The 71,694-nt window shown below is 42.1% G+C and overlaps 1 protein-coding gene and 1 long non-coding RNA gene across 2 annotated transcripts; one reads left to right on the top strand and one right to left on the bottom strand.

Annotated features, from left to right (window-relative positions):
• The first annotated feature begins 11,736 nt into the window (after positions 1–11,736).
• Positions 11,737–47,177, top strand: ADSS2 (adenylosuccinate synthase 2). The gene is made up of 13 exons (XM_068676365.1): positions 11,737–12,102; positions 25,317–25,419; positions 27,839–27,907; positions 28,644–28,694; positions 30,915–30,981; positions 33,703–33,810; positions 34,033–34,114; positions 35,283–35,409; positions 38,240–38,394; positions 39,256–39,380; positions 40,370–40,467; positions 44,232–44,381; positions 45,121–47,177. Exons 1-13 carry the CDS (start codon positions 11,770–11,772, stop codon positions 45,171–45,173), a joined length of 1,521 nt encoding a protein of 506 aa, XP_068532466.1. The 5' UTR covers positions 11,737–11,769; the 3' UTR covers positions 45,174–47,177.
• Positions 47,178–59,533: 12,356 nt separating this feature from the next.
• LOC137853690 (uncharacterized) lies at positions 59,534–65,382 on the bottom strand. Its single transcript, XR_011094662.1, has 3 exons — positions 64,369–65,382; positions 63,745–64,064; positions 59,534–63,603 (listed from the first exon to the last, which is right to left on the bottom strand). It is a non-coding gene; the product is annotated as an uncharacterized lncRNA (long non-coding RNA).
• Positions 65,383–71,694: the final 6,312 nt, after the last annotated feature.

The raw sequence follows: 71,694 nt of genomic DNA, 5'->3' as shown, positions 1-71,694 counted from the left end.
CATGAATTGCCCTTTTGTGGATATCCACACATATTGTGGTTTTACCATAATCTCTTTATTTATTTCCAAGAAAATTGACGTAGCTGCTTGTGAAAAGAAAGCTCCTCAGTCATTCTTTGGAATCCTATATAATGTTTGTAAGAAACTGCTACAGATGTCACCTGATGGTAGATGCTGTAGCACAAGGAGGCACTGGGGACCCTTTCATTTTTCCTTCACCTTGCAACCACTTTCTTGCTATTCTATTTTCTATACAGAACATGCAAAACACTACTCACAGCATGACTAAGAGAAGGATTAATACTTTGGGTATTATTTTATCACATATGTTTAGAAACATATTGCTGTTATAATTGCCATCATCCTACTACAGCTCAACAAGGGTATAGTTAAGTATTGATTCTTCCTGGAAGCCTAACAGAAAATGCTGAACTCTTCAGCAGTCAGGTGAAAGAAAATGTCTAGGATGCTTACCACAAATACCTGGACTCAGTCCTGAAGAAGTGTTGGCGTTTAACCTGGCAGGCAACCAAGTGCCACTCAGCCATTTGCTTGCTCTCCCCATGCAGTGGGATGGGGGAGAGAATAAAAAAAATAAAAGTGTGAGAACTCACAGGTTGAGTTATGGAAAGTTTATTAATAAAGAGGGAAAAAAGTCAAACAAACAAATAGTAATGACAATAAAAACAAGTGGTGTACAATGCAATTGCTCGCCACCAACCAACTGGTACTCAGCCTGTCCCCGAGCAGCAGCAGCCCCACTCACAGCCCAAATCCCCCACATTAATTGTTCCACGTGGTGCCACATGGTGTGGGACATCCCTTTGGCCAGTTGGGGTCAGCTCTCCTGGTTCTGTCCCCTCCCAGCTTCTTGTGCACCCCAAGCCTCCATGCTGGCAGGGCAGCTCGAGAAGCTGAAAAGTCTTTGGCTCAGTGTGAGCTCTGCTCAGTAACAACTATACCATGGGTGTTATCAACACTATTTTCATCCTACATCCACAACACAGCACCATACCTGCTACTAGGAAGAAAATTAACTCTATCCCAGCTGAAACCAGGACAACAAACTAGCAGAGATAATTTAGTTGAGCCTGAATGACATTCTACCCGAGCTACCTTTCTTCTTTTTGTGCCTGAAATATCAGCAGATGAAGTAAAAATGTGCAAACCCCGGACAGAGAAGCCTAGAGAAGGATGAGTAACAGTACCTGGCCAAGGCTTTTTTCCTAAATGAAGATGAGGTGTTTGACACAATAGCTCATGCTGGTTCTCAAGTTCCAAGAATGGCATGCCCGAATGGGGGGACATTGAACTTCGAACCAATACCTATAACTTACAGACTATTCATTATAGGAAAAATTTTTAGGTGATTTTTGAGTCCAGCCATGCTTTCTACTCCCTGGGCTTCTACACATACCAAGTAAAAAAATGACATGCAGCCAGATTTTCAGGACTGAAGGGCACTTATATTTAAGTACCATGGTGAATGAAACAAAGGGCAGATAAACCTCCTTAAAATAACAGGCTGTCCTTTAAGAAATGGAAAAAGGGCAAAATTATTACTGAAGCACAAAGTTATCCTGAAGTAGAAAGAAGAAGCCCTGACATGGCCACAGTCAGCCATACTTTGTATTTGGAGGAGCCACAGGATGATCTGTGCACAAGCACTGGAAGTTTTATGACTGGTTGTCATAAAACAGCTGGCATGCTGCAAGTTTACATCCCGCAGTTTGTTATTCATCTACTCAAATCAAAATGCCAAGTCTTGCAATCTGTCCTTAGAATAGGGCAAGCTGAGTAATCACACAGCTGCTTTCTCAGAGCTGGGTGAGCAGAACTTGGACAGAATATAGGCTTGCTTCCACAGCTGTGAAGTTTGATCATTTCTAGCAGGCTGCACATCACTTATGCTGCAGCTACCTGTATTCAGTTTGTTAGCAAGGACACTTTTTTTTTAAAAAAAAAAAAAAGTTTCTGTATTTCCTCATATGATCACAGTCTCTTTCACAGTCAAACAAAAAGCGGGAGAGGTAGGAAATAATTTCTCTTGTAATCTCTTTATATTAAATTTGGCAGATGTTGTGAAATAAGTAATTTTAGTAACTAGATATTAGTTTGCTGTACCAGTGGAATGCTTAATCATATTCATTGTATGACACACACTAAAAAAATCTCAAGCAAGCACTCAAATTCAAAGAAATGAATAATAAATTAGCCAAAATCTGCTACTAATCAGCTTGAATTTGTGTAAAAATTGCATTTGATACAAATGAAAACAAATAAAGACCTAGATTAAGATATAAGGCCAAAGAACTCATTCAAACTTCAATTTCCCTTGTGCTTAAATTAAATTTACCTTGTGCAAACTTAAATTTATCATTAGGAAGAGTAGATTGTTCAAAAACAATAAAGTATACAATACTTTAAGTATCATTTGAAAGCCTTCTACTGGATAAAATTACTTTAGAAAGTTTAAAATCAATCTGCTTGTATGAGGTATGTACATAGTGTCTAAAAGGTTGTATCGCATTTAGCATACTGGCCTTGGTTGTTCCACTGCATAAATACTTTACTATTTCAAGAGAGACATCCGTATTTGCTGATGGTTCTCATTTCAAAACACACTCTAAGCATCTTTCATAGACTTTTATATAATGTAACTTCTCTCTTACCAAATCACACAGAATCACAGAATCACAGAATTTCTAGGTTGGAAGAGACCTCAAGATCATCGAGTCCAACCTCTGACCTAATGCTAACAGTCCCCACTAAACCATATCCCTAAGCTCTACATCTAAACGTCTTTTGAAGACTTCCAGGGATATGGGTGCATTGTATTCTGATTCGCATTCAATCAATAATCCATACAGTAGAAATTTATCAATTATCTCTTTAATTCCTTTCCTATCATCTATCCTCAAAGGATATTGCTTAACCTTAATGGGTTTCTCTCCTGGCTTTAATTTAATAATTATTGGGGTCACATTTTTAGCTCTTCCAGGGCCTTCTGTGTCCCAGACTCCTGGATATACTTGATCTGTGATCTCTAAGGGTATTTCACTTTTAGGGTCAGTTTGTATTAGCGCCAAGCTCAACACATTTATTAGTTGTTCTTCTCCTATCCTTAATTCCATTTTCCCTTTTTCAAAGACAATTTCTGCTCCCAATTGCTCTAATAAATCTCTACCTAAGAGTGCCCATGGGGAGTTAGGCATATATAAAAATCTCTGTATGCCCCATTGTTTCCCAAACTAGTACTTCAAAGGTTCACAAAAATAAGTCTTTTCAGGTTGATCAGTTGCACCTTTTACCCTAACATAATCATTCCGTAAAGGCATTAATGCTTGATTTAGAACTGAATATGTTGCCCCCATATCAACAAGAAATTTCACTTCCGTTCCTCCCGTACCTTCATTATAACCAGTGGAGGATCCACTAGGGTAGATTCCCCAGGTCCCCGTTATTCCTGTTGAATATACATACTGTTTAGAGAAAGCTTGTCTTCTGCTGAAGTTCATCCTATTTAAAGTTCTCAGATTAAGCAGATCGCACGGAAGGATACCTGCTGTATCAGACTGCATTGTGGAGGCCCTGTGTTGTGCACTGAACCACTCCCCTTTCCAATACAGGAGATGTGTCTTTGTAATGACATGACAGGGAGCAAAGTGCTGCTTGCCTTAGAAACAGGGCCCCTGAGTCTTCTGAACTCTTTCTTACTGCAGCTGGAATGGGTAAGGTCCAAGGGCTGCGACTTGAGGAGAGGCAAGGGAACTGCTGTATCTTTGATGTCAGAAATACAATAGAATTAGGACTGCATGAGATCAAACCCCACTAAACATCCTGGATGAAATGTTACTTCCCATGAAGGCAATGCTAAGACATTCGTTGCCTTCAAAAGAGGTCAAGACTTCTTTCATCAGTTTAAGAAAAAAAAAACAAAAACAAAAAACACAAAAACATTGTAGACAAGGATCAGAGTTCATAATATGGAAACATTGATTATTTATTAATTATTATAATGCCTTATTAATTACTTGAGTAAAATGTTATCAATCTACAATTATCTTCACATTTACAGAAAAAATAATCCAGATGAGAGGCACAAGTAGCTCTAACTAGTGTGACTGATACACGTATAAGAAGAAAAAAGTGTGATGAACAGTTCTTTCAGGATAAAAGAGAGGATAAGAGAGATTGCTGCTATTGCTGTCTTTGACTTATTGTCAATCACATTTTGTTTACGTTTAGAAACTGTACTCGGTCTATTGCTTCTAGCAAAGGAAAACAAAAATAGTAATCAAGTGCTCCTTTTTGGCTTTGACAGCAAGCAAATGATGCTTTGCATTACACAGGAGTTACCAGAGGGGTTCAAGAACTGAAAATAAAGCTATTGCTGTTTATTTCTACTATGTTTACAGAAACAGGACTTTTATACTTATTTCATAAGCAAATATATGTGATTTAAAATATTCCTGACTAGCATTATAGTTTTTTTGTTTGTTTGTTTGTTTTCCTCCTATAGAAATAAAGGAAACCAAACACTGCCCCTGCAACCAAAATCTCTCTGCTTTCATCTTCTATAACCTTCAGACCTGTTGGACACACATCTTCCCAAGTCTGTATATCAAGGTGAATAACCCCCCCTTTTCTTCGTAGTCTGTTGCTCATTAGCTGCCTTCTGCAATTCTGTCTTGAAATGCTGATAGACCCCAGGCAACGGCTGGCTGCATTTCTGAGCAGAGCCACATCTGAATCCACACATCCTTCATTTTCAGACCTGCACTAAGTGCAAAAGCTTCTCTTTTTCCCTTCCGTGAATTTTAATTCAATGTAGAAAAAATAGTTTTAAATTAATTGCACGTGTGAACACAGACACATATATTTCCACACTACCCAACATGATCCAAAATTCACAACTTCCAAACTAACATATTTTTCATTTCTTCAAACAGTTCATTAAAAATATTATCCCTGCTAGTAAATATTAATATATTTCCAAAAATATTCACATAGAAAAAAAGTTTTTATAGAAAAAAAAATATTTATTTGTGAAGCTGTCATTATGCACCATGTGAAACAATTAGAATGATAAGAAGCAGGCAAATACTGCCCTTTATCCTCAAAGTCTTGAAGACAGCAGCATGCTTTGCTTGATATACCATTTTCCTAGTGCTATGGGTTTATGTTTCACTTATAGTGATATATGCATCTATACAGTGCTCTGTTACTTACCGAAGAAGTTTTGATTTATGAATAGCCCAACTGAATTCAGTGAGACTATCTATAAATGTACAAGCATGCTTGGAAAGTCACAGTCCTAAACCCTATTGTCACATATGTAGGTTAGGTCACAGCATTTGCTACCTCTTGTTCAAACAGTGTTTGAAAACTTGAGCAGCTGAAAGCTATTCTGTAATGGCTCAAGAAATACTGTGAGGAAATGGAAACATTAAAGGCTAAAGAGAGCTCAAACCCACAGGTAAGGTTTATTGAGACAGAAAAGGTGAGGCGAAACATACATGAGAGGGAACTAAGGTTTTGCACTGCATAAGGGGAGTGAGAGAGAGAACCCAAGTGAGTAGACAACAATTAATTTTGACATTCATGAAATAATTTGCAGCAATCCCATCTGGTAAGAGAAAAATAAAATTAAGAGTGATTTAATAGAATCATTCAGATTGGAAAAGACCTCTAAGATGATCTAGTCCAACCTTTAACCCAGTACTAACAAGTCCACCACTAGACCATGCTATGAAGTTCTACATCTGCACGTTCCTTGAAGACCTCCAGATATGGATGGTCACCCAAAACACCAATTACATTCTTTACTAAATACTGAAAAAAAATCCCAATTAATTGCAAAGCTGCTTTTTTAAAATATATATATATATATTTATTATTATTATTATTTTGGTAAACATGAAGGCAATCTGTGACAATATCCACATGATCCGTGTCATTCCCGTTTAACAGGCAGGAAATACTATTACTACACATCCATTTAAGAATCAAGAATTCTAATGATCTCAGTAAGAAATTGAATAATGCCTGTACGATGGTTTCTTATCTCTCATTTAATTAAAGATTAAAATCTGTTAAAATTGCAGGTTTTTTTTTTAGATGTAATCATATGACAGAATTTGGTATAAAAAGACTCAGTGGTCATTACAAGAACTATTATGAGAAAACTGAGTTTTTTTGCTACTATTTGATAAGCAGCTGCCTCACCAGAGAAGATACAACATGCAGGTAGGCCTCTAGAGCAAGCAGAGGAACTGGATGTTAGAGGCATGAGTGTAAAATATTTAGCATTTTAACAAAATAAAAGGGGCTATCAGAAATCTCAGAATTCATTGACTAAGCTTGCAAGCTAATGAAGCATCACAATACTAGTTAAACTCTGTTCTTACTTGGAAGAGAGATTAGTTTACAAACAGCATGTTCAGTTCTGGAGCTCCATTTCACAAGAGACTATGGATGCAATGAGAGACATCCGCATCCAAACCATCACCAAGTACCTAATGATCAGAACACATTTTTTTTCACAATTTATTTTCACAGCTTACTTCAGTCTTTTGGTTTTATTCTATAAGTCCAAGAAAACTGACGGTTCAGCGTTTTTGGTGAACTGATTTTTTTTTAAAATAAAAATAAACACTATACATAACACGGTACTTAAAAACAGATGCATGTGTCTGAGAATCTAACTAGATTAAATCATGAGAATTTAGGATTTAAGAGTCCTCTTCAAAAGTCTGTGCAAGAAACAAACCCCATGTTTCTATTAAACAGACAATACAGTCTAGCAGTTCAGTATTTGGATGACAGACAATCTAGATCTCTAAGATCGAAAAATTGTATTTGTAGGACATTACTTAGAAGTTCTTTGTACAAAATTAAAAAAAAAAAAAAGAGAACGTGAGAGAAACTTGAGCCTAAAAGCATATGAAATATTTATTAAGCTTTTGGCTAAGCCTTTCCTTTCTTGTATGTGAGACAACCTAGTTACTGTACAGTATCAGAGTGACACTGAGGAAATTAAGAACTACAAGACTGCCCTCTCTCAACAGCTGAATAAACAAGCCCCCTAATCAGAGCCAACTGCCGGGGCACACTTCCCTATCCTTGAGCTCTCTAAGTATGAGGTATGGTATGGGACATTCCAGCAGCCTGCACATCCTGATTGCCTGTCTTTAAGGTCACATTTCATCCCATTAACCAGTTTATTCTCATCCATCTTGTCCCAAAACATCATCCGTACAAAATGTCGATTTTTACTTCTGCTCTGTAATGACAGCGATTCATTTGCCATTCTCTCAGGGAAAAATGGAGCATGCAGATTTGAAGAACTCGCTTAAAACTTCTTCACTTATTTTCTTTAGTATTATTACATGAAATGTTTGTCTTTGCAAATCATAATTCACAAAACTTATTTCCAAGCAAAGATCTAGCTTTAAATCTTTTCAAAGAACAAAACCCAGTTATTTTATTTTCCTGTACATATCCAGCCCTGTCAGCTGCCACCTTCTTTGTAAAAAAGAAATGTAAAAAACATGTATAATGTAAAAAGCATGTAAAAAACCCACCTCTGTAAAGTACCAATGAAATTTCAACAGTATACTGTATTGTCTTAATTATTCTCTCACTGAATTCAAAGTCTTGCTTATTGTGGTGATGTTTCTCATTTTTTAAATTCTTTCTTTTTATCTTCTGTAGTGCATGCATCAGGAAATTCCCACTTAGTAAATGAAGTTCTTTCATAATCTAGATATACCTAACTAAAGAGCTGAAAACACTTGCTGTGTGTACAAAGGTATCAATTATGAGAATATGTACAGGTATTGCTTTATAACGTTCTTAATCCAGTTTTTATCACGATAAAAAGATTAATGAATTTAACAAAAATACTTAAAAGATGTTTTTAATTGGAATAAATAATTAAAAAATCAACAAGCAGGGATCAATTACATTAAGCACACTGTTCAAATTAAATTATGTATGTCCTTACTGTATAATCAGTTCTTGTTCTTAAAAGGTAGAGTGACAGCATTTTGGAGAGTCTGGAGTGCTAAAGATGCCAACCTTGTCTAGCACAGAAATTCTTAAGGCTTTTTTGCACTGTAGCACTATCAACAACCAATTCTTTTTTGTGAGGTACTCTACCTCATAATATCAATTTTAAAACAGGAAAATGCTGCAAAGTTGGTGCAAATAATTAGGAGGTTAAATAAACTTTCATTTTATTAAAAATGTTAATGACTTAATGTGATTAATGTTAACATTTTAACATAGTTCTGTGGAACACCTACAGATTAGCTAACCATGGCCCATGGACTTCTTTTCCACAACCACTATTCTAGCACAGGTAAGACCTGGGTGTTAAATATCTGAGTATTACATCACTGTCACAAATAGAACTAAATTTAACAAAAAACTTGTACCAGATACCCTGACAATTTCATTGCCAAGGGCTATTTCTCTCTTCATGCTATAATTTTCCTGAAAGAAACTCAGAAACTGCTTTCAGTAGGGAAAACAGTATCAGAAAAGTATTAACATCCTTCAGTTGTCCTTCAACACAATTAAGAAGTATTAGTAAGGATAGAGAAATAACACTTTATGACCCATCAGCCATCCTGAGCATTAGCTAATAGTCCACCTGACATTCTTGGCTCTTTTACAGCATTTTTCCTTTATTCATGCTCATCTTGGATTTTATGAACTACTGAAATTCTATCTTAAATTCAGCTCCAAACAATTTAGAACAACTTATCTGTAATACTTAAAAAAAATAAGAAAAAAAACACGAAACATATCAGAGTATGCGGGTTACTTCACCAATGTGGGGTACTCCATCAGAATAATTAAATCATACTGATGTAAACATTCCACATATCTCTTCAACTCATCTGAATGAAATGCAGAAATTATCTCATGCTGCATCTGGTCTGTGTTAATTTATTAAAAGTTCCCGTCTGAGCCTCTTGAAGTTTATTGGGAGGCAGGAAATGACTGTAATATGGAAATCCTGACTGTATCCAAATTGTGGTCAAATTTGTGATAAACATAAATGCCTCCAATAAAAAGCATTGAACAATTCAGAAGATGATGAAGCCTAAGCTTTATCAATGTACATTTGTACATTGTGTTCAGTTTTACAAAGTCAATCCCAAACTTGCTAATGCCAGAACGGGCAATCACATTCCTTTATTTGTTGAACACAAACTCTTGCAACTTATTGTCAACTCTAAATGCTCACCTGAGCAGATTCAGCTTGCTGAACTAGAAAAAGAGAGAGAAAAAAAAAAAAGTAAAAAAAAAAAAGTGAATGGATTCCCTCCATATTAGAAGAAAAAAACATTACCGTAACATTGCATGCACTTACTGGTTCTCTTGCTCATAGTGAATAAAGCAAAATAAATGCAACAGAGAATATCTGCACTGTATTACTCTAACCTCTTACTTATGCTACAACAAATGCCTATTTTTGATAAGGGGCTTTAGATACCAGTTGTTTTTGTACGTTAGTCGAGAGTTAATATTTTCTAGAACTATACTATAAGTAGTATATACTGTAAGTGAATAAAGAACATTTAGCATCTTTTAGAGTATTAGAATGAAAAGCATTTATTTTGCAAAGAAAAGGAGGTGGGGGAATGATAGATACATACTAACTAAACATGATGGATTTGTAACTAAAAGCTCTAAATCTTGCTGTACCGATCAGTACTGATCTTCATTAAACACTTACAGGTTTTCTGGAAGTAAAGAGTTCATAGTTTTCTTCTTTGGTTCTATACCTACCAAGAGAACATAACATACAAAACCACACATTTCAGAACTCTCCTATGCCAAAATAAAAATAGCAGTGCAACGACAGTGTGTGTCTGATACCTCTTTGAAAAGTAGCATTACAAGCGAGGTTCGGGTTGGAAATTAGGAGGAATTTCTTTTCAAGAAGAACAGGCATTGGAAGGGGTTGCCCTGGAAGGTGGTGGAGTCACCGTCCCTGGGAGTGTTTAGGCAACGGTTGGACATGGTGCTTAGGGACACGGTTTAGTGGGTGACAGCGGTGGTAGGGGGACGGTTGGACCGGATGATCTTGGGGGTCTCTTTCAACCTTAACTATTCTATGATTACATTAACACCACGTTACTAGAACACTACCCTGACAGGCTCAAACTTATTTTGAGATTCAAGGGAATGTTTGTGTCGGCAATGGTGAGGCTTTAGTATCATTCAGCTACACTGGAAAATCATATCATAAAAAATAAATCAAGACCACTTTCTGGGGAGTCATGACATGATGTACAGCCTCAGTTTCTTCTTTCAAAGTGACTGCACTAGAACAAAAGTTGCCTTTTTGTCAGCAGAACTGGAGAGACTTCGGCAGCTCCTTGTGCTTTTTAGTGACTTCCCATGATCCCTGTCCAGTGATTTATCATGTCTATGTTTTTTAGCACAAGCAGCCAAAACTATCAATACTATGGACTATACCAAGTGCTTAGGGGGCCATTTACTCTGAGAAGTGTATATAAACAACTGCCTCGTGTATCGTTCGCAATTGCTCAACATCTTTGTACAGAACTGCTGACTGCTTTGCCATAGCACCTCTTTGCAATGACATTCAGGACTTAGTTTTTTTTTTTTCATGTTCTCAGTCAACTTTATACAGTCAACTTTATACTTAATCTTCTGCTTTATATCTCTCTAGCTTTACAAGACATAGTTAAACTTTACTCTGATGACTTTTATACCTCTTCTAATTCTTGATTAGAGCAAACCTGAAGGTGCAAAGAAGCAACTGAAAACCCGATTCCAACTCCCAGACTGTGACTGCTCAGTGACTCAGGTTTCTGAATAGTTCGTCTTAGCAATAATTACATCACTCAGACTTCTGCCTTTTTAATAGCTACTTTACAAAAAAAATCTTCCCCCTCGGGGTGTTGATTCTGTGAAAGAGGAAAGAATGAAACAGCCTCTGAGGCACCAGTTCCACTCCTAAACCCTCAAGTATGCACGATGAGGGCATTTCTCTGCTATGGGGTTTTTCCATTCTCGATTTCTTCTCAGGAGGAAGCTGGGGGCCATGTTCTGGTGGCTCTGGAGAAAATGGCTTCTCACGTATAGCCCCTGGCTACTTCACCATTAAGCGTGCAGAATTGAACACACACACGACGCTGTGGTGTACCCAAAGCATTTATTTGCGGGTCTGACATTCACGCTAAGAACCGCGGGCGCGATTTGCGGAGCACAAGGAGCGGAGGTGCCGGGCCAGGTCTGCGCCGTGCCCGGGGGGCCATGAGGGGAACCGGCCGCCACCAGGCCCCAGCCCGAGCCGCGGCCAGGAGCCCCTCACGGCGGGGCTTCACCCCCCGGCCATGGCGGCAGCGGGGGCAGCGCCGGGCCCCTCATCGCGCCCCACAGCCCCTAAGGGCCACGGCTGCGGCCGCATGGGACAGCCGCCACCCCCCGCCCCGCTACAGGTGCTGCCCGCGCTGCCTACAACCCCCAGCACGCCCCGCGCGCGGCCCCGCGCGGCGCTCTGCGAGGGGCTTGCCGCGGGGCACGCTGGGCAATGTAGTCCGCGCTGCGAGGCGCGGGAGAAGCGGCGGGCGGGCTGGGGGAACGGGGAGGGCGGCAGGGACGGACAAAAGCCGCCCGCAGCGGCGGCGGCGGCCTCGCGGTTCCCCGGGGGAGCGGGGCGGGCCGGGCCTCCTCCGGCGGGGGAGGGCGGGGAGCGGCGGGGCGGGGGCCGGCGGCGCCTGGATGCGGCAGCGGCACCGCGGCGCGGCCGGGAGGAGGCGGGGGAAGCGGGGCCGCCGCGCGCTGCCGCTGCCGCATGTGCCCGGAGCCCCGCGGCAGCCGCAGCCGGGAGCGGGGCCGGGACCGGGACCAGGAGCGGAGCCGCAGCCGGAGGGGGCAGCGCGGGCCATGGCGGAGCAGGGAGCCCCGGCGGCCGCCGTGCCCAACGGGGGGAGCGCCGCCCGGCCCCTCGGCAACAAGGTGACGGTGGTGCTGGGCGCGCAGTGGGGCGACGAGGGCAAGGGCAAGGTGGTGGACCTGCTGGCGCAGGACGCCGACATCGTCTGCAGGTGCCAGGTGAGCAGGGGGCCGGGGAGGAGAAGGGAGCGGGGGGGGGGACGCGGCCCGGCGGTGCCCCGGGGCCCCTTTGTCTCCCCGAGGCGCCGCGGGCGGCAGGAGCAGCGTGCCCGGGGCGCTGCCGCCGCCCGCCCTTTGTCTGCCTTTACAGAGCCTTCCCGCAGCCCCCGCCGAAGCAGCGAGGTAGCCGGCCCCGGGGGAGGCTGCTTGTCGCCCGGCTCCCCGGGCAGCAGCGGCCATGTGCCGGGTGTCCCCCTGCCGCTGGCCGCACGGCCCCGCGCCGCCTGCAGCACGGGGCTCGGCCGCGTCTCGCTGTGTGAGCGCCGCCCGCAGCAGCCCCGCACGCTGCCCCTCAGCCTGCCCCCGGGCACGGCCCGCTCCGCAGCCGGCAGAGCGCGAACTTGAACTTGGGAGACTTCAATTTAGCAGTAAAGGGACGCGCCCGCAGGCAGCCGGCTGTGCGAATGAATGGCTCTTCCCTCACGTACCTGGCTGGTGAGGAAATAAAGCGGGATGTGGGGATGTGGCGGGGCTGCCTGGGGCGAGGGACACCGAGCGCGGTGGCTCGGCTCGGCCCCAGAAGATGGAGGCGCCCAGGTGAGTGCCCACACGGCGCCCTGGCGGGAGGCAGGCTGGCTCCCCTGTGGGTGCCGGGGATGCGGCTCATTTCTTACTCCTTCCCGCCCAGCTCAGTGGAATCGAGGAAAGGGCGAAGCTGTGATGTTATCTCAGGCTTGAGTTTCACGGCCAGTCCTGCCATTTCTCACTGCTTGTTGCTGCTGCTGCGAGGAAAGAGAGTTTTTTTTTCTTTCCACCCTCCTTTCTTCCGTTTCCTGTTGGTGGGCCTCCTGTGCTCTTGGCCTCCTCCCATGTGCTCACTCTTGCACTTGACTGCTTCTACTAAGTTGGTTTAACTCACCAAAATGGCTGGGAACTATTTTTTGGGGTTGGGTTTACTTTCTACTGTTTTAGTAAACAAAACTGAGTTTACTTGGCTCAGAGGAGCCTAATGCAAAGAGGAACCCTGGACAAGGTAAGCACAAAGGACCTTATCTTAGAATGGGAGGGAAAATAAGAATGTTCTCTTCCTGTGGCACTGAGCTATTAAGCTATCTTGCTCTGTGTTGTGCAAGAATACCCCTGGTGGTTTTGTTACCGCTGGTAGGCAAGAGTGTGAAAATGACTTTTGTGCTTTTCATATCAGTACAAATCCATAAAGAAAGATTGCAACTCTGCCTGACCCTTGCTACTTGTGGCTTTCTGCAGTCCATACTTCTGATTCTTATTTCACTGTTATACTCTGTTCATTCTAAGATGGTTCTTTCTGTTCATCGTGCCACAGGGTTGCTAGAGTACCTGTGGATGAGCCCAAATACTTTCCTATGGAAAGTGTGTTAATACAACTATTTCCCTGAAGGACTGAGTAAGTTGTAGCAGAGCTTAAGATGTCTTAGAAAATTGCATGATACTTGCATTGAAATTCTGGGAACTCTGGTGTGGTTTTCCAGTTGTGCCTGGTTCTGTGCAGACGCAGCCCATAAAAACAGTCCTGACCGAGAACTGACGATTGTTTACTGTTTACTTTTACAACACCTGCAAAAAAAGGCATTGCAAGAAGTTGTACTCTGAAATCGGTGGCTGTACCCTCTTGACTCCTAACTCTCAGGTGTCCTAATGGCTTCTTCAGTCATTTGTTTGGCTGGCTGACTGTGGCATCTGGAAGAGGTACAAGTAGGCAAACCAGTGTATCTGGTCGTAAGCTGTATTATGGCTGTACTTCTTCCAGACAGCACCCCCAAACTTGTTTTATCTTAGGTTTGGAGGTTGTTGAGAGTACCCTTGTGCTTAGAGAAAGAATATGGGATTTCCTTGTCAGGAGACAGACTTGCATTTATCAAAATTAAAATTAGTATTGTGGCTTCAGCAACATCTGACCTTGCAGACCAAGCTCAATTTGTGTCCAGCGGCTATGACGTGTCTACGTGATAGGCATAGTATGTGCTGGTTCTTCCACTGTTATGCTTGAATTGGTCTTAATTTACTTCTAAGAGGTATCTGGTAAAATGATGCTTTTGATAAAGCAAATACATCTGTGAGACTTCTGCACTTAAACTACATTTGGGCTTCAGTGGCTTGCAGAGCAAAGTCTGTTTACCTGGTATCACATAAATCACGGTCCAGACAGTAGAATAGAGGAAGAACAGGTTTGAGATTCAGGAGAAGTTGCCAGAAAAAACGTGCTTTTGTGTTTTTTTTTTTTTTTTTTTTAATTTATTGATACAGGTTCCTGTTAGTAAGCAGTTAGCCTTGCTGCTCTCAAACCTGGCAATTTCTAAAAGCATACGTTGTATTTTTATCAATTCCATGGGTAATGGAAAGTTAAAGGAAAACATTTCTTGTTCTGATTCCTACATTTCAAAGTGGAACCAAATAAGGGAATTTAATTACTAAAATTTCATTTGTTAATGGATATGGGAATGGCAAAATGATACAAGCAAATGATTTTAGGTAATCATTTTATCAAAACAAAGACAGTACAAAAATATACTGTATCTCTAATATTAATACTCCTGCCCCATGTACCAGTGTGTATGATACAGCAAAAAAAAACCCCGTGCTGTCTTTACTGCATGGTTCAGTTCTCATTCACCCCTTTCATCAGCAGACTTGTTGGTTGCTGTCTTTTCATAGTACTGGAGGTACCTGATTTATTCGGAGCACATAATTCACACAGGTAAATAGGATTTTGAAGTCTTAAATTATTATAAAGCTATGCTTGTTATCCTAAAGAATCTTATTTTTCTGCTCCTTCAGTCCTGTCATACGCCTTACTACTACTGCAGAACAGAGTTGCAGCTTCTTACCACATCTCCTCTGCTGATCTCAGTGCTTGCTGCCTGGTAGTTCCCCATCGTTGCTCTGCGTGCTGTGGGGTCACACACTTCTTACCCCCGGACCACTAATGTGCAGTTACTGCAGTGTGTGGATTCTTAATCCTCCCTCAGAGAAGTTTGTGTGGTAATGCCCCTGCTCATCAGTTGGTGCACGGCAATTACAATGCAACGGGAGAGAAGTTGTCAGCGGGCAGGTTCTTGGGGTTAAGTGGTTGCCACTGATCAGTTGACTGCTGCATAAGTCCTCAGACCTAATGCCTCTGTATCACTTGTCTGCATATATCCATTTCAGAAAAAAAAAAAAAGGAATCTTTGTGTTTTCCTTCCACCAAACCCCTTTTCCTAAAAACTCTCATCTGAAGAGGTGTTTGTCAGGCCGCGCGGGGCTGGGAATAGCAGGATCAATAGCTATCTATAGCAGCTGCTGCTTTTTCAGCTGGTCAGGCGTTCGATACGTGGCGTCCAGCTGAAGCTCTGGGTGCGCCTGTGGACCTTGCAGCGGCCGGCAGCGTGCCAGTGGTGCGTGCTGGTGAGGAGAGAGGTCAGCGGGATGAGCCTGCCGCATGAGTGAGTCACACGCTGCACCGACCCGCATGGAGCATCCCTGACAGGTGACCTCTGCTTGTGGCGAGCGCTGAAACTGTCAGTTTCACACAGGAGGGCAGCTGAAACCCCATTTCCCCATTCATAAAGCTTGTGCCATTAGCAGGAGATCTTAACAGTACGAGGGAACAAATTGCACCTCGAGCTGCTGGTTGCTTACTGCTCTGTCCCTCTTGCTGTTGTTACATCTCGCTGTTTTCATTTGGTGGGCTCAGATGCAGTGCTCTGTAGCAGCTTAGTGAAATTTCAAATAAGTGTATTCCCAAAGTCGCTTTTTGTTTCTTGTATCCCTTCTTAACTCTGTTGCTGTGAGATGTAGCAAACTGTTTCAAACTGTTTTTTTTTTTTTTTTTTGTGCATTGAAGCAACATAGCACTGGACTGTGCTTTCAGCATTTTTCTTGTTCAGTATCAGCCTGCCTCACTAGGCCTCTTTTATCTCTTAGGGATAGATTGGCCTTTATTCTGGACTTGAATGAAGATTCGCGTAATAAAATCTGTCCCCTACTTAGTACATGTAAGGCATTGCAACAATGTAGGGTTTTGCAAATCAGGTGAAACCAAGCTGAAGCTAGTTCTGAAGAGCCTTTCCAAAGACCATGTTCCTGTCTTAGTTCCTCAGAGCTAGCTCTGTCAACACAGAGAAACATACAGTTTTCTTAGGTGGGTGAAAGAAACTTGGGCTTTTACTTTTCAGTAAAATTAATGTTTTCTTTCAAACAGTTGCCTGTTTTTTTCTAACAAATAAGGCTGTGTGTAGGCTGTCATATTTGCCTCAAACCACACTCTTGATCTTGTTCTGATGCACTAGTTCTTGTACTACACATTCAAAGATTTCTGAAGTCTGGCCAAACTTTCAGGAAGTTGAAAAGTTAAGCATGTAACATGATGGCTCCTTGAAATAGGTTCAGCTCTTACAAACATGAGTTGATTGGCATAAATACCAACAAAGATAATTGCCAGATGCTGAATGTCGTTTATATTGAAATCCAGGAGTAGGTTATGTAGTACAGTTTGATAACCACGCATTCATTTTTTTTGGAGAGGGGGTAAAGAGGCAAGAAATTAATCACAAACATCAGAGATGTGAGGCAGTGAATTTGTTATCTGCGCCTTGGTGGAGGTGTGGTTGGCAACCTGAAGCTGAAGCTAGATTTTTGGCAATATGGTTTAAAATGAGAAGCAAACAGTTTAGTGATTGCCAGTTCTGTTATGTGAGGGTATGTAGTGGAGGTTAAGGATGAGACAGCCTCTGATCAGCTTGCTAGAGGTGTTCTCAGCATTCCAAGAAGCTGATTGTGGCAGGAAGGGAAAAAAAAAAAGTACATTTTTAGTAGTGGTAGTATCCTTTCTTTGAATCTATTTTTGGCTTTCCATCTAAGAGTTAAATGAAAGTGTTTACAACCATATGATGCCAAAGCAACATTGACTTGCTTCTTGCCCGACTTGGCAGTCACTTGCATTACTAGCTCAAAAACAACAGTGGTTGCCCCAAGGTGAAAATTAATGCTGGAATGTGGTGGCAATAAAAGTCAACTGTTAAAAAAAATAAAATAAAATATGCTTGCGCATGTACACACCCCTCCAACAGGGAGAGCTCGAGGGAGCGTATGACTTCTTTCTTAATGGAGGCATAAGATAACATCGCTTTAAAACAGACAACTAATTTCTGTTCTAGAGGAGATAACTTGAAAGACTTCTTTGCTCTACCCGGGGGCATCCTGATTTTGGCATTACCATGTCATAAGAAAAGCCACTGATTGTCATCATAGGCTTTTGGGGTCTCTGAAGTGCGTATCGTGGTATTTCAGGGCTGCTTTAAATAATTCAGAGTTTAATGTCGGTACAGAGAGCCATTCACAGTATGATTTTAATAGTAATTTCAGTCTGCTTTTTTAATAAATCTTTTTTTCTGCGTTCTTCAGCTGTGGGGTGAAGTTGCAGTAACGTGGGCCAGGTAGTTCTGAGGGTGCTGGTGTGGTGAGGCATCGAGAACTGCTCTCCTCTCCTGTTCATAGCAGGCTGAAGTGCTCTGGTTACTGTACCAATGTCTAGGCTGCTTTGACTTTATGAAGATATGTGCTGGAAAATGTTTTTAAAAATGTGTTTTTTTTCCTGTGCTCCTTCAGTGCATATTCTCCTTGTGTATATTGAACATGCCGTACACTTAAGCTTAGACTTCCTTGGCTAGTGCACATAGCATGAATTTCCTTTTATTCTTGGTGCTCAACACCAAGGCTTTAAAAATCAGTCTTTTTTTTTTTTCTTAAGAGAAATCATGTTTTACTTTCAGTTTGTGAACAAGCAACACCGCTTTCCTTTTTCCGTTTTGCTGGTTATCTGGGTTGGTACACTAATGTTTCCTGTTAGGCTGCACTTAAAAGAAAAAAGGAAAAAAGTATGTTAAGCTATAATGAGCTTCATAATCTTCAGAGCGAGGGTCTTCACTGAGTGACAGAGTAAGTAAGTGTGTACGTTTTTCTTAGAAGAGTCCATATACTAGGAAAATAGAGTTGCTGCAAATCCTTTTCATAAGCTGGAAGGACAAGCAGTGAAGTCCTGTGGGTGGTTTTCAGGTAAGTCAGCGAGATTGGCTATAAAGCCAGGAGCAAGGGACTTCCCCTGAGCAAGCTCATCAGAGGAATGTTCTACTTCAGGATTTTCCTGTAAGCCGTTGAATATGGCTTTATATCATTTTTGGAGTCTTCTCAGAAAATGTGATTCCGTGCTTCCTCAATGGCTGGCTTCACTTGGCTTCAGAGGAGCTCTTAAGTTAGCAGACAGAATCACAGCATCACCTAGGTTGGAAGAGACCTCCAAGATCGCCCAGTCCAACCTCTGGTCTAACACTAACAAGTCCTCCACTAAGCTGTATCCCTAAGCTCTACATCTAAACATCTTTTAAAGACCTCCAGGGATGATGACTGAACCACTTCCCTGGGCAGCCCATTCCAATGCCTGACAACCCTTTTGGTAAAGAAGTTCTTCCTAATATCCAACCTAAAAGATGCTCACTGATGGCTGCAGTTGACACCAAATACATTATTGTTTCAGTTTAATTTTTTTATGTCCTTGGTGAATATTACTATTATTGTTGAAATATATTTATGGAAAGCTAAGTAATGACTTCTTAGGAAACACTGTGTTTGTACCTGCATATTTAGCAAACAAGCAACAAAAAAAAAACAAACAGGAAAAGAAATGAACACCCCAACAAACAGCCATTTATTTCAGAGTCAGTATTTCTTTAGCTGAGTTTTGGTAGTGGTTGATAAAGCACACTAAACCTGAAGTCTTAGCTAATGAACTTTCTTGCGTTATCTTAATTTAACAAGAAAATAATTGCTGTATCTAAGAGGAAATCTCTTCAATCCTGACACTAAAGGTCATGATGCAGAGACTGGTGAAGCAGTTATCAATCAGACTTTCTGAAGGCAGATATAAGTCATGGCTGTTTTGTTAAATTAACTTTGTTAAATTATCGTCTAATAACTCTCCCCCAAATAATCGGTCCTTCTTTGTCGAGTGAATCAGCTCAACATACAAGGAATATCAGTTCAGTTCCTTGGGATCTTCTGGCCAATACAGCAATGCAATTCCAGGGGAAAAAATGGCTGTTGGATATTATGAGAGCTCCTTTTCCGTGCTTTCTACGTCTGGAAGCTGTTATGCGTGGATGGAACATGACGAGCTGAGGAGCTCTTGCCCTAGAGGAAGGTTCACAGTGAGCAGGCTGTTTTGCTTAGAGATTGTTCATACATTCTTCTAAGTCTACTGGTTTGGTTCTAGAACATGCCTTTTGAGGTGTCCTGAAAGTTGCCTTCAGAGTAAGGAAAAAATCATGAAGCTGTAGTCAGGTACGTATACAATATTACTCCAAACTCTGTCTAGTTCTTTACCCCAAATATTTTAACTGCTAGTTAAGACATTTAAAAACTGTAGCTAGAATGTATGAGAAAACAAGCCATTTTGCATAGGCAGGGGGAATGCTGATGTACTTTACTTTAAAATTGCCATAGGTGTCCTAATAGAAATACAGTTCAGTCAGTGTGTTTGAAATGTAGTCCTCTCTGATACTGTTGATTTATCCTCAGTGTATTTTGTAGTGTTACTGTCTTGATCATGATGTGACACTGGTACTGCTGTGTGTGTGCTGCTTGCAGCAAGTACTGCCTTCCAGTCCCTAAAAAGTGGTTTTTGGCTGGCGGCAGTCACTTGTTTGATTTACTGAAAACTCAGGTTTGTTTCCAGTAGAATGTCAGCTAGCAGATAATGACCTTTCCCTTCAAAATTAGTATCTCCAGGCATACAACACCAGTGCAAACAGGGTGTTACCTAAGCATGTTTATCAAACGGCTCCCAGATGTACAATGCATGTAGCTGCCTTTGCTATCGTATGCCCCCTCTCTGCACGTGTGACCGATCCTGTTTGGGTTGGCCAGGAGAGGTACATTCATAGCAGCGTCTGGCTTGGTGCGTAGCACCGACCAGCTTATCGATGTGGAATACCTGGATGTAGATTCGTGGGTGTGGTGCTTACACTGGGAAGGATTTTTAGGCTACTTAATCTTCTTCAACAGGTTGGAGGCACTCCCTTCTCTCTCCCCCCCCCCCTTTTTTTTTTTTTTTGTTTTTAAATCTATCTGGGCATAGTACTACTCTGAAAGTAATACTTCAGAAGAATTGTTTTTTGGTTTTTTTGGAGCGAGGCTTCTGGAAGGGAGGTAAATAAGGGGTTTTGGGACCGTGACTGCTGGCATTCCAACTGTACTGGTGTGATAATTTGTCTATTAGTGTGCACCTTTCCATCAGATTCCTGTATACTTAGCTGTTCTCCATGCTGAATAGCTTGGATATTTCAGGATTACCAGCTGGTGGCTAGGGATCAGAAGCTTTTTCAAGCAGGTGATTTAAGCATACTGCGCTAGTGACATTGGAATAATGCCTTTTTAAAAAGCTTACGCAATTAGTTATCTTACAACAACAGGTTTTGCTTAAATATTATAGATTGGATAGTGATCTTAAGCCTAATCTGATGTTCACTATTCCATTTCTACTTAATGACATAAAATACTCTAAAATAATAGCATAATTTAATAGTCATATTATCACAAAAGGGAAAAAAAAAAGGCTGCTGGGTCTCAGTAGGATTTTAAATTGTTCATCCAACAGCATCAAACTAAAAAGACTTCAGACTAAATCCATACACTGAAATGAGTAGGTTGATGCTTGTTCATGACTTTTGCTCTGCATCTCCAAATAAATAGAAACTTATCTTTTCTGATCCAATTGGCACCCTTTTGAGCTGGATGTACACAGAAGTTTAAAAACCATACTTTTTAAGGAATACTAATAAGGAGCTTTCATAGCTGAGGATGGTTTTGTTTGTTTTGCTTTTGGTTTTTACATTAAATCTATGATTAAAGAGCTATTTCTCTGATCCTCATCTTCACGGCTGTGTGAGCTGGTCAAACATGTTGTTGGGGAAAAAAGAGGTGTTAGGTTCATGTTTCTTTCTGAGCAAGCTCGTGTTTCCCCCGCATTCTCAGCACAGAAGTTCAGTGTCACCTGGTGGCAGTTCCTGCTGGAACTGCTCACAGAAGTGCTGGCAGCAACTGGAAAACTGCAAACCAGTCCTGAAGCCAGCCTTGGGGAGCAGTGGTGCTACCAGGTATGGACTACAAGGAAAAGTCAAAAATTAAGAAAGGGCAAAACTGTAATGCAAAGTCCATGCTCATAGCGGTTGAAAAGTTAAGGAAATCCTACTTGAGATGCAATTTAACATTGTAATTTGGTAAAGCTTTGGGCTGCTTGCTGAAAGGGCTGATCCTTTCAGCACCGATGAATCTGTAATGGGAGAAGAGAAGAGCTGTTCCAAATAGTGAGTTAAAAGATGTGAGGGGGAAAAATAGGGTAAGGAAAGGAGTAAGGGGGAAAAATAATGTAAGGACAAACGAACTAAATGCTTTTATCTTTTCATAAGCCTTCCTTAAAATACAGTGCTAAGAAGACTGCTGACTCCTGAAAATCAAATTTTGGAAACCTCAGAGTATGCCAAAAATATGCAGTGCTGTGCATTGATGGAGATAAATAAATAAATAAGTCTCTTTCTTCTCAGCTTTATTAGGGTGTCAGGGAGAAGATCGCTTATATTCTTACCTGAGTAGCCTAGTAGTAACCTAGACAGATATTTCAGTCTTTGTTAGATGTTCCCTCAGTATGTCACACTATTTCTTCTTGATTCTCTATTTTCTGTCTTCTTTTTTTTTTTTTATATCCACATCATATTCTTTCTTTACTCTGGCAAAGCCAACTGTGCCTTGGCTGCCTGACCTTCTCCACAGCCTGCGTCCCAGCTTCCAGAGGGGCTCCCAGTGCCACCTTTCTGCAGAACGGGAGGGAAGCATCCCCGTTAGGTTCGATGCTCAGAGTGCTGCTGGTGCCTTACTGTGCCTCCCATGTATAAGAAGTCATTTTTTCCTCTCCTCAGCCCTTTCCTATCGGTAACTAAAGCCAGGGTTGCCGTGCCCCAGTGGGTGAGTACGCTGACTGTGGTGCTTCTGCCTGGCTCAGCTGAAGGAACTGTGCTGTTGTGCAATGAGGAAGGGTAAAGGAGCTGCTGCCACGTGCACGTGGTGTGGTCCACACAGAGCAGGAACACCTTCTGGTCTTTCTCTGTCTGTGTCAGCCCAAGGTAGGTGTTTCAGATTTCATGTGGCTGGGAGAAAATTCTCCCAGTTTGGGAACCCGGGTTACCGAGTTATGGTAGACAGACACTGTACGCAGTTTATCAGAAAGTATTGCCAACCTCAAGAAATGACTTCTGTGTCTTTATTTCCCTCTGGCAAAAGCTTTATACGATGTAGTGAAATTTATTTGGGCATAAACCGTGTTATTTATTTTCACTATTAGTTAAACCCAGTTAGGAGTACTTCATTAATGTTTAAATACTTTAATCAGAGGAGTGTTAGCTTGAATGATCTAACTGATCCCTTTTGGATTAGCATGGTGAGGGAGGAGGAGAGAAATAGGGATGGAAAGGACTGATGCCAGAAGTGACTTCATCAGTTTCTACCTTGAATTAATCCCAGAGGCAATAGTTGTGAAGATGTTGGTGTTATCAGCAGTTTCTGGGTTGGGGGTGAGGGGTAGGGGAACTTCCACCAAGGAAAATCCTAAACACACCAAACCCAAAACTCAACAACCCCCCTGCCACTCAAACTCTGAGTTCAAGTGTTTGTAAGTAGAAATGTTTATTACGGCTGGGTGCAATATGAGCACAGGCACACTTTACTAGTACTTCACTTTGAGTGTAGTGTGAATTATTCTCTTAATATACAATTCCTAACTGTGTAACTGTACACTTGCTCTTCTGTGTTAGGTTAGGGCTTACCTGTAAATCAACGTTTTGAAGACTCAATTAATTGAATGCTGCTTTTGTAGTGTTCTCCTAATACACAGTTTGAAATGGAAAAAAAATTGAAATAAGTGAAACCGTTTTATGGAATGATGCCCAAAGCAGGGTGTGGACTGACCAGACAGTCCTACCTAGCAATTGTTCTACCAGGCACCTGATAACAACAGCACTTCTGGGATCAAATCCTTTCATGCTGCGGGCATTGTCATAATACAACTGAATTCTGGGACTGAAATTTGAGTATAAGCTGAAAACAAGCGTTAGGAAACCTTGAGCATGGCCTAAGAGTGTAGTCAAGTGGTGATTCATCACAGTGCTGAGGTTTTTTGCTTTAGTTTCTAGCAAAATCCCTTAAAGCACAGCTGCTAATAGCAAAGATGGTGAAGTTTATATAACGTGGGTAACCAGCTTGCTTCTCGATGAAGTATGAGCTGTGCTGTACACGTAGTTCAGGGTTTAAAGGGTAAAATACCATTTTAATTCTGTCAGCCACTATGTCAGGGTATTTTTAAACAAGCACAGAAACAACACACCTCTGTGTATCTTGACGTCATTCAGCAGTGCAAGGGAAAAGTCTGGACACCACTAAAACCCAGCAGCTATGTTCTGATGATTTACACGCTCTGGGTCTCCCTCCTGAATACCCTACTCGAGCAGGCTGGCCAATGTTTCATTATTTTCTTAAAAGAATAACCTTGGATGACTTGCTTTGTTTATACAACTAATATGTTTCATATGTTGTGAATGCAAAATTTGGCTTTCTGTGGTTAAGTCAGATCACTTGCAGGGAAAGCCATCCGTGTCCAGAAATCTTCACCACTTCAAGGTACTGCTTGGGAAAACTCTGTAACATGTTACAAATTCATCTCAACTTTGTGTGAGTTTGTAAGGCATCCTTCTGTTCCCAAAGGAGATGGGACTGGTGTTAAGTCCTCAAATAATGCTGAAATAGTAAGAAGTTTCATTGCTGACCTCACTGAGATAACATTTACTCACAGCATGTGTTTATATACTTGCAGAGAGGTTTGAGGGCTAAGAATATTTGTTATTTGTAATGTCGGATGAATGACTTTTTGTATTGTTTTCATGCTTTTTGAATGTTGCCGAAGTAGTGAATAGCTTTTGAGTCCATTGTTTACAAAAGATCTTCTGTGATAAACTACTGTGAAATATTTCAGGTTTATAATTCCATGGCTTAATATTTCAAATTTCTTTCTTCTTTTCATATAATGCCTTTCTTCAGTTTGTCTTGTATTGAAAAAAGGCTTGGAATATTACGTCTTTCCATTGTCTTTTCTTGAACAAAGCACTTTGTGTAAAATGCCTGTAAATATTCCTGTGGTTACGGCAAACAGGACTGTTTTGTGTGTAACCTTGTCTTGCACAAATGATTTGGTCACAAGAGAGTGTAAGCTTATTTTCAAAAGCACAGCAAATGAGAACAGGGGATATTCGGTAACTATTTCATAATCTTTGTTAGTTTCATAAGCCTATCCTGACCCTCTTTGAGACTTGGACACAGGCTCCTTTTGTGTTTTGGATGTTATTTCGCAGTTTAATAAATCTCTTAATGCTCTCATGCTTCATGGTAATCAAAAAAGGTAGGAACACTGAGTGCTAGTTGGTACAAGTGGTCTCCTGTAACTTGGAAAACCCACGGTTATCTTAGGTACCTTTAGATTCACTCCTTAACAGCAGACTTCAGATACAAATACCGTGTACCAGCTGAGGAGGTGTAGAGTGAACTAGTCAACTTTGAATGCTTTTCTGTGAAAAACAATCGGCAAAAGACAGAACCACAAATTCAGAACAAGAAGCATGCACGTTGCCAACCCGCAGCACGCATCCTCCCTAATGGTTTCACATACCCAGTTTAACTGTTTTTGGGTTTTTGTTTTTCTTTGCTAGGGTTGCAGTTTGACTTTTAATACTTATATTTTCCTAAATGTAATAGGAAACAAACAAAACTGTTGAATGCTTTTAGAAATGTTTACACATTCTAGAATGTTCATGTTTCTGTACGATAACTTCTAGAAACATCGTACTCCAAAGCATTTGTACCTTTATGAACCACGATATCATCCAAAAATCTCTATGACAATATTCATGTGAAAATTGTCAAGTTTGACAAACCAAGTCGAGCAGATTGCCTGGGTGAGGAACATTTCATGTAGATCTTTTATCAGCAGCAAAATGAAAGCTGCGGAGTTGGAGGTGGAACGAGTTTATTCCCTGTCTGTACTGTGTCTTCATTTGTCTTCCGTATCAAGAACTATTAATACTTTTTCTTTTTTCCCTCAGGGAGGCAATAATGCAGGGCATACAGTTGTTGTGGATTCTGTGGAGTATGACTTCCATCTTCTGCCAAGTGGGATCATCAATCCAAAAGTCACGGCATTCATTGGTAAGTGGTCCATTTCTGAAACAAAAATGGACAATAATGTAGTGACAAACTTTGGACATACTAAAATAAATAACAAAGTATGCCTGAGGGCATACAGGATTAAGACACTTTTTCCTCATTCCCAGGGGCTTGAGCTTTGCTTGTAATTCTACTACCTTGTTAATATTGACTTAACTCAATCATGAATTTTAGATTATGGGTGTTTTATTGTCTTAGGTCGTTTTTGTTCTTATCTGGCGTATCAATGCAAATGGCTATCTACCCAGTGTATCTTCGTTGTCCCTTCCCCTTCCATCTGATTTTTTTCTAATTATTTCTTTTATTCTCGCAATTCCTCCTCTGTTTCAGTCTTCAGCCCTCCTAAATGAGTACCAGTACTTACAGCAACATAAATCTTTCCTTCCTTTTCCACTGGAATGTAAAAGGAATGCTGAATCCAAGAAGATTTATGCACTATATAGATCTTGTCAAAAGGTCTTTTCAAGAGACTGCATTAGGTTTGGGGTTGTGGCATTACTAAGCAATGTCAGGATCTATGATCTATTTGCCTTCCGAAAGGAGGTTTAGATTGTACTATCTGTTGCTCCATACCAACATACTTACCTTCCTTTTGCTCTTGGAATCTGGTCCTACTTTTCCTCAAATTACTTGTATAACCAAACTTCTTAATAATGTTGTATAGCCCTTAAAGTTTCCTTCTAAAGATGCAGGTAAATATAGAAAGTCCTACACAGCATTATAACTGTGTATGTTTGTGTGCTCTTTCACAGATCTGGTTAGTTTCTAGGTTACTTAAAGGCTATATGACCTATCCATTTCCAGCCTGTTTTTATGATAATTTTTGAGTAAGTGCTCATTGACATTTTGCTAAAGAGCACAGCAACTAAAGTGCATCTGTCAGTAAGTAGTTTGATTCATAAACGATACCCGCTGAATTATTAGGACCAGTTTGTAGTAACTGTGTGCTTCCAGTTAGCATTAGCACCATTCCTGATGGGAATTTGTCATTGATTGTGCCTCCTTTCAGCTGCTACAGTGTGACTTGGCAGTGGGGTAGTTTTGGATTAACTGGCCCTGTCTAGTACTTTCTATGGAAACTGGGCCAACAGGCATAGATCCCAGCTGACAGGGGGGAGGTTGGGTAGTTAACTACTCCTGGTTTGGGGAGCTGTGGCAGATGATACTACTATTATTCTATTTTGGTGTCTTACTGTATTACATTTCTTTTAAAAGTTATTGCTGCAAAACAGTGGAAAAAGAAATGTCCATTTGCCATGTTCTGTGTGCTGGACTCGAGGTCAGGTAGAAAACACTAGATCCTGTAGAAGTACAGTGGGCAGGAGAGAGCTTTTTGCAAATCTTTTTGTATCTGTCTCCCATCTATCTCTTGGCCTGTCTATTCTGAAGTTTGCTGTTCTAGCTGCTTTGAAGTCTGACTTGAACTTAAAAACTCTCTTGGTGGTTCTGTTGTATTTAGTAGAAGAAGAAAATCGGTCAGGTTTAGGATTCCACTGAAAAGGTTTATAATTAAAAGAAAAAGGGGGGAAAGTGTTGGGGAAGGACAGAAAGGTTAGAGTATTATAATAGGTTATTATGATTGATTAGGATTATATGCTGAAAAGTATAACAAAGAAGTCTTAAATAGTTTGTATTTCAGTGTTTAGAATGCTTTTATCTGTGAAATTAGGTGATTTGCATATAATTTCAAATGGCAAGTCCGTTCATGACAATAGTAGGTATTTTGTTATACTGGTTGCTTCAAATCTACTGTGTTTGGCATGACCTTAAGATGATTCAATACTGTATGTAGAAGTGCTTCTTAAAGCACTCGCTGATACTGGCTAACTGTATGAGCTAGCAGTCTTCCTGAGCAATTTGTCAGTGTGGTAAATCTCTGCTTCCTGTAGGACAGTGTGCTTGCTTTTGATGGAGCCTTTTCCATATTAATTCTGCTAGTCTGTTAACAACCTGAACTCTGCGCATGGAATACACTGTCTATTTACAGATGGAAAGTGCCTGAGGGAGTGCTAACATTTATAATGATGCTAGAAATGTGCTAAGCTTTTAAAAACAATTGGGTGATTAACGTGAAGTGCAAAGAGGGAAGTTAATTTTAGAAATGAGGAAGAGGAAGTTGCATTCTGAACTGTCCCACAATGCTGTAACTGTTTGTCGTGATCTAAACTGAAAGTTTATTAAGCTTAATAAAAAGGTTCAATGCAGGTAGTTAAAGATGCATACGTTGAGTATAAGTTAGTCTTTTAAAGATATGTTACAACTTTCATTCTTAGCAATTTACTGAAAGATTAAAAACTTAAATACATTGTATACAGAACATGAAGTGTCTTTGAATTTGTTGAAATACTATTTTTCCATGTTCAGTGTAATTCATTAAATTTTGTCTGATGATTTTCTTCAGGAAACGGTGTTGTAATTCATTTGCCAGGGCTCTTTGAAGAAGCTGAAAAAAATTTAAAGAAAGGAAAAGGTGAGAAAACTAAGTTTTACTACTCTAAAGTAGTTTGTGGACACTTCATCAAAAGATTTAGATAGAGAATGTCTCTGCAGAGGTTACATTCGATAACTTTTTCCAGAACTGCATTTACCTGCTAGTTCCTGACAGGAGCCTTATCAAAAAAACGTAGGGTCCTGATGGGAAGTATAGATGGGAAAAAAGAATCTCTGTACTGTTTAAGAACAGAACATGTTCTAAATATGAATTATCTGCAGACATACTTTGTTGCTTAAAGCAGTGAGCTTAATAAGTAAAACAACTTTTTAAAGTGTGTTACCAGTTTGTAGACATGCTACCTCTTGCAATCTTAACATATGTTTTGACAGCGCATGGTAATGCAAACAAATGCAATAGAAATCCTTTATTTGGTTTCTTGTTGTCATGACAGTGGCCATGCTTGATAACAGTCCACTGGAAGTGAGGTAAATCAACTAAATTATTCATAAGTAAAAAGCTACTAATTGGCTGCTGAAATTGAAGAACTAGTAGAATCATCTGGAGTTCTTTATCACAATAAGCCTGACTTTCTCAGTTTTAGAGGCTGATGTTAAGTTTTAATAATTCCAATCTACTTTTTTTCTCCAGAATGTGGTTGCTCATCCTTTAAATAGATTGAAGACTAAACATGAAAAGTGTTTTTCCTTTACATATCAGAAGAAAAAAATACTATATAAAACATAATTTGAATTATTTTACTTTGTCTTTTAAGGGCTAGAAGGCTGGGAAAAAAGGCTAATAATTTCTGACAGGGCTCATATTGGTAAGTTCCCAGATCTTTATTATTATTTTTTTTAACTTTGTGTTCTCTGAACTTTCCGTGGCAGTAAGAGAATGACTGTTTTAGCCTTTCTGGCCATTTGTTGGTGTGTAAATGTCATCGGGCTAAGCCTCTGTATGCTAGGCATTGTATCTGCTTTGGCTTATTAAAAATTCTAGAAAAACTTGTCCATCACTCAGGACCCTCCTAGGTTTGTTTTCCAGTGAGTCCTTAATCCCCCTCTGTAAGCGTACCTTAGTCAGGAAAGCAGGCTCAATTTCCAAGCTGAAGGTAAGATGTGAGAAGCAGTCAGAAAGCAGTTCAGAAGTTAATTCACTGAAGGATTCATTTCCCTTTTCGGTGTAAAAGCAGTTTTGCTTTTCTTTCCTGAAATAGAGCAACTTTTCTGGTGTGAAACCATGTGAGTGGGTGTGACTTTCAAATTAATGAGCTCCCTAACAACTAAAATGCCAAGTACTTCATAAAAGAGACTGTATGGGAAGGGCTCTGTAGGAATTAAGAGAATGGTTTTCCTTCTCTCAGAGGGAGTTCATCAATCAAGGTTTGGTTCCAGCTTACGTTCCAGAAAATGCTTCAGTTCAGAGCATGGAGTAGAATGTTGAGAGCCCAAACCACAGAAACAGAACTTCAGTGCTAAAGGCTATATCTCTCCTAGGCCATCTTTATTACTTAATTTCCTCCTTTAAATTAGATATGTGGCATAATGGTTACGTAACTGGATGTATTAGGAAATAGAATTATTGCTGCTGTGGTAGTCATCTCAAGATGCAAACTTTTCAGGTCTTTATCAGATAAGAGCTTATGACATGGGGGAAAAATGTATTTTCTTCTTTATGTTGTTTGTGTGTTACCACATCTGGAAATCAGGAGTAGCTTAGTCAGTGAACATGTTATTTCAGAATAAATATGCTTTTACTTTGATGTAATTACTCTGCATTTGAAACAGTTGAGTAACTGTTCCTAAGTTACTAAAATCCTTTTGAGAGTAGAATCACTGTAGGTGATTCCAATTATTTGGAAGTTGTTTAGAGAAGCTGTTCTGTAATTATTATGTTGCAATGGCAATACTGTGAAATTTTCATGGATAAACAGGTCCTGAGTAAAAAAAAAAAAAAAAAAAGGACCAGTTGTCGACTGCCACCCATAATTGTTCAACCTGTCAACATAAATGGACTTCCAAAATGCTTCTGTTTAGAAAGTTTTGAGGGCAGTCTGGAGGTCTGTTGCCATTACAAATGCCTTGGCTAAAATGGGTGTTCAGTCTGTGAACTATTAGTCTGTAACAAATGATCAACTAACAATAGGTTCAAGCTGCTGGGGATGATCTAGTCCTTGAATTATGGGAATGTGTGGAAGTAAATACCAAAAATAACTTGGTAAGGAGGATGAGGAAAATCGCTCATACTAGTGAAACATGAACACTTCTAAATCAGTAGGTTTCTTACAAGTTTTCAATCTTATCCTTGTAAAGAGTAGCTTAATTACTTCACTTTGAGGACATAGTGCTGAAGAAAAATAAGCCAGTATCTGTTGAACTGCAGAGTGTTGCCTCTGTTCATATTTGCCATGAATCTGTCACGTTTATTTTTTTGCCTTTATGGTAGACAAAGAATCAATGGAAGGAGTATTTTGCATAATCTTTGATGTTAATTATATGTAATACTTAAAATAAACCAGGGCTTGTGAAAATGACTTCTGTTTTCTTCAGGTAACAATTGCATCCTTTCCGTGGGTAACGTTTATGGGAGTTTCTTTTATTTCCAAATGCATTTCCATTGATGCTGTCTTGCTAAAATCAAAATGGTCTAAGATATCTTCAGAATGAATGAGAATGTTTACTTAAAGTTTCCACCTTAAATTTCAACAGTATGACTTCTTACCGTAACCTGTTTTCCAGGATTTCTTTCAACTATATGTTTTCTTTGCTTCTTGTCCATACATTCTTTTGGGACCCTAGAAGACTGTAATGTCTTAGTTTTTCTATGGAAGGTGTGTGCACAACTGCTGAACTTGGAAGGGATGGGGGGCTATCTTATAAAAGAAGAGAAAAAGCTCTTGTCATTTTATTTCCCTCTCTTCTGTATGTGCATGTTTTTTCCCAGGTTGATAAACTGGACTAAAATTGATTTGAAAAAATCATTACTGATATGGTCATTTGTTTCATGCAAAATGTCAGCTTATGCAATTTTTTTTTTTTTTAAGTATTTGATTTCCACCAAGCTGCTGATGGCATCCAAGAACAACAAAGGCAAGAACAAGCAGGAAAGAAGTACGTAGTTTTAATGGATGGCTTAGTACAAGCATGAGTTGCTGTGTTGGATCTCCATTATTGATTGTCATTGAATTTAAAAATGTATTGATTATCCCTGTAAATCTGTAATGTGGAGTGTTCGGGATCACTTCCACTTTTGTACTCCAGTGGCTAGCAAAATGTTGTATAATGAAAGGGTTTTAGCTTGATAGCTTGCCTTAAGGAAAAGTTCCTGGTTCTTAATTGGCCTTACAAAAAGGGTTCCTGCTTCTTCATGTTTTTAATTGTTTACCGAAAGTATCTTTGTATCATGGATGAAAAGTAATTAATTCAGTCTTCCTTACTGAGAAGTCTAAAATGTCTTCATCCATGACAGTAGCCTTTAAGAGTGTCTTTTCTGGGCATGTCTTCATGCAGGGTTGCTATTGTATGTTAACTTGTCAATTGTTTTTGCATTTGGTCATTTTCACACTTGATTGTGCTGTACCAGCTGTCTTGGTACCTGTTCTCTTAGGAATTAAAAAGAAAACAGGTAGAATATGTGTGTGCATTTCTAACGGGCCAGTACTGTTTTATCAGCATTATTTTGAGGAATGCTTGGGGAGTGTGAGCTAAAATAGCTCTGTGGCAATAGTTGTGATTGAAAAATGCTATCGGTCATTGAGCTTCTTGTAAGATGGAACTACTATTTCATTAGTTAACGCTCAAAATTGTAAGGGAAAGCCCAATTAAAAAATTCCTGCTTTCATCTGATCTGAAGAACCCTGCTCCACCAGAAAGTTACGTTCAAAGCTAAGAAATTTAAGACCCTCTTAAAAGTGCTGTATATATTCTTTCTGTAGGGATTATTATGATCCTGATGTTCTGCGACGATCATACAGTTCTCAAGCTTGTTAAAACTGCCAGTGGATTAAAAGCATTAATCTATTTACTTCCCCCACTTCAGTGACTTAGATAGCCTTAGTATTTAGGAGGAAGTACTACTGAGGATTGGCGAAGCATGAGATGTCAGAAACTGATTATCGAAAGACTCCTGGTAGTGTGAGGGTGGGAAAAAACACTTGAAATAGCTTGCTAGTATGTCTAAGTGTAGATTTGACTCTGTATTGCATTTTATATTAAACTTGTTTTGTATGTTTAGTATCTAACACTTCAAAGCTGATCATTACAAAGAGTAAGTTAATTTTTAACTGAGTACTTTCATCTGTTCAAATGTAGCTCAAAGCCAATCACAAGTGAGGGTTCTATAGCTTCCCTTGCAGAAAGGTTATAGAAAAAGGTAATCTGATACAGAAGTATATTATGCTTATACAACTGTTCTAACAACCTGAAATACAACCTTTTGACAACTTAATTCTTTTATGAATTGGCATGTCCTAATAAATGGAAGCTAAAGCCTCTTAAAAAAAATTACCTGGGAAGAGTATGAATAGGGATGGAGGCTAGAGTCAATTATTTAAGCCACAACCTCCTGGTTTGGTTACATTATACTGTATTACAGGAGGTTGGTTACCATGCTTTCGTTTCAGACTGAGACAAACATACCACACCCTGCCATCAGTCTAATTGGAACATTTGTTTTACCTTTTCCAAGATTATTGTTTTGAATCTACTCCAAACTTGTTATGGTCTGGTTAAAATTACTTTAAGTACTGATCATGAACTGTATTTCAGTTCCCTTGCATATCAACTGATATATTCTAATATGAAGTTTAGATATGACCTTGGGATTAGCCTGTATCTTCTATTTGAAATAGAATCCCTCTTGAATTGAGTTATGGTATGATACTTTCAAGACAATTTAAAGAAATCAAATTTAAGCTTGACATTCTTGCTCTACCAGTATCAGCTGAAAAGACCCATTTAATATTCAACAGTAAGAACTAAAATATATTAAAAAGTATTAGCTCTAGTCCTGGTAATGGTACACGGCAAAGGAGTTACTTTGCAGTCTTTCAGATTATCATTTGATTGATATGAAACTGTTGCTCACATTAAACTAACCAGCTTTGTTAAATATGGTGTCATTCTTCTGAGCAAGTTCAGGTCTACCTGTACTTGACTGGCTTAAAGTCAGTGCAGGCAAACTGTTAGGATGTTGCTGACTTAAGCTAGAAAGGATTGCTTTAGGTTTTAAGCTATAGGTTCTTCAGGAAGTATTGTTAGGTAAGAGTGAGAACAATAATCTCGGTTTTCAGAATCAGCTACAGGGAAAATCTATTCAACTGTTTTGTATGTACAGTGTTTTGGGCATCAGTGTTACTTAGATACTTGGCAGTATTTGGTTTTCTGGCTCCATTGGAAGCTTTTACTATTAAATGAAATATTTCTCACAAATCTGAAATCCATGCTGGTTGTATTTTTTTCAGCTCTTCATTAAATGTGTTTTTAGGAAGGTGTATGGTTAGTTTCAGTTCATAATATTGAAGGGTATTGTTCTAGCATTCAGGTTCTTAAGTAGAAAAGTTGGGATTTGTGTTCAAATAAGCAAATAAGATTCATTGAAGTATTAAAAAGTTACTGGTCTAAAAACAGAAGTATGTAGAAGATGAATATATTCATGTCTATAAACAGTGATGTTCTGAAACTAAGCTATGTACCAAAAGAATCACGTATTTGAATGTTTAAAACAAGGTTTGCAATAACGGCATTTCACTTTATGGAAGAATGTATTAGCTTTAAAGAAAAAAACACCGTAGTTGTATATCAATAATAACTCCTGTTACTATCTTTTTAAAGTTTGGGAACTACCAAAAAAGGAATTGGTCCAGTATATTCTTCAAAAGCAGCACGAAGCGGCCTCAGGATGTGTGATCTTGTCTCTGATTTTGATGAGTTTTCTGAAAGGTAATTTTTGTCCTTTAATGCAAGTTTCGATAATAGTTTTCAATATCTGGGTGTGTCCCCGTGGAAACGGTTACAGCTGGTTGCTGTTAATTTTTTTGGTTTCTCAGTCTGCTTAAAATTATTTAATTGCCAAGTAACTGTAAATACATTATCAGTAGATTGCAAGGTTGGTGAGAGAAAGAAAACAAATAAAACAAACCTTAATGTATTTTTGTCTTCCAGGTTCAAAGTGTTAGCCAATCAATACAAAGCGATATACCCTACCTTAGAGATAGATATTGAAGGGGAATTGAAAAAGCTCAAGGTAAGCCTGCTCTTCTGTCTTTTAAATGATGTAATCACTGTTTAGAGTTACTGATATGTAAATCTCTAGGTGATTGACTCTCATACTTCTGTGAAGAGTGGGAACTTAATAATGGTAAATTGATATGTATCAAGTCTGCTAGTATCCTTAAAAACACCTTTTCCTCTTTATGCAGCATTTAAAAACTTGGTTACAAGAAAACTACTGTAGACTTTAAGAAAAGATCTTACAGAGAATTATTTCTGACTTACTGGCTAGAAAAAACAAACAACAGAAGCATAAAGACTATAGCTGGGGAAGGCATGTCTTCATTGTAATGCGGAATATGATTTCCTCGTGTTAGAAACTTAAGCACTGAAGTAAATTACTATTCTATGCGATAAAGCCTTAAGGAAAAAACTTTTTTTTTTTTTGCATGTTGTTGGACTGTAAGTTGATAGCAGCAGAAGTAATGAAGCCTGATTGCCAGCAAACTATTCTTGTGGTTAAATACAAAATTTAATTTGATCCCTCAGCCCCCAGCAACTGGGTTACACTTATGAGGGTTCTCTCTAGTGTTGATTCCCTTATGCCTAGCAGTACAATTTCACAGTACAGCTGCATTCTTATTTATCTTACCCTTATTCAGCCTTTATTTTTTATTATTTTTTTTTGTTTTATAGAAGTCTAGTTGTCTGAGACTTCTTTTTTACTCCTTAGAAAACCTCAATCAAATTTGACAAATGGGTTAAAAAAAAAAAAGTGGAGTATGTGTGGCACAGAGGAGGGCATGCACGGTTATACATTTCTAATTCTTTTAGAAAATCAGGCCAAAAAAATCATACTTCTCATATCTTTAGTTGCTGCTTTACTTAGTTTGCCAATTCTAGAATGGAGTAGTGGGAGTTCTTCGAACTTCTGCTTGGTTCACCTTAAATGGTATCTGTTACACATGCTGAACTGAAGTGTTTCTATCAATATGTAGACCTAAATCAGTTTCTGTTACGTATGTATTATGTAAATCTGAGTATGATGTTCTTCCTTCCCTTGATCATGTATTATGGCATTTCTTTACGTTTGCTTTTACTTTTGAAAAGGATTAATAGTGTAAATACGAGCACTTGCACTCTGAGCTAGCATTACTATAATGAAATTGTACTGTAAGCTAAGCTACTCTTTTGTTATTTAGGCCTACATGGAAAAAATAAAACCAATGGTAAGAGATGGTGTCTATTTCATGTATGAAGCTTTACATGGACCACCAAAGAAGATCTTAGTAGAAGGTGCAAATGCAGCACTGTTGGACATAGATTTTGGTAGGTATAGCCTTAATGAGAAACAGGTTGCTATATATTTATCTTGTGAAAGAATTCAATATAAGCTCTTCTGTGCATAGCTGTTCTAATGGAATAATTGTTTTCTATTCTGGAAGAACAGTTCTGTCTATGGTTAGCAAATTAATTACAGGAGAAAGCAATGTTTTTAACTACATACTTTAAAAAAGCTTAAGATTCTCCCAACATCAATCTTTTCAATGACAGGAAGGATTAGGTGATTAAACTTCTCTTCTTCAATAGAGCGTAACTATTACTTCAGCATATATGTTTCACATGGAGTAGCTTGCAGTTGTATAGATCTTGGGAAAACATTTAAGGAAGGTGGAAAGCTTTTAATACTCCATAGCAGAGAGGCAAAGTATATGCACAAAATACTGACTTTTGAAGAGTCATACTGCATTTTTCAACTCTCTGTTTAACAATGTTTCACTGATTTACAACACAAAGAATGAACCAGGAATCTGGATTGTTACTGAGGTAAGAATGAAAAGGTTATCCCAAACAATTTGAAATTATAAGTGGTAACTAACACTGTAATTTTGCTAATAAAGTGAGAAGCTTCTTGATAGAAACACCTTTTGTATTGTGAGATTACTGTATTCCTTACCATATTGTAAGGACAGACATTATTCTACCTTTATGTAGGCAAAAGCAAACTATATGATAGGCTGCTACATTTTGTGACATTTTTCTTCAGTCTCACTAGCATGCAACTGCATCATTTTTCTTTTTACAAAGATGCTTATGCCTGAGATAAAAGCCTGTAAATAATACTGTCAAACGAATATGAAATTGCCATGGGCTCTGTGTTCAGCTGATTGGAGTTCTGATACTGGGCACTTTCAAACAAAACAAGCTTGAAAATCTTTTTTACTTTAAGAGGAAGATTTATCTAAGAATATCCCTTGTAAATGTAAGCACAGTCTTCCCATGATAATCTGAATGCTGGAAGAAAGTTTTAGCAAGTCAGAAGAAAGAAGTCTTTGAATAGGCTTTTACAGGGAAGTGTTTGATACAAAACTGGTATTTGCAATAAACTCTAGGGTTTGGGTGTTGTTTTTTTAAGTATTAAGAATTTTGGCTTTCATATAAGCACAGGAAATGCAGATCATGTCTGAAAATCATCAGGTATGTCTGTAATATTGACAGATCTCTGTGTCACTTAGATTTATTCTTTTTCCTGCCCGTGCTGTGAGAAACAGATTGATAGGAGAATCTCTGTTCTCCTTTAGGTAGATACTGTCAGCTGGTTGGACACTTAGGTGACAACAGGCAAGTCCTGCTCAAAAGATTTGACAATACCAAATTTGATTCAGTGTTCTGAAAGAGGCTATTTTCTGTGCCTTGTTGCACAGATACATACAGCTTCTGTTCTTATACAGAAGTAAATTTTATTAGTGTGTGTGTGTCTGTGGGCACTGAAGATGGTTAAGTCTTGCATTCCATGTTGCTTCTCTGGAGCATGTAGTGAGGCTTCCACACATCTCCCTGACTGTGCATCTAGTTTTCTGTCTTTTGAAATAGTGAATGAGGGTAAACCACTGTCAGTTCACCTTGAGGGAAGCTGAGAATAAGAAAGAGCTACCTCATTGACTGCATTTGTGACATCCCTTAGCTATACTACCTGTTACTACAGAGAACCTCAGCTGTGCTGTCACAAAAAAAGATGAAGACTTAATTAGTGCTTGCAAACAGCACTTATATATGTAACATGTTACACAGGTAAACCTGTGTCTTTCTCTAGAGATTTGAGTTAAGCAAAAAAGCACAGATAACTTTGCCAAGTCTGCAAAGCCTCACTTAACAGTCTTTAACTGCTTCCATTTTCTGTACTGCTGTATTTTTGCCTTGGCTGTCACTCTTTTACCGATCTCTTGACTCTTAGACCAAAAAATAAAAACATGAAGCACCAGGTAGAAAACTCTCTCTTGTAGTTATTGTGTGGTTGAAACATTTGTTCATGATTCAAATCAACTAAAGATTAGCATACTGTTTCATCTTCCAACATTTAACAAAAAAAAAAAAAAAGTGGTGCAAAACTGAAGATTTTACAGGAAGTTTAGCTATCTTTGATGTCCAGGCTACTCTTTAAGTGACAGCTGAATATTTAACCAGAGACAAACTCTCATCATTAGTGAACTGGGTTATATTGTAGGAGTTGTGCCATGCTTTTTTTGTTTGGTTTGTATTTTTTTTTCACGTGTCTTTTGTTAATTTTTTTTGAACGTTAGTTGTGGCAATCAATTTTTTCAAGTAATTTGGTAAGCAAAATTCTACATTTTCCAAACTTCTGCATTCACATTTCTTTGTGGTTTCTTACTGTTATATCGTATTGACCAGTTTGTGTAACTCATTATTTTTCCTTCGAAAATAGGAAATGGTAAATCCATATTTTCTAATTTCCTAATATAATTTCCTTAAGGGTGTCCTTCCAAATTCTTATATTGTTCTGTCAGTGAATGTATTTTGTATAATATGAGGTATGGTTTCCTGGTGTCTCATTCCAATTCTTGACTGGTATGGTCATTTGGAATTATTACATCATCAAATTTTGCAGGTGAAGTGGTAAGATTTCTATTGTTTTAGTAAAGAAGGATCAGACATTGTACGTAAGATCTAGGAGCTTATTAAATCTGTGACCTCAAAATACAATTATTGTGTAGTTGGTTTTGGTTTTTAGTGTTACAAAATCTAGGTAAGTGCAATTTAGTAGTGATCCTTACCAGGTTAGATTTTTTTAGTAGTTTTAAAAACTGTTTTTAAAAAGTGATTTTAACGCATCCCCTCCCCCCATTTTATTTCTAAATAGGCACGTATCCTTTCGTGACTTCATCGAACTGCACAGTTGGTGGTGTTTGCACGGGTCTGGGCATGCCACCACAGAACGTCGGGGAAGTGTATGGAGTTGTGAAAGCATACACAACTAGAGTTGGAATCGGTGCCTTTCCTACAGAACAAAATAATGTGAGCACTAACTGCGCTAGACGTGATCTGTAACTGGGTGAAATAACTCAGTGTGTGTCTTACGTTAAATCAGTATTGCTGGTTAAGTGTGAATAGAAGACAGTGTGTTAGGATATTTCATCCCTCCAGTTCTATTATTTGTTTATTCCTGTTGATTGTTATTGTGGCTAGGATTCCTGCATGTGTCTTCACCAGCAAGTAAAGTGATTTCCATGTTGTTTGTGGTAGAATATTAAGAATAGTCTGAATTGCAAAAAACTCCAGAAACTGAACAAAGATATGTTGGACATGGCAGAAAGTGTTCAGAGCTGTTTTTTGAGAATATTAATGAAGGAGTCCAAAGTCTGCAAAGTTTTTTCACTTGGAGGGTGGTGAGTCACAGGAACATGTTGCCCAGTGAAGCTGTGGATGCCCCATCCCTGGAGGTGCTCAAGGCCAGGCTGGATGGGGCTTTGGGCAGCCTGGTGTGGTGGGAGGTGTCCCTGCCCATGGCAGGGGTTGGAATTGGGTGATCCTTAAGGTCCCTTCCAACCCAAACTATACAATGATTCTGTCATTCTAAACTGACCTTACAGGACTGCCAAATCTGATTGTCAGCTTCTCAGATCTCCTTGTGGAATAGAAGGCTAAAGCAGGAACAAATTTTCAGAGAGTTGCTCAAGTAGCGTTCTCTTGAACTGGAAATGGAACTTTTTCTGTTTTCATCTCTATAGACAATGTTGTAAAAAATAAATAAATAAATAAAATAGGGGGGAAGAAGTTTTAAGGTACTTTACAGTATTGTAAAATGGTGTTAAAATACATGATGTATACTTACTGCAAATGAAAAAAGGCTCACGTAATAGTACTACTCTTTGCTAGGAAACCGGAGAATTGCTGCAAATACGAGGTAAAGAGTATGGTGTTACCACTGGTAGAAAGAGAAGATGTGGCTGGCTGGACCTTGTGCTGCTCCGATATGCCTACATGATTAATGGATTTACTGCGTAAGTTTTCTCAGCTTTGTTAGCAACTCGACATAAAATCATGATATGCTACAGATTAAATTGTACATGTGGTAGTAAGCAACAGACTTAGTACTGATTTATTGTTTTGATATTTTCATAAATTAATTATCCCTTTTCTTGGAAGTTAATGTTTTTGTATATGTCTTCATATCCTTTTTTTTCCTATTGTAGAAATGCTTACATCTCATAGTATTTGATGCTTCAAGCTGTGCTATTCTCTTTGCCATCCCACCAAACCAAATCAAATGCATCACAAGGGCCTTAAAACATATTATAGTTTGTGGGGTTTGTGGTTTATTTTCAAGGAAAGAGAGATGGAACCTATTGGTATATTTAGCAGGATGTGTAAGTGTAGAAAACATGTATACAACTTGGGATTTTCATTAAAATGAAAAATGGGGATGTGAAACAAAATTGGTATGAAATTCTAGTAGATCAACTTGTTTAAACATGTCCTTTACTTAAGTTGTCTTGCTTTTCTTGTCCCTTGTGCTTTGCATTTAAAATAATACACTTTGGTTATGAAACTGGATATTTACAGAGCCAGTACTTCCTTATTTTGTTGTCTTCACTATAAGGACAGAAACATTTGGCAAAGGACAAGAACAGACAGCAACAGGCATTGTGCTGTGTAACCATGTCAAATGAATGGGCATAAAGTATCTTGGCAGCACTCTGTCCAGTTAAAATTCTACCACTTAAAACTATAGACCAATTATTTTAATTGAAGAATACTTAATGAATTTTGCCCTTTTCTAGTATTAGATCTAAGCACGCAACAAAAAGGCTGTTTTTTTTTTTTAAGTCACAAAATAAATGGAATAGTGTCAGAGGCCATTTTTCTAAGGAAAGATGATTAATTGTAGTGTATGCAAAGTGCAGAATCCATTTTTTCCTGTATCTTTAAAATATGATCAAAGTTGAGAGTTGTTAAAAACATGTTTAAACGGAGTAATGTTTCTTTATAGATTGGCTCTTACCAAATTGGATATCTTGGATATATTTTCAGAAATCAAAGTTGGTGTTGCATACAAACTAGATGGTGAAATCATACCTCATTTTCCTGGTAAGACTACTTATTTTACACTTAACCAAAATTTAAAATTGTTATCTGATACGAGAATAAGTCAAATGCATTTAAGTAAAATGCAGTTGAAGTATTCAAAGTACCGTTTTCATGGGTAACACATCTTTTTCAGTTTGTTGTAGAGATACTCCAGGAAAAAGAACATCAACAAGTACTAAGGATTGGTTTTTCTGATGTGCGCATAGACATGTTTTCATTACTACATCAGGGTTTGAGGCTGGTCACAGGTTATAATGTTTTATATGATAGCATCAGCAGAGAATTTTTTTTGCAGGTGATACCAAATGTAGTAATCAAATGTAACTCACAACAGGGTTTATGGAGGATTCAGATGTGATTCACAAAGGTCTAAGTGTGATCTGTCAGTAGTCCTTGAAATTAACATGTCTACTGGGGAAAATTTGTAACTCTTTTTCCATGTGCTTGGGGGAAATTCTCTAATTGGTTAGCCCTCCAGTATCTTCGAGCTAACGTGTCAGCTACAGTGTGAATGCATATTGAGCATTGTGGCATGCACTGTTATTCAGGAAGTTTACTGCACATCTTACACTAAACCAGGGAATGCTTTTCTACTTGTAAAACTCAAGTATTGCTTGATTGATATTCTCTTCAGAATACTAAGGACATCTGTACACTTGAAATACCCTTTGAATGTAATGGACAATGCATGTTTGAACTGAGGACTACTCAGCAAGTACTTGGGTGGTAGCTCTGTCATCTAACCTGAGGGTTGCTTGTTACTCCTGCCCCGTCATTAAAAAAAAAAAAAAAGCAAAATGAAACTTTCTTTACCCTTTGTTCTGCAGGCTCTCAGAGAGGGGTTTATTTCTTACCTTGCCACTTTAACTATTTGAATTTAATTTAGAGGAATTCTAGACTGGGAACCTTTTCACTGGCAGGCTATTTCTCTCTCTGTTCTTCCCTACCTCCCACTTTCTTGGAGATGTTATTGACTTACCCTTCTTGTGAAATAACTGTCTCTAAATTAGAAGCACACAGAGTACCCAGCATCTCAGGAAAATCATGCCATATTTCATATATTGTTCCTTTTTCCTGCTGCATCTGAGAATCATAGGAATCTTGCTCAGTTTTTCAGCTTAGTTTTCTGTGGACACTTGCTAATCTGGTAAGAAAGAACTAAACATGCTTTGTAAATTTACGGCTCACCTCAGGTGGTAACACTGAGGCTCTAGTGTTTTGCTTTGGAGCTGGCCACTTCATTCCCATGAGCTTATGGAAGAAAGATGGAAGTTCCTACCATCTCAAAGATCATCCAAATTAAGAGCGATGTGAAAGCCATAGTCTAGTCCTGCTCCTGTACAAGGCATTGGTTGATCTCGGCACAGATACAACCTCTTGTTCAGGAGACTGAAACCACAGGTTCTTAGAAGGTTGCAAGAGTATTTCTGAGAAACTTTACTTCATGTCTGCTTTTTTTTTTTTTTCCTTGTGCTCTCTTCCTGGGCGTTTACTGTTGTTTACAGAGCCAGGACACTGCAGTAGATGGATCTTTTGGTTTGACCTACGTAACTGTTTGGTTTCTGGAAGTCTTGTAAGCTGAGATCCCAAATTCCAGCTATTCTTTTTGAGTTGGAAGTAATATCACACCACTCTTTCTCTAAATTCTAGTACCAGACTACCAGATGTCATTATATCTGCGCTCTCCATTATCCAATTCAGCTGTTAATAAGCAATGTTTCGGAGAGCCTGAAAGATAAATCTCCTCAGGGAAGAGATCAGAGCAATCTAGATGGTTACTGTATGTGTTCCTGCACTGAGCTCACTTCATGTCTTATCTTTACCACACATCTTCTGTTAACACACCTGCTGGAGCAAGATGAGAGAATCACGTGAAACATCAAATTTATCAAGTCCTTTTTTTCTTCATTTCTTTTGGGGAAGTAAGGAATTGAACAAAGAGTAATGGAAGTCTGTAGGCAAGATTAGACTACTCAGTTCTGAGTGCTTTCAGCTTTCTCCCAGTTATCATCAGAGGGCAAACTGTCTGTAGACTTTCAAGGTTAGGTGTTTGATCACTCTTTGTTCCTTAGAGGAAGACTGACATCTTATTCTGGATCATCTGCAATGCCTGGAAGTTAGTTTGTGGTTTTGCACTCTGAATATAGCTATCTTACAATTTATGTGATCAGCAGACAGCAGCTCAATTGTTACTACTCGTGACATAAAAGAAAGTGCTTTTTCTTGGCTTCTGCAACCCAACATCTTTAGTATTCCTGCCTGCTTGTCAGGGCTGACCATACTGCAGCAAGTATTGGTTCAGAATCATGTGCCTTAACCTTTAAACACCTTGGTCCAAAAACTGTGCACTTCTTCACTATTGGCTCCAAAGTCAGTAGAATATAGCCCTCTTCCACCGGTACTCAAAATGCCTAGCTCATAAGGGCTGTGTTTACGACATCCCTACTGTTGAGCTCTTACCTGCACCAGGACAGATAGTTCAATGTGCTGAGCCTGAGCTTGTTGGCTAAGCACACACTTGGGAGGATTAGCTATGATTCTCTATGTGCACCTTCATTGTACCTTTTGCACCTCAAACACCTTCCCAGGTGGACTGGATGTCTTCTGTCTTTGCAGTAGTGACTTGATCAGGTATCTGAGACATGGAGCCTACGTAACAGTAATTACAATGCTGTTGGTAAAACACTGTTGTCTTCAGCAAGGCGAGAATGCCCAGTAGCCTCCATTTCTTGTTGATATATTTTTCCTGTCTTTGTGTTTAAGGCTTTTGTTTTGCTGCCCAATGTCATTCCAAGATTAATGTTCAGAAAATTAATGGAATGATTCGATTCCAGAACAATGTATTTTTCCAGTGCTTGAGATCATCACAGGATTCAGAATTGATGGACATCATTATAGCAGGTTATTAAATAAAGGGCAAAATGGAAACGAGTCATTGCTTCTATTCTGAGAAGTAACTGGAACAGCTACTGTTCGTATATCACGTGTCATTCCACCTTCAGGTCACAGAGCTGACCTGGTAGACAAAATCTGACACTGTTGACTGTCATGGTAGGCACAAAAAAGCTGTCTTTAATACAGGATGATACTCATTTTATGTCTGATCAAGGTAAATGCTTCAGGCTCTGCTGTAGGAAGAAGGCTGGTAATACATACCACGTTGGCAAACTGCCTTCCTTGCAGTATTCTGTAGCTGAGGCCCTTAAGAGCTTAGCTGGCTGCAGACAAACAGAAGCCTGATGTAGAGTTTTGGGGCAAAGGCTCTGTGGGCATGACAGCATGTACTGTTTATACATAAAACTATGTGCTCTTGACATGCTATGACTCTGTTTAATAAAAAGAACACTCCTATGCGATGGTAAAATGTATTTTAACTGTCTAGTACTTAACCAGCTGTTACATAATTTTGTTTTCACATCATCCAAATTCCTTCACAAAGGGAGGGTTGGATCTTTGTATTTGTACAGCAAGAAGAATCAACATTGTAAAGAATTAAACTTCCTGAAGAGTACTCACAGTCACACAGATATGTTTTGCTTAAACCACAAACTGTACAAGAATTCCTAAACTAAGTCCTGATAGTTGCTTGGGCTTATTTTCTCCACTTATATTAAGAAAAAGGTACAAGTTAGCACCTCTGGTGCTGGTATTGTCTTCTGAGAAGGTCTCTTCATATAAGAAAAAACCAAAAAGCTTATAGCTATGTTTAGTGGTAGAAAATACATAAACTTTGTGGATATATCGTGTTTCTGTTTGATTTTCAGCCAACCAGGAAGTCTTAAATAAAGTAGAGGTTCGGTATGAGACACTCCCAGGATGGGGTACAGACATATCAAATGCAAGGACATTCGATGAGCTGCCTGTAAATGCACAAAACTATGTTCGCTTTATAGAAAGGGAATTGGGGGTTCCTGGTAAGTAAAGCAGATTTATTTTTTTTCAGCTACATAAAACTTCTCTCTCATGCACTCTGCCTTGAACATGCAAAATATCGAAAATTGGTTTGTATCTACAGTTAGTCTGATGTACCTGATGATACTTTTAATTACCATTTTACTTCTTTTTATTTATCGATTTGGCTGTTGAATTATTTTAATACGCATCCTTTCCTTGGCTTACACTGTAGCTCTTTTTCAACTGAGACTTTTAGAGATTGCTTAAGAAGCTGTTCTTTAGGTTGGGTGTAGTAGGGGTTTAGTTCTGCTGCCATTATAAAAGTCAGTGAGACCACTGGTATGCTTATGTGATGTTAAATATATAAAAGAAAAGGTCCTAAGCTAACAATTGCTCATTGTTCTTAAGTTTCCTAATAAACCTGGTCTTGTGATCCATCCAAAGCTGGGAGAATGAGATGAGGCAGACCTTTACTTCTTTGTCAGTTTGTGTCTTTTTTCCTATGATGTCAATGTTCTGTTTTTTTTTTTAATGTGAGCCTGAAGACTGACTGTTCTAAGTTACCTATGAATTCTTTCTTTAAGAAGAGTAGACAAAATTATCGTTTCTTAACCTACTAATAGTATAATATATTTCTTCATAGACTATAGTGTTTATTTTCTTAAGTATTTAAGATCCTGAGTTTGTATCTTACCTTAAGATAAAGTCTGATCTTGCTTTGTATTATGTATAATACAAGTTTGCTTTTCTCTCCTGCAGTTAAATGGATTGGAGTAGGGAAATCCAGGGAATCAATGATCCAGCTGTTTTAAAGATTTCAGATGCATGGAAGAAAGCACACTCCTCAAAAGACTGCTCATTCTTAAATGCATTGGTAGCCCGCAAAGCAAAGATGTTGGAAAGATAGATTTTTTTTTTTTTTTTTTTGCATGGAAAGAAATGCTAGAGTTGATGCCCCTAAATCAATTGCTATTCCTGAAAGAGACTTTAACATGAAACCGTGTCTGTTCTTATTCAGCTGCAAATTCAAGGACATTTGTTGTCATTTGTTGTTCAAGGTGCCATCAGATTTTTTTCTATACCTAATATTTACTTCGTAATGTAATTCCTGTTTGAAAATCTAAGGTGTCATTATTTTCATGACTGTTTGTCTTTTGTTATCCTCTCTCTGCTTTTGGCGGTGTTACTTCCCTGAAATTTTAGACAGTAAAATAATGCAGTTTTGCACAGATAGTTTTACATCCTCATTATTTGTATTCCTAAAGCTGTTGTATTCCTTATGGCTGCTCTTGTGAGTGATTAAAGAGAGGGATTCTGATTTTGTAATGCTATAAATGCTGTCTAAATTATTGTGTGATCTGTTTTTTTTTTTTTTTAAAAAAAAAAAAAAAAAAAGGTGTGATGCCAAGTTGTTAAGAATGTCCAGCTTTTTTTAACTGTATAGCACAGGAAACTTACTCTTTGTAACTCACAGAGGACACTCAAATGTTTACTGCAAAGTGTGCCCAGAAAGTTAGAAAATTGATATTGTAAAAAGTTCATTTGCGATTATTAAAGAACAGTTTTGATATTGAGTTAAATGTTTTATAACGTTACTTCTTTTTTTAATTATTTTTTAATTTTAAAATCCCTGTACTTCTCTACTTCCAAAGTGCATGGTTCAGGAAACTGTTACATACTTATAGTTAGGTGGTTGTAGTTTCAGCAAACTACGCTTTTATTTGTGAGAAGTCTAACGTGTGGATGCCCTTTTAAATTCCTTTTTACAAAACCAATAGAAGATCTTTCTCTGGAGAGCTAACAAAGCACAAACAATTTTATAATTATAAATTGAAGATGCTTTAGAAATAACAAAGAATATTCCATGTATTTGCCTTAGATGTAGGGAAAACAAGTATTCGCCTTATGACATTGACATATTTTGGTTTATTAGTGTTGTAAAACAATCTAGAATGATTTTCATTTATAACTGCTATGATTTAATACAAAAAAATCTGATTTCTTGGCAATAACCCATGATTACATATTCCTATTCCAGATTTTTTGACAATGACTTTGTTTCTATACATTATATTGTGGTATTCATGTGCTTCTTTTTCACTCCAAATAAAATTTACTTTTCCTAAAACCAAGTTTGTGTCAGGGTGAGGCAGGGCAGTTCAGTAGATTTCAGCTGTGCAGATGAATGTAAGAAACTTTTAATGTAAAATAAAAGCTATTGGACCTTCCATGTTATGTCTTAGATAACCACACATTGTCTGAAGTTGGGTAGATTTATTGCATTATTGCTGCTTCTGTGGTGTTCAGCACAATGCTTATATTTTCAGGTGGCATCAAATAGGATTCTTTATCACAAGGGGAGGAACAGGAACGTTGGGCAAAATTACTGACATGTAGGGAGTGTTTTCCTGTTAAATTGTTTGCATGTGACAGAGCAGTTAGCAGGGTGGGTCCTTTACTGGCCTGATGTGGAAAGAGGAGGATAACACAATGCTGGAAAATTAACAGATATGTTGAGAGACCCTTGTATTAGCACTGCATGCAAGCATCATTCTCCTCAGTAGTTTAAAACAAAAACACAACAAACCACTGACAACAAAAGACCAACTTCATACTCTTTTTTTTTTTTTTCTGGAAGGGGAGAGGATAGGGACCTAGTTTTGCTCTCAGACTCATTTTTTAGGAGAAAACCATCACATTTGTCCCTAGCTAAAGCGAATCATACATTTGAAATATGTGATGAGAAAGAAGGGTGGTGAGAGAAGAACTGTTATGTATAACTTACAAAGTTTATTTAGAAGTTTTTTTTTTTTTTTTTTTTTTTAAAAAAAAAACCCTCAGTATTTTCTAGGAGATGGAATAAATCATGAAGTGTGAACCATAGGTAATAATTACGAAGTGTTCTTGTCTTCTATGTAGCTGTAGGAGGAGCTGTCACTGAAACTACCAGTCCAAGGAATGGGGGCATCATTGGCTCAAGGAGCAGGTAAAATGAGGGAATGCTTTGCTTCTGCAGCAAGTAAATAAAAGAGGGCTTACTTGTTACCTGTCTCACTTCTGGTAAGCAGAAACTTTAAAGTTAAGGCCTGTTTCAATTTTCATACCTCTGTAACTCCATTGTATGAACTACCCTTGTTTTGAGGAATTCATATTCCCAGGTGTTGAGAGGGTTTCTAAGCAATATAGCTATGTCCTAAAATTATATGAAGTATTTGTGGAGTTAAAGAAACAAAACAATTGTCTTGGATGTGAGAGTGATTTATGCTCCCCTTCTAAGTTCAGCTGAGATTTCTCTTTCATTCACATGCAGGCCTGGAAGGTTGAAAGCATGCTCTGACCAGTACTTGTCCAGACAGTATGTGGTCCAGGATCTGTTGTTGGTGTGCATTTATTCTCATGACCTGAAACACAGAATTTTTCTCTTTAAGTTTTGGGTGGTTAAACTTGGTATCTGTAAAGCTTATTAGGTTGTCTCTGAATGCCTGTTTTGTGTAAGTTTGCTTATGAGTTGACTCTTGGATTGTTGCACAGCTGCTCTCCTAATGTCAAAAAAAAAAAAAAAATAAGGTTATAGAATGGCTAAACGGCCTGTTTTTTGCTTTTTTTTTTTTTTTTCCAAATGCTATTTTTCTACCCCTTCTTTCATTTGTACATGTGGGAAAAGAAGTCTTTTGGTCAAGCTGAGATACATGTCTGGTCACAGCCTGAATGTTGTGGAAACGAGCTAAAAGGTAGGAATATTTTCAAGCACTGTATGGTTTGCTCTTGAAGCCATGTTTGCTTCAACAACAGAAGCAAGGGGAGAGCCCTTTCATGAAAGAAAAAGAAGAGCATCCCAGTGCTGTACCAACAGCAGGGTGTTTACTGGTGGCAATGTTTAAGTGGCTCTGAAGGCTTTTATAGTTTCTTTTCAAGCCAAAATACACTGCTTTGCTTCCCCCCAGCATCTCCTGTCAAGAGCCCTTTGGCCTCAAAGGAATTGCCCCAGTCCCCAGCAATAGGCTTTCAATTGTCTATCACAGGCTAGATGAGTGAGCTGTAATAAAAGACACAAACTCTGTCCTTATGCTTGCCATTGAAAAAAGCAAGTCTGTATTTTTCAGGCCATTCCTGTATACTCCTTTCCTCTATGAAGTCTCTTCTGTTGTTAGTGTGTAAGGGGATAGGACAGTAGTGTAGGATAGTAACTGATTCTCAGCCAACCGCCCCTCCTGCTAAGGGGATGCTTTCAGGAGAGGCAGACTTGGTAGACTTGACAAGGTGTCTGACAGAAAAAGTATTCTGATCTCGTGCTGTTCTTGCTTCCACTTAATATTTACATGGTGATACTCCCAGGCTAGTGCTGTACTGCAGCATTTAGTAACCCTTCTGTCCCTATGGTTTAGCGAGTCTGCTTTGTTAACCTAATGGGAGAGGAAGTGGGGGACGCTTCTGCTTAGCCTTTCCATTTGTATTCCATGTGTAATTGGGTTTTGGTGTGCAGCTAATGGACAAACCCTTCAGATAAAGTGGCAGACAGATCTGGTGATGTAATGCATGACAGCTGCTTTTGTCCATCATTGTCCTGGAAATCTACTTTCTATTAGAAAGATCATAGTTTCCTGTTGCTGTCACAACCAGCTTCCCTAATGAAATGTAATCAAAGGCTTAGCTGGTTTAGAAAAAGTGAAAGGCAAATTGGTTGGGATCGAAGGTGAGGGACAACTCAATCCGCTGAGTTTTCTCCCACCCATACTGCTCCTAGTCTCTGAAAGAGTGAATCTTAATATACCCAGAGGTATAATAAGCTTATCTCTTCTGGTGTATAACAATATTATGTAGTCAAGGTACTCTGCTGCACATAGATACGTACAGACAAGGATGACATTATTTTCAGGTACTTAGAATTTTATACCATTCTTTGTTGGTCAGTGTTGCAACTGTGATTGTACATAATGAGCTTACTTTTGATATCACATGTGAATGTCTTTCACATTCAAAGATGTTCAGTACAGGTTTAATCTGATAATTTTCAGTTAAATCCTAATGCTCTTCACTGCCGCTTTAGAACTGTTATATTAAATGTATTAAATCAATGTGTTTTCTTACACTACTCCTTATTTTTTCAGTGATGAATCAATTTGTTCATACATCCAGGTACTGACGTACATAGAGTTAAAATGTTGCTGGCATGTACAGCACGTTTCACTAATAATTTTTAAATAGCAAAATGCACAAGTATCAGTAGCTTGCTTGTTCTCATCCTTTGATTGCCTTCTGTATATTAGAGAGGGAACCAGGATACTTAAGTGTTGGTAGTGAAGAGTGTATGGCTTTGGGGGATAGGTGGCTGCTCTCTTTTGGTGGGGAAAAAAAAGTGAGAGAACACTACTCACTTTTTTTCTCAATGCAATTTAAGTTGGTTAACATTTACAGCAGAGCGAACCTCCCTTGTTTGTCTTATGCCCCTCTTGCCAAGAAAAAAGCAGTGTGTACAGCACAGTATGGATGACTTACCTGCACTGAAATAGGGCAAGTCAAATGCTGCCTTGTATGAAGTTTGATTGTACCAGTCACTGGCAGGCTTTCTCACTATTTTTTGACAATGAACGTACTTCCTGAGAGCTGCGTTGTCAAAGTCAGGTTGAAATGGAATTTCAGCTCTGTAGTTTACGGGAGCTGGCTGCAGTTTACTGAAAGGTCTAGGCAAGAAGCATAAATCATTCTGTAATACCATGCTGACATATGGTATGTAAATACTGTGATCCACCCAAAGGGTAGCCAGCATTATAAATGTACTTTCTAATCTCCTGCTGAAATGAGCACTCAGTATAATGCAGCTGTAATCTAATAGATATTAACAGCCTGAGAATGTACAGTAAGACCTTAATAATTCAGTATTGTTCTATTATCTCCATCTGACTTGTAATTAGTATGATAAGGGTTGTGCATCTTGCAGGCAAGCAACTAACTGGATTAGTTTAATATTACTAGTTTTTTTTTAAGCCTTGACTCCTGAATTGAAATAGCCTACAACGCTTAAAAAAAATAATAAAATACGTGTATACGAGTTTTGAAGTTGGTGTGTAAAAACAAATTTTTACGGGGGGAAAGTACCCAACAATTTCTACCATGGATTCTCAGATACATAATAAATTCAGGACATGCAGCACTTCTCGTATGGCCAAAACCCCTTTGGATGTAATTTTGGTTTACTCTGCCTGGATTTTCTTGTTCCTCTTTTAGGCCAAAGTCATAAAAAATCATTAGAGTTGTTGTGATGTTGCCCACAGTAGGCGTAAACAGGAAAGGCTTATTCCAAAATACCTATGGCTTTACTCTGACACGCCAGCTTACCCTGGAGCTCCTCTGGACGTGTGTGCCTGGTGGACCCGTCCTACTTGCCCAGGGTAGAATCCGGAGGCATCCTTCCCAGGGCGAACCACTAAGCTGGTAAAGCAAGCAAACAGAAGATAGTGGTGGTATGAGCAGAATCCCGCCCATTCTGTGGAAAAGCAGATTGTCTATGTGGCAGTTATGAATAAGCAAAGAAATATTTTTATGCTAGTGTTGCACTTACTAGGAAATAAGGGAATTTCTTTGATAACAAGTTACAATCTTGCATCTTTTGGGGGAAAAAAAAACACACACAACAAAAACCAACAAACTGAGCTTGCACATTCATCTGCACGCCTTTACAAAAAGTATCCTTCTGAGAAGGCAGAGTCTCGAGCAGTTTTCTTGTACAACTAACTGAGAGCCTGTGCATGTGCTGTGTGGTTCAGGAGCCTTACCCTGGTGGAAAGGTCGGTGCAGGATCCCTTAGCTTGTTTGCAGAGTACGACATGACAAATTCCTACAAACAATGATGTAAAATGTTAATTTTGTTTGTTAAGGAGCTACTGATAGACCTAAAATGACTTGTTAACATGGCTGAATGTACTCATCTCCTATTTTTGGTAGCCAAGGACTACAGAATAGCATACCTATTGGGAATCCCCTATGAAATGAAGAAAAGAACCAATGTACGTGTATAAAAGTAAAGTTCTACAAAATGCTGCATTTTTGTAGAGATTCTGAGGCTCGTAGAATGAGTTGCACAATACCAGTAGCAGGTCTTAAAATAGAAATAAATGCAGGAACTAGTTAACTTATTTAAATGGTGCTTTATAATTCAGGACAACAGTGCTGCTCTGTGACTCAAAGCAGAATTTCTTTGCAGACTGATTCATTAGATCAGTGGGTCTGATGGTCTGCTCATTTGTCACAATTAAGCAGTAATTTGCTCTACCTCCTGAGGAATGAAATTTGGCTGATACGTATAAAACAGTGACTCACCAGTATTTGGAAAACAAAGTAGATGTTTTCTGTATTTTGTTGCCCATCAGAGTCAGTGAATTATGGTTTGGCCACTCCATGGCAACTACTTCACTGCAGTGTGAATTAATATTGTAGCTTGAGGAGTGTTAAGTTAAAAGCTGTTCTCAGCAGAGATGAGAGTCACAGACTATTGTTTTGAATAGTATTGTGGCACTGCTGTCTTAGAAACTCCTTGAATGTGTCCATAGTTTGATTTTTTTTTTTCCTAAAACTAAGAGTAGTGCGTCTTCCACTTAGTTGTAGAGCACTGTGTAAAAACCCCTTATCCAAATCAGTCTACAAAAGAATGTATTTTCATGCTTTAGATAATTTCAGTCAATCTTGGAAAATGTAGCTATACAACATACAAAAGTGACAACTCCAACACTCACACACAATATGAGCTGTTGAGAATCACTGTTATATTTACCAACATTTCCATATCCCTGTCAGCCAGTTCTGCACAACTGTTGTCCTCATCATAGTCAGCAGCACCAACAGAGATTCTTCTCCTTTCCCCGGCTCCTCCCCGTGGGTGATTATTCTTCTCCGGCTTTACCCTTACCGTGACTTTAGTAGGAAGCATTGCTCATATGCTCCTCTTTGAGAAAGGAGGGGAGTTGCACATTGCTTCCTTCAAGAGGAATTATTTATTCAGGTTGCCAACCCTGTTACCTTGCCAGTGGCAGTGACTGTGTCCCACAGAACTGACAATCTTCCTTCCAGACCTTGGGTTCACTGTCTCTTGGTGTATGCTTTAAAGGCTCTCATCTCAAAACTTGTCCTCCATCCTGGACACAGCCAGGACCATTTTCAGTATTTGCCAAGTGAGTGCCTAGGTTACAGCTTTCTTTACTAACTTTTCATGCATAGCTTCTGTTACAAGTCTTGGAAGATTTTTAGACTTGATGTATTAAACTCAATGTACTGTGAGCAATGTGGCTTTGGTCTGAGCAGACCAGGCACGTAAAGCACACCAGGAACAAGAGAACCTAGGCAGGTGAAGTGATTCATGCAGAGGCCTGCAGGAAGCCTGTGCCAGGCAGGGAAAAGCAGTATCTCCAAGTGCCAAAGCCATACAATTAAAATTGCAGGCCCACCTGTAACCTACCTGCCCATGTTAAATAACGAGCAGCTATTTAAAAATGCCCTCATCCTGTTCTTGAAACTTATCTAACATGGCACACTGAAGGATGTGATCCCCTTTTTCAGGATGAAATCCGTTCCACTTTCCAGAATTGAGAAAGTCCATCCCAGTAAAGTTTATTTTCCCAAATGGTATTTCAGTTTACACATTGGGTGAAGATCGAGGCTATAACGTGAGCTTTCCTTCCCAAGTTCACACACCGTGGGTTTATGGATGAGATGAATCTCAGAGGGGTGATCAGGCACTGCACAGCCTGTAGGCGCAGCGGCGGGGCTGCCTGCCCGGGTTCCATTCCCCTTGTGAAGCTGATGCAACAAAGCCCTTTCCCTCACTGTGCCTGGCTTTGTGATGCTTCTTTTCTTTCAGGTGCTGAAAGGGGAATCCTGTCCTGCTGTGGGTGAAGAGATTAGGCCTGGCACTGTCAGCTTTGCAGATTTGTCTTTGAATGCTGCTGGAGCCAGTTTGCTAGCAGTGTTGTTGTTGACCATGTGCACAATAAAATGAAGGACTGCTGTCATACTGAAGATCATGGAATCACAGACTCACAGAGTCACTTAGGTTGGAAGAGTCCTCTGAGGTTATCGAGTCCAACTGTTAACCTGGCACTGCCAAGGCTACCACTAAACCATGCCCCTGTGCACTGCATCTACGCTGTTTTTGAATACCTCCAGATGAGGGTCTAAGGAGACTGGGAGCTGAACGGGGTAGGGGGAAGTCTAGTCTACCAGCAAACCTTGTGGAAACTTGTGCCCCTGTACTCCCGACCCACCACTGAATGCTGCTGGGTTTTGGTGAGCTAAATAGTTGTGTCTTCTGGCCCCTAAGCTGCACTGTCCTCATGTTGCTCCTAGGCCTGAGTGTAGGAGCACCTCCTGGCAGCAGGGAGATTTAATAAATTCAAAGGATGAGAAAACACAAAAGGACTGACACAAGGAGCAAGAAGTCAGGGCTGGATATGGGGTAAACTTTTTTTTTTTTTTTTTTTTTTTTAAACTTAGTCCCCTTGCTGTTGACAGGAGGTAAAGCTTTATTTAGGCTTTCTGTAATTAGAGGTATAGGTGTAATTTGAGTCTGGAACTTCTTTTACGCACCCTTCTCTCATGTGAGCTACAACCGGCATCTCAGCATTTTTTTATGGACACGGAGGACAGATTATTCCCCCTTTCTCAACCTTTTGCTATGTCCCATTAGTTTTTTTTTTGTTTTTTCTCCTCAGACTGATCAATCCTACTTTTCTCCTTATTTGCTTGGAGATCTGAGCCTGTTTGTGACTCTCTTGTTTTTCCTCTGTAACTAGGGAGTTGGGACCTGAAAAAAGTCAGTTTGTTCGCTGATGCTGGCAATACTGAGGAGAATGGATAGATGACATTGCATATCTTGCATCAAGGAGTCTACTTTTGGATTCCAGCACAATGTTTTCCATCTTTCCAATGCCATAGCTTTGCTGATTTATATTTCATTCCATTTTGCATTTGCTGTCGATACTTTATTTTTGCTTACAGGTAGAGCCTTGCCCACAGCCTCTCTGCATTTCACCTATTTTCCTCAGACCATTTCTCTGCTTTGTTGAAGCCATTTTGAACCATTATCCTGTTCTCTAGCATCCGTGCAGCTCCTCTCAGCTTTGCAGCACCTGCACTTTACGAAGTGTATTCTCTCTTCTGTTGCTGACTTCAGTAATGAAGAATGTGATCTGTATGGAAACGGCCTCTCGCTGAATGCATTTTGCTGCTTTGATGGTGAATCACTTTCCGGGATGTGATTTTTTTCCCCTTTCCCCACTCTGCACCTACCCCAGCGCAGGTCTACCTAGACCACATTCCTCGCTTGCTCATGAAGGCACCCTGCAAGCCGGAACGTGTTGCCGGTTGAGCTGATACCAGCAGCTTGCTAATACTTGAAGAAAACATCCTGATCTTCATCCTGTGACTGTGCCAGCCTGGTTCCCTTCAGCAGGCAGAGGATGAGCAAGAGGGCAAGGAGGTCCCTGTGGATGTGGCTCTGTGAAAGCCCAGAAAAGCACCAGGCGGCTCCATGCTGGGCCAGTAGTGGGGCTGGCACGAGGCCTCGGCCTGCTGTTCCCCACGTCTCCTCAGGAGACGGGTTGGGTTTGCCCACTGGGTAAGGGGTCAGAAGGCAAATACAAACAATGTTTTCATCAATTTCTAACTAACCGTGACTTATTTGTAACTAATGATCAAGCCTACGGTGGTTGTATGTTATCTTATCTAGTTAGATGATTTTTTGTGTCTCTGCTTTTTTGTGTGAGAACATCCTGAGAGTCCTTGTTAAAACTGTAGTCCATTAATTAACGTGGATGGCAGCTCTGTGTACTGGGTTGCTGGAAAACGCTTCCAAAAGTCCAGCATGTCCTGTACCTTTTACCTCTCCCTCACCTCGGCATCCCCCTGGCTCCACAGCACGTCCAAGGCTGTGGTCACTGCTGGAGAGGCTGCCTCAGCTCTCATCCAGAAATGGGCCGGGAAGGTCAGAGTCAGTCCTTCCATTTTGTAGCCCTTTTGTCCTCGGTTTCTCTCCCCTCAGGCAGCACTGTGTGCACCCAGTCACCCTGGCACAGGTGGGGAATTGTTCCCTAAAGCAGCCATCAGCACTGGGGCTGCAGCACGCTGATGCTGAGGACAAGCACCTGAGCGGTGCCTCTGCAGCCCCAGGATTTGCTGGGCTGGCAGTTTAGCAGGGGAAGAGCGGTCGATAGGTTCATCACAGCAAGGAAACACATCAGACGCCCTGCAGAAAGCAGCCTGCAAGGTAATTTTTGCAGCCACTCCTGAGGGCAGGTCTGGACTCCACAAGCTGGGGCTCTTCCCTAGCCGAGCAGAGCACCTGCCCTCGCCTTTGCCGGTGCCCAGCCCGGGGGCTCGGCGTTTGCCGGGTGACAAAGCCAGGCGTGCTCGAGCTGCGCGGGGGCTCAACTTGCCGGAAGAAACCTCACAATTCTTATTTACCAAATTGACAAAATCCTATCATCGCAATTAAGGGGATATGTAATTAACTGTGTCTTAATTACAGCAGCTGCCACTTCATCTGAATGCAGCAATTTGTGGAGAAACCGGGGGAGATGCTTTAAATCCGTGTGTGCAAACAGGGAGAGCGCACACAGCGTCAAGTGCGGGGCTGCCGGGGTGGTGCGGCCGGCCCTGCCCGGAGGCACGGGGTGGAAGCAAAGCTTTGCTGCTTGCCACCCTGCATGGGAACCCATTACCTGTGGGTTTTGGAGCGTTTTGTTTCACCTTGGCTCCCTCAGCCGAAGAGCTGAGTGTGGGCCAACCTCACAGAGCCCTCATGGTGCAGAAACATTTGTGAAGAGCTCCTTGTTCCTGATCCCAGCCTCTCACGCAGGAGCTCTGGTGGTGCGTGACGAGCTGTGCTGGGCCATGGTGAGCTCATGCTGTTCCCCACGGTGTCAGCCTTCTCAGCTGGAGCATGTTATGGGGACGGGCGGCTCACCCTGCGCCTCTGCACCCACCTGCAGGTACTTCTCCAACCCCTCGGGCAGCACCAGGCTGTGCTCACAGCTCAGCGGCAGCTCACGGTGAGCTCCAGCCCCAGCTCGCAGGCAGGATCTGTGCTACAGAGGGGAAGGGCTCAGGTCCTTTTGGCTCCACAGAGCCACAGACACCATTTGGGCTCCATAGAAGTGTGAACGTGCCCCGTATGTTTTGCACATGAAACGGGGTCGGGACAGGAAGGATATCCTGCTGTGCCGGGAGTGCTCCCTGGTTTACTAACCAGCACCCGAAACATTTTCTGAGTGTTTCAGTACCTTGTGTTGCCAGAAAAGATTGTTTTATTAACATGCACATCAAAAACATGATGTGCCATTGCTATTTAAAAAAAGGGCATGAGCTCCCATGGACTACTGCGTGACCAGGCTGTCCCCAGCAAAAGCACTGCTTAGCTGTCTGAAGCAGCCCTCGCATCACGCTGCGGGCCTCCAGGCTGCAGTCAACATCATCTCCAGGAAAAGAAAAAGTTAGACTTGTTAAAACTTGTCTGTACTAATCTTTTAAAAAGCATTTATTCCTAGTGTATTTACACTCTGAATGAGGCTTCACAGGGAAGTTTTGAGTGCATTTCTCTTTCTGTCGGATTTGGGATGGAGTGCCAACCCCACGTTGTTGTTAATAGCAGTTATATTTGCATGGAAACATGCTCTTTGCTTCACTGGCCTTTGAATTTGGCTGCCTACATTTCTAAAAGTGAAATAATAGAGTATTCTGACTCAGTTATTTCCACATCAATTGTCTGTGGTGTTACTGACTGTGCTTTGGGTATGGTCCTACCAGGAGACACTAAAAAAATAAATAATTTTTAAAAAGATGATGATGAAAACAAAGCAGCCTTTCAATTTGTTTAATCCCAGCAGAGCCTGTAGGCAGAAATGATGTGATTTTTGTAGCCACCAAGCACTTCCACTGATGTCGTTTGTGGGCCTCAGTATGGGTGCCATGCATTTAGCTTCCTGTAACAGGGTTTGAAAACACCACTCAGAGGTTCCCACTTTGAGTGTCCTCAGCAACAAGCAGAAAAGAAATGTAGGCAATACAGGGCATGAGAAGAACGTTTTTTCTGCAAGTCTCCTGCTTTGTAGGTGCAGGGTTTCCATAGGACGCGCAAAACGCTGCCAGCAGAGCCACCTGGTGAAGACCTCCCCTGCCCTCCCACAGGTTACACGAATCCCATTTGCTCTCCCACTCATAAAACTGGTGAGACAAATCTGCAGCTGGTCACACTGAGGCAGTTTGCTTCAAACATCTGCTGCGCAGTCAAAAATAGTTTTTTTTTTTTTGACATCAAGGTGTCTGACAGCAGCTCGCGTTCGGCTTCCCGGAGGTGGTGTGACGGTGCTGCCGCTCTGCAGAAGTGCTCCCCGCCCGGCTCCTGCTCTTTCAGGGGCTGTGAAGGGATGGGGCCAGGACCCCTGCATCAGGGGGGGCTTTCTGGCTTTTGCTAATGCGCCCCGCCTCTGACCTGCAGCATCTCTGGTAGCCAAATGCCAGGCCTCTCTCCGCACGAGGCCACCGGCTGTGTCAGATCGTGGCATGTGAACAAAGGGCCGGGAGGAACGGGAATGAGATCACCAAATCCATTTGATTTATTCAGGCCTGAGACTGGGTCTTCTGGGTGAAAGTGAGTGTGTTAACCCACTGTGGGAGTTAATTCCTTGCCTAGTAATTATTCAGGCATCATTAAAGCACGCATTGTGCTGGAGGTCAAATGAGATTACTCTAAAGAATTTGGAATGGGAAAAATGTTGGTATTTTTTTTCATCAGCCTAAGTGTTTAGTTATCTCAGTGTTTAGCTATTTATATTGAGGCTGTCACTGTGGCATGTCACTGTATAAACACAGGGATGCTCTAAATCTCTTATTATTTTAATGCCATTAATGTTCTTCAGCTGGGAAAAAAAAAATCCCCCCCGGATGATAATAGAATAAGTGGCTTAAAGTAAGCAGCAGCTCTGGGAAAGCTGCCGGTGCAGACGCACCCAGGCAGAAGGGTGCTGGGCTCTGCTTCACCCAGCACCCACGGACCGAGACGGCTCTGCCTTCACCTGCTCCTGCCCCCCAAAAGGCTGCCCTGCACCTGCAAACATGCAGGGAGCATGGCAGTCCAGACCTGCTCCCTGCTTTTTGTGTCGAGAGAGAGGAAGGGGAGCAGCACTGCGTTATTCTCAGCTCTCGCGCCCGAGTGCTACTTTGAGCAGAGCTCCCCTCCGCAGAGGTAGGCTGGGTGCCTCGCTCAAATCATATGCTCTGGCACCAGGGGGGAGAAGCAACACATGGGCTGGATCAAGGAGCATTCTTTTCTTGGCGATTCACAAAGATACAACTTGTAATTGCAGATCCAGACATATGCTGTCCTTACTTCTGAAAAGGAAGATGCTTGGGTAATGGCACCGGGTGGAGGGGGAGCCAGGAGCAAACACAGGGCATACAGAGGAGTCGGCTCCTACCCTGGAGAAACCTGCCTGGCTTTCTGGTTGCAGCAGCTGGGGGAGAGGAACTGGAAATTGGAAAACTGGCCCAAATGGTCTGGAAGTGCAGCAAGGTGGTGGGCCCCTGGGGAACGCGGGGTGGCTGGGGAGGAAGTCCTAATACTGAGGGTGTTTCAGTGCTGAGAGGGTCCTGGTGTCTGGCACACTTCTGTGTGGGAGAGAGAGGAAGGGTGAGAGCGTGAGCTGGGCAAATCAGGGACAACAGGCAAGGGAACCGTAAGCATGAAAGAAGCAGCCATACATTTTAGCTTGTGGGTTTCTTAAAGCCTAGAAGCAAAGCTTGATGATTGGTCTGCTAGCTCCTTCCAAGTAACTTCTGAACTTTCCAGGCAGTTTGGCTGAGGGTGGTGTTCTCAAAGACTCTGTTCCTTTGTGAAAAAACATCTGGGAAGAAAAGGTAAGTCCAAACCCACGGGAGCTCGGGTGCAGCGTTAGATAAAGGAGGGAGGTATTGTGAGCACTGCAGCTGCACAAGGAGCACTGCAGAAGCAAAACGTGATGCTAGAGGGAGCATGATAGGCATGGGGAGCAGGACACACAGTGGGAGGGATCCAAGCCCCATGCATTCACCTGCCCAGCAGTAACCACACATAATTCACTTCAGCTTGAATCTGAATCTGCACTACTGTGCCTGGATGGGGCGGGAGGAGAGCACCAAGGTGTGCAGACCCCAGACCAGGAGGAGCTCCCTCCTGCCACCTTCACCATCCCTGGTGAGACAGGCAGGCCTCTGGAGGCACTTCCAGCCCCACTGGCTGGGAACCTGGCGCACAGCTGAAGGAGCACGTAGCTGAAAGGCTTTGTTCCTGGCCCATAAAGCAGAGAGTGCTGAATGCCAGGCAGGGATCCAAGTGGCATCACTCATGTTTCAGCCTAGCATGCAGGGGACTGGTTCTGCGTGTCGAAGCGGAGATACAGATTGCTGCCTGGGTTTCCACATGTCCTGGTTCAGGCCTTCGCCCTGCAGCAAGAGATCCTTGAACACAGCCATTTCCTAAGGAGGAAACTGTCTGGGACATGGGAGGCACCCTAAGGGTGAAAAGCACGTGGTGCAGCAGCAGGGGAGGTCCTGCTCCTTCACGTGTCTGCATTTCACCTCAGGTGTAAGGGCTGGTCTGTGCCCCAGCTGGGAGCAAGAACCATTTAACAGCCGTGTGCTACCAAGCACCAAAACATAGAAAACTGGGAGCACTTGTGTCCTGGGGTGCCACATGATCAGGTACTGGGGGAACCTGAAGAAGTGTCCTTTGTGGCTGCTTCTGCCTTCTCCCCGGGTTCATCTGGAGCAGCTCCTTGTTGCCTCCCTGTTCATTGACCTAATGGCCTTACACCTCATATACAATGATTTTGCAGGGTATATCTGGGAATCCCCTAGTCCATCACTTCTTCCCATCCTAGATGACGGTGTACAGGGCTGACCTTCCACAGCTGGTGGGACAGAAGGCTTGGGAGGGAGCAAAACTCTTCTGGGCAGGACCATGCAAATACCTGCTGATCAGCATGACTGTTTTTCCAGAAGCATGGACTCATTTTACAAGGCAAACTAGGCTTGCTGCACTCCTAGGGCATAAAGTCTGCCTGCTTTGCCTACCTGCTCCAGCCTGGCAGGTTGCTGGGGTCTCAGATTCATCAGTAATCAGCCTGTAGTGGCTGTGGGAGAGCAAGGATGGAGCCCTGCCCTGCTCTCCTGTAGGGTGAAGCTGCCTGAGAGCGAGCTGAGTGCTGGGGGAGCTGGCTGGATGCACCTATAGATACGTGGCAGCCAGCAGACTGGTGGCAGTCTGCCCTGAGCAATGGCTGTGGACCATTCACTTTCTTCAGTTTTTCTTTAGAAATATTACAGAAGAGTTACGCTGGGGCTTGCTAATTGAACCTGTGGTGGAGCCCATTTAACACCTCGGTGGAAGACTGTGGTGTTTACTTCTTGTTCTTCAGCAGCAGCGGGATCCAGTGATGTCTCTTAAAAGATAACTGGGGCAGAAATGATGCTGATGCTGTGAAATAGGTCAAACGTGACATGACACCTTATCCATTTAGCTGTGAACCCCACCACTGCTCCTCTGCCTCCGTATCGATTATCTGACACTTTTAAAACGCTCCTGAATCCTTTGCCTGTCGCCTTGTATGACTGCACCGAGCAGTTAGCGCTGGAGAGGCCTCGCATCCTGCTAGCTGGGGGGTCTGGTTCTCGTTCCTCATCTCTGTAACGCAGAAAGCAAGAGGGACATCTTACCACACAGACGGCCTGTGGCTTATATCAGGAGCCAGGGGGATAGGAAATGTCCCCGTGGAGAAAACACGCTGGCCTATCTTTTAGTGAAGAGTTTAAGAATAACGTCCAGCCAAAATCCTGGCCCCCCGTGGCCACTGAAGGTCCAGCGGTGCTTCTTGCAGGACTTTCATAAACACCCGTGTCCCGAGCATATCCCAGGGGTGTGTATGGGAATGTGCTCCAGCTTCCCTGATTCTGCTTCCTGATCACACTGCAAACAGGAGGCATCATCCCCTTCCTGCTTGGGATTTTCCCATGTTGTTAAGCCACAGGCACTCCAGCAGTCACTGTATATAGCCCCGGCGCTGGGAGTGCTTCAGCTGTGGACTCATGAGGTCCAAACGTGTCACTGTGCTCTGTCAAGTGCCTGGGAACGGCAGCCACTGCTGTCAGAGGAGCTCGTCACTCTCGGAGGCATTTTTATGAGTCTGTAAAATGTCCCTGCGTCTGCTAAAGATTGAAATATTAGAAAGGAAAAAATTAAAAAAAAAGAATGTTACTGTAAGCTTCACCCTAAATCATTGGATCCATATGGAGGATTAAGGGCTGTGGCAGCAGAGGTGAGCTCCTGCAGCGCGGTCCCGTGGTGCCGCGGGGCATTAGGCAGACCTGTCTGGAAGAGACACCAGGCACCCTCAGCCTTGTTCTTCCCCTAATTACATGACTGCCACTGAGGAACACATGTAATGAGCACTTAAAATTAGACTCTGAGAGCTCTTGCTTAACTGAAGAGACTGCTGATATTTGCAGAGTGGTGCTCGGGCTCAGCCAGGCAGCGCTGAGCACGCTGCACCTGAATGGCTGAATACATGAAGCACTCTCTTTCCTTTCTCTGTTTAATAAAAAACAGAATGGGGAGAGCCTGATTTTGCTTTTCAGATTTGTTTTGCTCATGTTTTTTCCAGATGTTCCTGAGCTTGCTCTTTACTTTTCAGCAACTCCTCCAAATAGCAGACTCAGCACGATCACACATACTGGCCTAAGACTATAGGGAACACAAAGCAAAAGGGAAAAAAAAAAAAAACCACACACACAAAAGTCTTTTCAAATATTGTAGATTTCTGCTTCTTTACTCTCGCTTTCTCTCTGGATTGTCAGATGAAATGCCCAGCGCAGGCACTGTTTCTGGAAGCAGAGCAGCAGTTCGTTGTCTGGGGGCTGGACTGACTTGTAACATGGTGGGATCTTGCCAGGACGCCTGGGTAAAGCTTCCTGCCCAGCACCTCCTTTCTTGCACTTTCATCACTACTAAATCGTAATTTGGAAGCTGATGGGCACTATGTCCCAGGTGACTTGCATCTCTGTGAATCTGTTCTAGCCCTTCACCAGGTGGCAGGACACGAGCACCCACTCCCAGGCAATCCCATGGCTCTCCGGCAGTGCCAGGCTCTGCAGGAGCCGCACGCTGGAATTAGCCACAGCAAGGCTTCTGCCTTCTCATTATCATGTGCTCAGGGCATTTCTTACCCCTCCACGACCTCTGCTCCCTTGGTATCTCCAGCTTTTGCAAGGCACCGGCTGCCCTCCCTCAGCTCTGCAGCCCCCCCCCCCCCGCAGGGGGTCACCCTGCTGGCTGGGGAGCACTCGCTGTCCCCTGGCAGGACCAGGGTGTATGGCTTCCACACCTGATTTCGTGGGACAAACCGGGTGTGCAAGCACGCCTGTCTGACAAATTTGGCCTGGCACAGGCTGTTCGGTGCAAATCTTACTGCAAATAAATGTCAGCACTAAAAGAAAAAGGAGTATTTTGGAGGAAAAAAAGAAATATCTTGTGCTGTTTTGTGGCATTTGTGAATAAAATAATGAGACCAAATATATCACCATTGGATTTAAGCCAGATAAGTTCATACCATCTAATCCAGCTGGTGGATCATGACTCCGTTCATTATTTAAAGCAATGCTGTGGGAAAAGACACACAGCAAAGCTAGCAAGATGGTGCTTGAGCTGCCATCCTCCTGGCAGCCGAACAAATGCAGCGTGCATTTTCTCACACCAGCAGGGAAAGGAAAGGAAAACGTGGAGCTAGCAGTGAGCCCAGCATCCCCTCACGACACAGACTGAGCCTCACCCCGCATTTCCATCCCCTCTCCAGTCTGGTTCTGTGTTTCAAGTGACTGAAACACAGTCTCCCTGTTCCTCCTGACCATGGTCTTGGGGGTTGTAGCATCCAGCCAGGAGAGCAGTGCTGACCAGAGCACTCCGTCCTGCTTTCCACCCCATCTCTAGGGTGCCCAGAGGCAGGCAGCAAGCACCCACTTTGCCACGTTTCCCCCAAATGCACTTCTAGCCCTTTGCACGCTGTCCTCTGTGCACTTCTGTGAGGTCAGAAACAAAGTTCTTGGCTGCATCCTTCAAAAACACCCCCAGCTGTCTTCTCTTTTTCTCTGCGTCCCTCTGGCACTTCTGCATCCTGACTTGCATCTCCTCCGGGGCACAGCCAATGGGGCCTCACAGTTTTTGTGACACTGAGGGATTTGAGGAGTGTTTAGTACATCCCGCCACAAGCCCACACCCTCAGGGCCACCCATCAGGGCCTCCTCACAGGAGCTGCTGGACATTTCCCCAGGATCGCTAGCACATCCCCATCCCCAAGCACCACCCAACACCTTCCAGCCCCACGGGGCATCATGCTGCCTTGCATTTAAGATGAAGTTTTCCACCTGGTGAACACTGTGAGTCCAGCACAGCTCCTGCAGCAGGGAGTGCACAAGTACTTTGTGTACCTGTGGGTTTGAGACTCGGCTCGGAGGCAGCCCCCACCTCAGGTGGTCTTTCTCTGCTGTGCTACCAGGCCACATGTACCTGTGTGTGTGTGCATCTCTCATGTAAACATGGGGAGATCCATCAGGGAGCATGGCATGGGCATGCAGGACTGTGCTGCTCCTCCTCCTCACAACTTCCACTCCTCTTCACCCATTCAAAGGGGCTTTCTGTGGAAAAAATTGCCCACCCTTGCTTCATTGCTCATGATATATAGCTGGTAGGACAAAGCATTTTTTATTTTTTTTCTAAGTAAAATTAACAGGAATATCCTGGTCACAGAATTTGTCTTCCCTCTGAGGTTTGTTTTCCAGGAACACTGGTTCAGGTCTCAGAGAGCTGGCGGGCAAGACTGCCGCATCTCTCATGCATCTCCCAAATTTATGAGACACAGGTCTAAATGAAAGCTCAAGGCACAGCCAAAACCACAAAAAATATGATAAAGTAACTTTCCTGCAAATCAATTACACTTGCCTTTTTCCTCCTGTGTCTCAATCCCACAAGCTCTTCTGTCATCCATCCAGGTTTCCAAGAATAAAGCAGGGCAAGACAAACATTACCTTCTAAGATAGGAAAACAGACTGACCCCTCTTTTTTATTTTAAGGAACTTTTTCCAGCTCTGCTTCACACAAAATAAAGAACACAGCGTTAGGCACCTATTTGCACATCAGCAGCCAAATCTCTGAGCTCAAACAAGGGGCAGGAAACAGCAATGGCCTTGTTGAAGCGCTGGGTGCTTCGGCAGGCTGGTGGAGAACAAGGAAGGACAGGAGAGTTACGAGAGCCTATAAATGCCCAGCTGTAGGTGTGGTGCATTTGCCGTGCGCTCAGCAGCTGCCTGGGGTGATGATTTTGGGCAGGTGGGGCTGGCACTGGTGGATGTGAGGTGGGTGGGAGCAAGATGGTGCCTGCACAGAGGAGCAGAGTGGCAGACTCCTTTGTTGCAGCAGGATGAGCGTCCAGTCAGGGCTGTGGCTCCAGCACCGCGGCCATTGACCATTTCAAAACCCTTGGTTTTGGCAAGGCTGGCCTTTCTGGTGGCTTGGCAGCGGCCTCTCTCTGGTGTGAGGTGGTGTCAACACCTTCTCACCCAGCATTGCAGGCCCCTATTGGGACATCCCGTGTGGAAATCCCTCTGATTTTGCTGTGGTGTGGGGCTGGCCGGGGAGGACAAGGAGCCTGGCTGGGGACAAAGATGAGCACAGGGAACTCCTCAGCACCCCAGGCGCTACCTAACCGCAGGGGAACACGACGCGAGGCCTCATGCAGCGTGCTGAGCCGCACAGGTTTTATTCTCCGCCAGGGCTTGAGGTGCAGGAGCCCTGCACAGGGGGCTCGCACCCCCGCCGCCCCCCCGCCCTCCGTCGCTGCCGGCGGGGCCGGGGATGCGGCGGGCGAGCAGCAGAGGGTGCCGCAGCCCCGGCGATGGGAGCCGGGCCCGGGCGGCTCGGACGCTAGGGGTCCCTCCCCGCCCGCCATTGCGGGCTCCGGGCGCCGGGCGGCGGCGAGGGGCCGGGCGGGCCGCGGGGCTGCTGCACGGCGGCACCTGGGGGGAGCCCGGGGCAGGGCCGGGGGCCGGGGCCTGCGCCCCGAGTCCTGCCGGGGGGCAACGGGGCCGGGCCGGGGGAGCCGGGGGGTCGGGGCGGCCTCTGGTTGTAGGGCACAGTGAAGGCAGGAGGCGGCATTCACGCGCTTCTTTTTGTTCCTAGCGCCGTGCCCCGCTGGGTAATGCTGCCCTCCAGCTCGGGGAAAGGTCCGGTGCTTGGCTGAGCACAGAGGGCAGCCGAAACCTCGGGGCAGCGGGGAGCGATCCGCACCGCTCGGGTCTCCCGGCTGCCAGCGGCCCCAAAGCGGAGCCCCCCCAGCGCCCTGAGCTGGGGGCACCCTGAGAGGCAGAGGGGATGAAGGCAGGTTTAGCAGGGGGGGCACTTTGCTCGCTGATTTTAGGGCTGCGATGAATCCCGACTGCAAAACCTGACTCTGAGAACCGAGCGACAATCGAGAGTGCAGGAGGGTTTTTTTCCTTTCCTTTCCTTTCCTTTTTTTTTTTTTTTTTTTTTTTTTTTTTTTCCCCAGAGACTCTGGGTTTTGTTTCAGAAACTTCATAGGCGTAGGAGCTGGCTGTAAAGGTTGAACCAGATCTATTCCAAGTTTTATCTGCTTCACAAAAGTCATTTTGGCAGCCAGGGAACCGACAAGACCTGAATCCAAAACCCAGCAGAAGTTCCGTGTTAGAAACTTTAGAGAAGGAAAATGTCTAGCACTTAGAAACAATGTAGGCTTTCATGTGAAGCTCTTTGAAAAGTTAATACACAGCAAAAAGTCCTTGGATTAAATATTGTTTGCTTGCACTGCGAACTGACATCAAGCCTAGGGTCCGCTACCTAATAGGAACAGTTTGCAGGGGTGTGCAAAAGAGGCTCTGAGTGCATATTTGTGTATGGCACCGGCACAGAAAAGCTGTGACAAGCAACTGAATGAACTAAATGCTTTCCCTACCAGAGCAGTTCAGTGAGTGCATTTAAGGCCACTCCTGCCCTCCTTTCTCGGTTGACATTTTCCTGGCCCCGCATGCTAATGGAATCCATCCTAAACTAGCAGGTATCACCTGCCCCTGCAGGGAAGCAGCAGCATCCTGTCCTAGTACCTGCCACCAGTGAAAATTTGTGGAAACAGCTGAGAAAACTCAGATAAAAGGCTTTATCTTGCAATTGTAACACTTCTGCTGAATGTGATTCAGAGCAGTGGGAATCTGAACCCGATATAAAGCTGCTGCTCGGCATCAAAGCAAGCATCATGAGCATCACTCCGTGTCCCAACACTGCTCTGCTGAGGTCCCCGACATGGGGCTTTCCACTCACCGAAGACCTTTTAGATGGGGCAGCAATTGCCAGGGGGGACATGATAGCCAAGGAAAGTGGAATTAGCCGTAATACAGATGGGGCTTGTGTATCACTGATTCCCTTTGAAAAATGTGTTCATCCTACTCGTTATTTGAATTGTGGCAGCAGCCAGGAGTCGCAGCAGTGGAGCAAGCTCCTCTGTGCACAGCTGAGCAAGGAAAGGACAGCGGGGTCTCCGCTTGGTTGCGATCTGAGCAGTACTCTTCCTCAACCCCCTGCAGAAATGGTCCCATCTCAGGGGTGTCAGCCTGGCTGTGGAGGAAAGTCTGCTCCACTGGGAGCTGTGGGCACAATAATTCACAGAGAGAAGGAAAAGGAGGAGTACTCTCAGTTTGTGGAGAGCATAAGGGTATCATAGGAACCTTCACAACCCTAAAGGCAGTTGGGTAAAGGATAACGCTGCAAAGAGTTGGACTGGAGGATATTTGCTGTGTAATTTTGCACTCACGGAGTCATTCACTTCCTCACAGGTTGCGTGGTATCCACCAGTAAGAAGGCTCTGGCCGTGTGGGGATGTCAGGACTGTGGGAGTGGAAGCTGGAGTCTATCAGGCTTCATATGAACGGTCCTCGGAGCCGCTCCAGGAAGAGCGCCAATTAAAACTGACATTAACCTTCATCAGTTCTGTTCCACAACTGCCTGGACATGGTAGCTCTTAAAGAACATCCTTGATCTTAATAGCATGTTCTGCCTCGTGAATCAGAGCACCCTGGCATGTGGCCTCGTGGTGCAGGGGGCGGTGGAGCAGTCAGTGCCTGCAGTGGTCCCAGGCTGAGGCTGAGCAAGCCTCAGTCTGCTGCTTTCCCTGCTGGTATATTTTGCTGCTCGTGTGTGCCACGTAAAGAGCACGGAGACATTTTAACCTGAATTTTCAGGCAATGTGTCGTGTCTTGGTCTGAGAATGCTTGTCTGCATTCTGCTTTGGCTGTCCATCTTTTCCTGCCTAATATTTGTTGTGTTACAGAAATCAGGTCTGAAAGGAAAACTGCACGGACATGTGACCTAGAAACTTTCTGGAAGTACCATCAAGGCAGACACGCAACTTCTTTGATGGCTTTTTATATTTAAGTGCTTTCCTCCTCTGCTTTATTTCTGGGTTCACATCAACAAAGCTTTCTTATTTATCTACTTCAACTGTGATGTCTACTTCCAGGGCTGCTATTTAATTATTTTCCTGTAATATGCATCTGGAAGCATTGTAGTTTCTTTCCTCTGTATTGCAGTGCATGTGATTTGTTTTCTTGCTATCCAGCTGGATCATACACTTTTATAGGCAGAGATTTACTTCAGTGAGACTCCTGTCTCGAATTAAACGTCCTCACAGTTTAAGAAATCATTATATCAGCTGGGTGATGCTCGGCCCTCAGCTTGGGCTGCAGAGGGACAGGAGTTATGGACCCCCACCCCGGGCTGTCTGCGAGGCGTGCTGTGATTTCAAGGCAAGAAATCCCTTTAGCACGGTAATTTGGGGAGGCTTCAGAAAAATACAGATGCTGGAGCCATTCCTTATCATTGGAAGCTTTTCTTTGGGACCCGCACCTGGACAGCACACAGTGAAGATGAAATGTCAATTCAATCTTTCTCCAGTGACGTGTTGTTGCTTTTCTTTTTTTATTTTTTATTTTTTATTTTTCTTCTTTTCCTAAAGATACATTTAAAGGGCAGCTCATTTGCATAACATTTTCATATCCCTGGTCTTGAGAAGGCTAAAAGAGTCAGGGCTCTGATTTGGAGTCTAATATTCTTACCTTTCACTGTGGCTGAGGAAAGGAGGACACGTCACTGAAAAATGTCTCAATTCTCTTTGTAAAAGATTGTTGTGTAGACTGGGGAAGACAGTCAGTAAGGGGTTAAGACAGTAGCTAGCATTACTGTTGGGGTTTTTGATTGCCTTACCCCAGGCATTCGCTGTGGATCCTCAATGTGAAATGTGGTGGAATTATTGTGAGGACGTGTTGTTTAAATATTAAACATTAATGTTCTTCTTTTGATGGTTAAGCCAGTATTAAAACCGTTAATTTTTCATTAAAGCACCTTAAGCCAAATTTGTTTAAGCCCTCAGTTTGCTGTCGTCTTCAGGGTAGAAAACACAAAGTAAAAGCTGTGCAGACCTGCGGATAAACAGGAGAGAAGCGCAGGAGCCAGCTACAGGCTTCCTCACACCGCGGAGGGGGGATGAAGGGGAAGGGAGAAGCAGCAGGAGGGGAAGGAAGAAGAGGAACAGCTCTGGGAGGAGAGGATGAGGGAGGAAGAGGTGAGCACGTACAGAGCCACGGGAGAGGCAGTGCCACGCTGTGGTGGGGTTCGGCCCCGGCTGCCTTGTTTCATCTCAGCGTCGTGGCGAGATCGCCCCAGCTCCCAGGTCCTGATGGCTGCGAGAAGGGGGGACCTGTAAAACCACGTCTGCGTCTTCACCGCTGCTCTGCAACCGCCGGCGAGGGATGGCAGAAAAATAACTGCTAGGAGGTGTTTGTGCGTGATCCTTTGGTGCATAAAATGGCTTTAAGCTGCGGTTGGCGGGTGAGGTGGTGGCTGGGCAGGGAGATGGGAGAGGAAGCGCTGGCTGAGGCTGCCTTTGCCAAGCAGGGAGAAGGATTTTGCAGTAATTGAGATGTGAAACGCTGAGAGTCTTGACAAGAGTTTTAGCTGTACAGATGGGTAAGGAAGGCCATATCTCAGAGACGTGCTGCAGAAAGAATCTGCAAGCGGCAGAGCGCGGGCTTGGACGGGAGCCCGGGGGAGGCGCTGGCGGGAGCCGCTGCCCAGGTGACACCGTGGGGCGAGGATGGAGGTGGTGGGATGGAGGGGCGGGGGGCTGGAGGGTGGGCAAAGGGATGTGCGGGGCTATCAGAGGTACGGGGAGCCGCCAGAGGGACAGGAGAAAGACGGGCAGCCGTGTTTTTGCTGGGCATAAGCCGATGGCTGCTCATCCACAAGATGATCAAGACTTCAGAGTTTGACGCAGGTAGGAAATGGGCCTCCAGCAGAGACATGGGAGACACAGAAACACATCCCTAAGACCAGCATCAATGAAGCCTTCTGGTTCTGGGGTATGAGGATCCATCCAAAACCTTGCCAGGCAGACTGGGACGTGCAGAGGTGTTGTGCTTCTCTCTTCATACCCCTACACAGATGCAGAGGTCAGTGCCCTACATGACTAAGGACTAGCACAATGCCCTCTATCCTGTGAGATTTCTAGCTACACAGACCAAGAAGTGACCCATTAATATTTAATGTAGGCTATTTTATTAGAAATACCAGGGAAAACAAACTCATATTTAACTTTGGTTATTGGACTCCTTTTTTTCTTAAACACCACTTTTTTGTTGTTTTACCAATCCAATTAACCCTTAGGGGAAAATCCCACTCATTTTAATAAGGATGTCACCTACAAGGACCTGCAGCCATGTCACAGAACTACTCCAAAATTGCGGGGGGTCTTAATTCATGGGTGGTGTGAGCTGAGCTTCAGGCACAACTGCACTGATGTAACAGATGGGTCAGTGCAAGCCGTGCTGTTTTCTGTTGGATTGTGCAGCAAACTACATCCGTGCTGCTGGTCGTGCTTCTCACCTGAATTATTTAAGCCCCTTCCTGTAAGGGCCAGCTATGTGTGCTTCTCCCCTCCGCTCTGTCCTCCTCCTCCTGCCTGTTTCCTTCCCCCTCCACCTCAACGTGACCAGCTCATTTGCAACATTTCTGCTGCAGCCCTGCCGAGATTCATTTTCACTTTTTCATGGAAAAATCAAAATCTTTGGAATTAAAAGCTCCCAATATTGAATCGTCAATACCAGGTGAAAATTGCGCTCTGCGTGACAATGGGGAGAAGGACGGGCTGGGCTGGCGTGGCACCAGCGGGCTCACGTTTGAGTCACATGGGATGATCAGGTCAAGTGTTTAAAAAACAAGCAAACGAACTAAAAAAGGCAATGGTAACGGGGAGGGCAGCAGAGGAGAGTGGGGAAGCAAGTTTTCCATTCAGAAAATGGGGGAGCAGTTTCCCTGCCATCCCATTTACAAAGCATTAGCAGAAGTGGGGCGCAGAGTTTCTGAGCAATGGGTACAACTGTGGAAAAGCATTAGGGACTTGTGGGGTCCCTGAAGGGACAAACGACTTCATAGGTGCTGCTCCCAGGCCTTTCTTTTCTGGCCAGGGCTTTCAAAATCTCTTCACACTTTTTGAGCACCTCCTGGCTCCCTCCCTCCTGTGTCCACGAGCCCTTTCCCAGCTGGCCCCGAGTGAAGCCAAGCATTGTGTGCATTCACACACACACGTGTAAGTGGTGCTGGAGATCCAGTAGTGAGGGGCTCTGTGCTGTAGAGTCTTCCCTGAACATTGGATACTCTCACTGGTGGCCTTCAGGAACGTCCAGGAGGAGAAGGCTTCCCGATTTTATTCCTGGCTCCTGCATTTCCATGCTGGCCGTGATGCACCGGGGAGGGCGTGTGTCTCAGCACTGGGCCACGTGCTCCTGCAGCAGAGAGGGAAGTCACTTGCAGTGAGTGTCATCTAGGGGCAAGGAGCAGCACTGAATTGGTAAAGTAAAAATTATAATGACTTCTTATTACGTGAAGTTATAGTTAAAGGCAGCTAATGTGGTTTTTCAAAGCATATTAGTAGCACAGGAGATCTGAATAGCAGCGTACCACTAAGTGGAAATCATAAGCTGCCAGCTAGGCGTCACACAAAAAGGCTGTGCAATCAGAAACACTCCTCTTGGGTGTTTGGGAATAGACCCACCACACACTTGTGTCCCATGAAGAAGAGAGCAGGGTGGATGCTCTGTTCCCAGCCCCGCATCAGATGATGGCACTGTCGCAACCACACTGGGAGAAGTGTCCTCCGGCCAGCTCACTCTGCAGAAGGTGAGTTTTTCTTTGCCAGACCGGTG

The sequence above is a fragment of the Anas acuta genome, chromosome 3 (assembly GCF_963932015.1).
Source record: "Anas acuta chromosome 3, bAnaAcu1.1, whole genome shotgun sequence".
Classification (NCBI taxonomy): Eukaryota; Metazoa; Chordata; class Aves; order Anseriformes; family Anatidae; genus Anas; species Anas acuta.
The sequence above is the reverse complement of the archived record's forward strand: the minus strand, read 5'-3'. Positions and strand labels throughout refer to the sequence as shown.

Bases quoted from the DNA above. Each gene is read 5' to 3' on its own strand.
- ADSS2 (XM_068676365.1), top strand. From the start codon at position 11,770: ATGCGGCAGCGGCACCGCGGCGCGGCCGGGAGGAGGCGGGGGAAGCGG. The intron at 12,103-25,316 runs GTGAGCAGGGGG...TTTTTCCCTCAG, and splicing joins ACATCGTCTGCAGGTGCCAG to GGAGGCAATAATGCAGGGCA. The intron at 39,381-40,369 runs GTAAGTTTTCTC...GTTTCTTTATAG, and splicing joins ATGATTAATGGATTTACTGC to ATTGGCTCTTACCAAATTGG.